General features: G+C 35.1%; 3 protein-coding genes and 1 long non-coding RNA gene across 4 annotated transcripts; 2 read left to right on the forward strand and 2 right to left on the reverse strand.

Moving 5' to 3' along the window:
• Window positions 1–12,487: 12,487 nt before the first annotated feature.
• On the reverse strand, window positions 12,488–13,188 carry LOC136068124 (uncharacterized). The gene is made up of 2 exons (XR_010629532.1): window positions 13,064–13,188; window positions 12,488–12,798 (listed from the first exon to the last, which is right to left on the reverse strand). It is a non-coding gene; the product is annotated as an uncharacterized LOC136068124 (long non-coding RNA).
• Window positions 13,189–19,776: 6,588 nt separating this feature from the next.
• Window positions 19,777–21,048, reverse strand: LOC136068135 (uncharacterized). The gene has a single exon (XM_065774865.1). The coding sequence runs from the start codon at window positions 21,046–21,048 to the stop codon at window positions 19,777–19,779; it is 1,272 nt and encodes a 423-aa protein (XP_065630937.1).
• A 21,483-nt stretch (window positions 21,049–42,531) lies between these two features.
• Window positions 42,532–44,388, forward strand: LOC112012903 (pentatricopeptide repeat-containing protein At1g08070, chloroplastic-like). The gene has a single exon (XM_024045273.2). It carries the CDS (start codon window positions 42,532–42,534, stop codon window positions 44,386–44,388), a length of 1,857 nt encoding a protein of 618 aa, XP_023901041.2.
• Window positions 44,389–56,945: 12,557 nt separating this feature from the next.
• LOC112003357 (uncharacterized) lies at window positions 56,946–60,473 on the forward strand. Its single transcript, XM_024035539.2, has 2 exons — window positions 56,946–57,053; window positions 58,706–60,473. The coding sequence occupies exon 2, from the start codon at window positions 58,708–58,710 to the stop codon at window positions 60,241–60,243; it is 1,536 nt and encodes a 511-aa protein (XP_023891307.1). The 5' UTR covers window positions 56,946–57,053; window positions 58,706–58,707; the 3' UTR covers window positions 60,244–60,473.
• The last annotated feature ends 11,616 nt before the right edge of the window (window positions 60,474–72,089 follow it).

The raw sequence follows: 72,089 nt of genomic DNA on the forward strand, positions 1-72,089 counted from the left end.
TCTCCCAAAGAAGCCCAAGATCCCCTTGGAGCCTGTCATAGGGCTCATGGTTGAGGGTGTGAAGGCCGTCGCAGTAGTGAAACAAGGGGCTGGTAAAGGGCTCATGAAGGGTCCGTCCACCAACCTGAAGAAACCACTAGCCCTCCTTCGAGACGATCCTAAATACGCCCTAGAGAAACTCTCATCCGTCATTACCTCTGAGGACTACAAGGACTTGAGCAACCATTTAACGGAGGCAATGGGTGAGACAGGCTTGTTTAGCATTGCACAGGTAACATTGAGCCCGTTCACTATTCATCCATCCACATTCTCTTTTATTAGAACTAACTCTTTTCTTTTTAGGCCATGGTCATGATGAAGGGATTGATGGGACGGTGCCTAAATCACGAAACTACCTTAGGCCGTATACGGGAGGAAGCAAGGTAGGCAGAGGATGAACTCGTCGAGCTGAGGGCCTGGAAGGTGATCCAGGAGAAGAAGCTCAAGATGGCTGTGGGGGAGTCGCATCCGTAAGGGAAGGCATGCTCAAGTTCTGCCTCTCCGGTCTGCTTGGGGCGTGGCTGCCTTCAGGTTTCTCCTGGTTTTTTCTTGCAACGCTGGTCCTTCTTGATCTTCTTGTTGGTCGTTCGGTACTGTATTCTTCTAGCGCAGTTGTTCTTCCAAATCGTGGTTTTGTTTGGTGAGACGTTCCATGGCAGCAGCGAGAGTTCAAACTTGTCTTTCGAGGGCAGTCGTGGGTGGTTCCTCTCCTTGAACGTTATTAGTAGTTGCCATCAAGCGAATGAGTACCATGCAACCTTTTAGTCTGGGAAACGATAGTATGGCTTATGAATCTCAACTAAGTTTCCCACAGACGACGCCAACTGATGAAGCCGAGAAATTCACCAGTGAGCTACACGATATCTATGCGCTCGAACGTGAACCTGCACAATAAGAAGAAGAAAAACCTAACAGAGAGCACTGGTGTGGTGCCGGCCAAATACCCTCCGAAGGTTAAGTCAGAAATATTCTCACAACTCTAGAGTGCTAGATAGGGTAAATTATGCGTACCTTGATTTATGAGGGCATTGGGGCTTTTATAGTAGTAGTAGGGGGTTGACCTCTCACCCTTGGTGCAGAAGTCTTTCTTTATAGGAAACATCCCATAGAATCCTTTTTGTGCTAGAATTCTATTTGTCTTCGGACTCTATGAAGTGTTTCGCAAGTATCCCATACCAAGGGCCTTTCTGCCCTCCTCATGGGCTTTGGACCTGCAGATATTTCATACTGGATCCATTTACAACAGGTGTGGCAGATAATGGGCTCGTTCTCTATCGGCCCACTATTGATGACTGTCAGGCCCATCTCTAGCCCAAATTTTACCTCTTCAAAGGTGTTTACTAGGTCTAATTAGGCTATTTAAGTGATTACGAGGAGTTTCAACTGCAACTTAATTAGTCATTTTGAGCTATCAACATAGACATGGCTAACACTTTCTTTGAGTCGTGATATAATGACCTTGAAGTAGCTCATTGGGCTTGAAGGACATGAGGTGTTATAAATGGTATTAACTGTGTGAGTATTTTACACATGCAAGGTTAATTAATTGGATTGAAAATAATAACAAAGGAATAAAAGTTTTATCTCTAAGCAATTGATGCGGTTGGAAGAGGAAGGAAGAGAGAATTAGGAAATCTAGAGGCATAACATTGGAAAAAGATAGATAATTGGGAGCTATGCTCAACCAAATATATAGAAAAAAGGCTTGATTTGGAATCATTACCTTTATCAGAAAGAAGAGCCTGTTGACAGGATTCATCTCCATCTTTGAGCTCATCTTGTTCATTATCAGATTTGTTTTGATCAATATTTTTATTAATTTTTAACATTAACAGTTCTTGTTTAAGATTATGGTTATCAGTTTTCATAATCTGAAAATCATTTTTTAAATCCCTTATCTCTTGTTTAACAATATTAAGTTCATGTTGGAGATCGTCAATAGTTACTAAAACTGTTTACAAAACTAGTTGGGCTGAAACCACTTTTCATCCCATTTACAAAGTGAGAACTGTTGAACAAACATTTTCTATTTCAAAAATTCATGAAAAATGTTGTTTGTTTTCCAAAAGAAATATTAACGAATTCATTGCTAAAAAACAAAGTTATTTGCATATTGGCATGGTTCAAGTTGCTATTAAACCTCTCACCCGAAAGGGTATCAATGCTTCTGTTCTCATGTGTTTACGTGATGCTAGATTTAAAGTGTTTAAAGACAGTATTCTCGGTATGATTACTGCTTCTCTGTATGATGGCCCTGTTTACTTTAACTGTTATCCTGATCTTACTCTTGCTTTGGATGATCCTAATATTATTAAAGCTTTGACTTTGAATATTGCTTCTTCTGGTTACATCATGGATGAAGGTAGTAAACCTTTTGCTTTGATCTACCGTATTTATTACAGATTGTTGGGTACTCAGTTAAATCCTGGTTGTTTAAATCACAGAGAACCCTCTGGTAAAACTATGTTAATTCAATGTTCGACTCCTGATGCTAAAGTTCAAGTTCCAAAAATGATTCAATGGCAAGATGTCAATCTTCCCAAAGAATGGTTGTTGGAACAAGAATCTCCTATTCCCAAACCTGTTTTTGATGAGCTAGATCTCACAAATATTCAACAATATCTTGATGGTACTGTTAAAATAAGTTTTCAGTATGTTCAACCACCTTTGAGAATCAACGAAGGAAGACATTCCTTTGCTGGATCTGAAACTGTTTCAAAAAGAGATCAAGATCTCAATGATTTTTTGCAAAAGAATTTTGAAAAACCTTCTGATTTAAAATTAAAAGGTGTTTCAAGTGATAAATCCCAAATCAGCTCTGTACACTCAGTTATCATGTTTTTCTCACAACCGTTGCATTTCGTAACACATACCCTAGGCAACCCTATACCACACACATGCCCTACACGCCCTCTCTTGGCTCAAACGGGCCTTACAGTCAGGTTCTGGGGATTCACTTTACACCTAAGGTGGCGCCAACGACGGTAAGAACGGGACACAACAACGGAGCACCAAAGGGTCGGACAAGCACAGACAAGGTACAAAGACACACAACAACACTACCACCGGCCAGAAAAGAGTGGCTCTGATACCATAAAGGGGGAAGGGGACGCACAGCTGAAGGGAAGAGACAGAGACAGAGATGGAGATGGAAGCACAGTAATATTTAACTTGAAAGTAGTGTTAGCAAAATAAGGCGGTAGAACCAGCCAAGCAGTATAACAAAATAATTCAAAGTAAATAATTCAAAAGCAGTTTAGAACCGTCCAGTATGGCGGTAATCCGTCCATGGTGGCGGTAGCAACAAGTAGTATAATGAACATAATGAACATAAAGATAACTGAAAATACTTCTTTATTGAAAGTAGAGTTAAACACTTACAGTAGTAGTAGTGAATACAAGGTCAACAGTTACAAAGCTTGAACTAGTCCTAGTTACAAGGTTTGTAGAAACAAGGTAATAGGTGAACAAGGTAGTAGTAGGAGAATAAGGTAGAAGAACTCTCACAAAGAAGGCTTCTAGGAAGAAGGCTCTCTCTAGGAAGAATTCTATCTAAAAAAACTCCTAAATAACTCCTCCCTAAACTTAAGGGACAGCCCCCCTTAAATAAGCAAAATTCGGAGTGAACAGTGTCATGAACAGTAAAAGTGAACAGTAAAAAGTAAACAGTAAAAAGTGAACAGTAATCCGTGAACAGTAATCCGTGAACAGTAATCCATGAACAGTAATCCGTGAACAGTAATTTTTCTTACTTTTTGACTTGAAGTCTTCAGCAAATTTGGAATTTGATGGAGATGCTTCTGACTTGGAAGTGACAAAAAGCAAGAAGAACATCATCATGAGAGAATATATGCATACTAACCAAAGTGGGAAGAATCACCAATTCACCAATTCTTGTCAGACGCATGACTTTGAACAGGAACATGAGAAAACATAGTATGGGCACGTGAATATTGAAACATTTAGCCATTGTGCAGGCCAGACAAATAGTGTGAATCAATCAGTCATCTTGTGAAGAATCTTCAACATATTCATGCTCATGGTAGGTAGCATACCGGTTACAAAATCCACAGTATAGAAGTGGCTCAGCAACAGGATTTTTTGTAATGAACATTCTTGGATCAATATGACCGGCTCTTTCTAGATGACGGACAGCAGAGACATAAGGTTTAATACCAAAAACATGAATTCTTTTTGTATTTCCAATGAAATGGTAGTTTCTCCATAATTCATGGGTAACATCAAGAATTTGATTATTGAAATAATTTCTCCAGCATGTTGCAAGAGCAATAGGATTTTCGAATGAAAGGAAAGAATTTCCCTCATACTCTGATACCATAAAGGGGGAAGGGGACGCACAGCTGAAGGGAAGAGACAGAGACAGAGATGGAGATGGAAGCACAGTAATATATAACTTGAAAGTAGTGTTAGCAAAATAAGGCGGTAGAACCAGCCAAGCAGTATAACAAAATAATTCAAAGTAAATAATTCAAAAGCAATTTAGAACCGTCCAATATGGCGGTAATCCGTCCATGGTGGCGGTAGCAACAAGTAGTATAATGAACATAATGAACATAAAGATAACTGAAAATACTTCTTTATTGAAAGTAGAGTTAAACACTTACAGTAGTAGTAGTGAATACAAGATCAACAGTTACAAAGCTTGAACTAGTCCTAGTTACAAGGTTTGTAGAAACAAGGTAATAGGTGAACAAGGTAGTAGTAGGAGAATAAGGTAGAAGAACTCTCACAAAGAAGGCTTCTAGGAAGAAGGCTCTCTCTAGGAAGAATTCTATCTAAAAAACTCCTCCTCCAAACTTAAGGGACAGCCCCCCTTAAATAAGCAAAATTCGGAGTGAACAGTGTCATGAACAGTAAAAGTGAACAGTAAAAAGTAAACAGTACAAGTGAACAGTAATCCGTGAACAGTAATCCATGAACAGTAATCCGTGAACAGTAATCCGTGAATAGTAATCCGTGAACAGTAATTTTTCTTACTTTTTGACTTGAAGTCTTCAGCAAATTTGGAATTTGATGGAGATGCTTCTGACTTGGAAGTGACAAAAAGCAAGAAGAATATCATCATGAGAGAATATATGCATACTAACCAAAGTAGGAAGAATCACCAATTCACCAATTCTTGTCAGACGCATGACTTTGAATAGGAACATGAGAAAACATAGTATTGGCACGTGAACATTGAAACATTCAGTAGGAGCATGTGAATATTGAAACATTCTTAGCCATTGTGCAGGCCAGACAAATAGTGTGAATCAGTCATCGTCACCATCTTCATCATGTCCAAACCACTCTTCATTGTAAGGGTAGTAAGGATCTTTTGTAACAGAACCTTCAGAGGACCTTTCATCATCCAAAGTAGCTTTTTCTGCTTTTAACATTTTGATGAGAGCATTGAGAGCTTCAGGGTCCTTGCGGATTTCATCCAAAGGAGAACTTGCTTTTCTAGGTTTAACAGTTTTAGCAGAGGAAGTGGATGCTTCCAGCACAGGGGATTGACCAAGTGAACAATCTTTAGTAATGGGGAGAACAGCTGAGGATGAAGAGTCTCTGGAGACAAGAGTAATAATTTTCTGAATATGAGGGAATTTTCCCCACCATTTCACATACCAATGTCTAGCAAGAATATCACCTTCTTTTTGATACTGCCACTTTAGTATCCAAGGTATCTTGAAACGTTTAACAAAGTGAAGCAAAGGAGGGAACTTAGCACCAAGAGCATTAACTTTATAAGTTTTCTTGAAACATTCAAAAGCGTTAAATAATGGTTCAGGAAATATCTCTTCAATAGGGCCATGTTGTGACCACCATCGGATGAACCAAAGAGGCATAGGTCCAGTGAAATTTTTATCAAAGTTAACAAACTAGGAATGAGACATGTCTTCATTCTGGTGAAGCATAAATCTTGACCAAGCAGTGATGTAATCAAAGTAGGAATAGGGAATGGGAGAGGAGGACATAGTCCTAGTAACACTGGGGGAATGACCCCATTCTTCTTCAGTAATAACATTGACAATGTAAACACTGTGGTAAATAATTTTGGAAGTATCAATTTTGTCAGAAATGGTGTTAATAATAATGGATTTCTCATTACGCAAGAGATCAGAATAATAATTCAAATTCTTATCTTTATGCTCAGGGATCCAGTGAAATCTTGGAGGAAAATAGCTTTTAGCAAGTTTGAGAGGATCAGAAATTGAGGCTCTGTTGGGTTCAATATAAAACATGTTTTGAAAATGTTGTTTTTTGATGTATTGAGGGATGTTGGAGCTTTTTGGGTAAACAGTCTTAATAGGTCGGTTAACAGGGGTAATAGCATAAGGATCATAACATGAGGCAAGAACAGAGGAGTAATTGGGTTTTGGGATAGTACCTAGTGGGGTGAAACGGTTAACAATGTCCAAGAGGAAACAGGTTCTGTTTTAACAGTTGGATTAGGAGTGGCAGGTGTCTTGTCCTTAGACCTTCTACTTGCCATTGGGACACTGCAGAAATTCACGGTAAGGAAATCAGGGATGGAATTTTGAGATCCTTTAATATATTCAATATCAAAATCAAAAACACTTAAAATAGCTTGCCATCTGGCAAAAATATGTTTTGAAGCAATATTTTCAACATCTTTCTCAATAACATATTTAGCACTTTTGCAATCAATCGTAACAAAAATCTTTGGTTTAACAAATCACTTTGAAATTTTGAAATACATAGTACTATAGATAAAATTTCCTTTTTAATAGTACTATAATTTAACTGTGCATTATTCCATATTCCAGAATAGAAACGGACAATTTGTTCAGGAGACTCTGGAGAAACTCTTTGTTTAAGAATACCACCATAACCAATATCAGAGGCATCGGTTTCAACAATTTTGAAAGCATCAACAGTTGGAATACCAAGACATGGGAGTGTCTTAACATGGGACTTGATTTGTTTAACAATAGAGGTATGAACATCAGACCAAGGTGGAGGATTGCTTTTTAACCGATCAAAGAGAGGTTTGCATTGTTTTCTCATATCTTTGTAGAAATCAGCAACATAATTTAATGACCCAAGAAATCTTTGGAGTTGAGTTTTATCAGTGATAACATCAGGAAATTTATCAGCAAATTGAATGGCTCTATCAATAGGACGAATTTGTCCTTCAGAGATGTCATAGCCAAGGAAGCGAACTTTTGTTTGAAACAATTTGATTTTCTTAGCAGAGACAACAAGACCATTTCTTTTAATAGTATCTAGAAACGAATACAAATGTTTCCAGTGTTCATCAATGGAATTGAGTAAACAAGAACATCATCAATATAAACAATGGTGAAGTGACTGAAGAGTTGAAAATATCATTCATAATGTTTTGGAACTCACTGGGGCATTCTTGAGACCGAAAGGCATAACATTCCACTCATAATGTCCAAAAGGAGTGGTAAAAGCAGTTTTGTACCTATCATTCTCACTAATCTGGATTTGCCAGAATCCTGATTTCATATCAAATTTTGAGAATACAACAGCCTCACACAATCTATGGACCAGGTCATTCTTGTTGGGAATAGGATACCGAATCCATTCCAAAACCTTGTTCAAAGGTTTATAGTTAATAACTAGACGAGGAGTACCTCTCTCAATTTCAGCATTCTTTTGAACATAGAAAGCAGAGCAAGACCAAGGAGACTTGCTATTCCTAATGAGTTTTTTCTCTAACAAATCATGAATTTCTTTTTTGCAAAATTCAACAGTTTCAGCATTCATTTGAATTGGACGGGCCATAGTGGGGATGTGTTTTTCATCAAAATCTTTAACATAAGGCAAGTCAACAATATGTTTCTTCCTATGCCAAAAGGCATTAGGAATATCAGAGCAAACATCATTAACAAGCAATTTTTGAAAATTATCAATTTTTGACAGCAACAATTTATTGGAAAGTTGATCAGCAATTTTTTTGTATTTAACTTCTTGTTGAAGGAAGTTAAGATGTTTGATTTTAGCATAAAGCAGATTGGAAGATTATCAGTATCAATCTCAGATTTTGAAACAAATTTGAATTTTACTTTTTGACCAAAAGGGTCAGTAGTAATGCCATCATGTTCAACAAGAAAAGGATATAAAGCATTTATAAAAGGCAAACCAAGAATCACTTTATCAGTCATGTTTTTGACTAAAACAGAAGGAATCTTGAAACATATATTATCATGGCAAACATGAGCATTATTCAATTCATATTTAATTTTCATGTGAGAACCGTTAGCAGAAACCAATTTCTCAGTAGATTTTTCAAAATATTTTGAAGGGATCAATCCTTCTTGGATACAGTTTATATCTGCACCAGAATCAATCATGGCAATAACAAGGAAATGATAATCATGAGAAACAACAATTCTTACTTTTGTAAACCATTTCGGAGGAAGTATTTTATTAACAAGAACAAGTCGAGAACTATCAATATTACCTTTATCAGAAAGAAGAGACTGTTGACAGGATTCATCTCCATCCTTGTGCTCATTTGGTTCATTATCAGACTTATCTTGATCAATATTTTTATTTTTAAACACATGTTTTAATTTACTTATCTCTTGTTTAACAATATTAATTTCATGTTGGAAATCATTAACAGTTAAATCTTTTGGTTTCTTTTTATTAAGTCTTTCCAAAGATTTTTCTTTACTTTTGGTGAGAACATTAACAGTTTTAGTAGTATTACAACATGAGTTTCCACAACCAAGTTTAATATCAGAAGATTCATCAGGAGATTGATAACAAGAATCAGTTGAAGAAGAAAATCATCTNCACTTTGTTAAACGCTTCAAGATACCTTGGATCTTAAAGTGGTAGTATCAAAAAGATGGTGATATTCTTGCTAGACATTGGTATGTGAAATGGTGGGGAAAATTCCCTCATATTCAGAAAATTATTACTATTGTTTCCAGAGATTCTTCATCCTCGGCTGTTCTCCCCATTGCTAAAGATTGTTCACTTGGTCAATCCCCTGTGCTGGAAGCATCTACTTCCTCTGCTAAAACTGTTAAACCTAGAAAAGAGCGTTCTCCTTTGGATGAAATCCGCAAGGACCCTGAAGCTCTCAATGCTCTCATCAAAATGTTAAAAGCAGAAAAAGCTAGTTTGGATGATGATAGGTCCTCTGAAGGTTCTGCTACAAAAGATCCTTACTACCCTTACAATGAAGAGTGGTTTGGACATGATGAAGATGGTGACGATGACTGATTGATTCACACTATTTGTCTAGCCTGCACAATGGCTAAAAATGTTTCAATATTCACATGCTCCTACTAAATGTTCCAATATTCACGTACTCATACTATGTTCCTATTCAAGACCATGCTTCTGACAAGAGTTGATGATTCATGTTCCTACTACTTTGGTTAGTCAAAAAGATATTATGCATATATCTACTCCTACATCCTACAATGAATTATTTGCTTGCTTTTGTCACTTCCAAGTCAGATGCATCTCCATCAAATTCCAAATTTGCTGATGACTTCAAGTCAAAAAGTAAGAAAAATTACTGTTCACGGATTACTGTTCACGGATTACTGTTCATGGATTACTGTTCACAGATTACTGTTCATAGATTACTGTTCACGGATCACTGTTCACTTTTACTGTTCACTTTTACTGTTCACTCCGAATTTTGCCTATTTAAGGGGGATGTCCCTTAAGTTCAGAAGGAGCAATTTTAGAGAGAATTCTTCCTAGAGAGAGCTTTCTTCCTAGAAGCCTTCTTTGTGAGAGTTCTTTGCTACCTATTCTCCTACTATTACCTTGTTCACCTACTACCTTGTTCCTACAAACCTTGTAACTAGGACTAGTTCAAGCTTTGTAACTGTTGATCTATTCTGAGATCTTGTATTCACTACTACTACTGTAAGTGTTTAACTCTACTTTCAATAAAGAAGTATTTTCAGTTAACTCTATGTTCATTATGTTCATTATACTACTTGTTGCTACCGCCACCATGGACGGATTACCGCCATACTGGACGGTTCTAAATTGCTTTTGAATTATTTAGTTTGAATTATTTTGTTATACTGCTTGGCTGGTTCTACCGCCTTATTTTGCTAACTGTGCATTATTCCATATTCCAGAATAGAAACGGACAATTTGTTCAGGTGACTCTGGAGAAACTCTTTGTTTTAAAATACCACCATAACCAATATCAGAGGCATCGGTTTCAACAATTTTGAAAGCATCAACAGTTGGAATACCAAGACATGGAAGTGTCTTAACGTGAGACTTGATTTGTTTAACAAGAGAAGTATGAACATCAGACCAAGGTGAAGGATTGCTCTTTAACCGATCAAAAAGAGGTTTACATTGCTTTCTCATATCCTTGTAGAAATCAGCAACATAGTTTAATGACCCAAGAAATCTTTGGAGTTGAGTTTTATCAGTGATAACATCAGGAAATTTATCAGCAAATTGGATGGCTCTATCAATAGGACGAATTTGTCCTTCAGAGATATCATAGCCAAGGAAACGCACCTTTGTTTGAAACAATTTGATTTTCTTAGCAGAGACAACAAGACCATTTCTTTTAATAGTGTCTAGAAACGGATACAAATGTTTCCAGTGTTCATCAATGGAATTGGAGTAAACAAGAACATCATCAATATAAACAATGGTGAAGTGGCTGAAGGAGTTGAAAATATTGCTTCAAAACATATTTTTGCCAGATGGCAAGCTATTTTAAGTGTTTTTGATTTTGATATTGAATATATTAAAGGATCTCAAAATTCCATCCCTGATTTCCTTACCCGTGAATTTCTGCAGTGTCCCAATGGCAAGTAGAAGGTCTAAGGACAAGACACCTGCCACTCCTAATCCAACTGTTAAAACAGAACCTGTTTCCTCTTTGGACATTGTTAACCGTTTCACCCCACTAGGTACTATCCCTAAGCCCAATTACTCCTCTGTTCTTGCCTCATGTTATGATCCTTATGCTATTACCCCTGTTAACCGACCCATTAAGACTGTTTACCCAAAAAACTCCAACATCCCTCAATACATCAAAAAACAACATTTTCAAAACATGTTTTATATTGAACCCAACAGAGCTTCAATTTCTGATCCTCTCAAACTTGCTAAAAGCTATTTTCCTCCAAGATTTCACTGGATCCCTGAGCATAGAGAAAAGAATTTGAATTATTATTCTGATCTCTTGCGTAATGAGAAATCCATTATTATTAACACCATTTCTGATAAAATTGATACTTCCAAAATTATTTACCACAGTGTTTACATTGTTAATGTTATTACTGAAGAAGAATGGGGTCATTCCCCTAGTGTTACTAGGACTATGTCCTCTTCTCCCATCCCCTATTCCTATTTGATTACATCACTGCTTGGTCAAGATTTATGCTTCACCAGAATGAAGACATGTCTCATTCCTGGTTTGTTAACTTTGATAAAAATTTCACTGGACCATTACCTCTTTGGTTCATCCGATGGTGGTCCCAACATGGCCCTCTTGAAGAGATATTTCCTGAACCATTATTTAATGCTTTTGAATGTTTCAAGAAATCTTATAAGGTTAATGCTCTTGGTGCTAAGTTCCCTCCTTTGCTTCACTTTGTTAAACGCTTCAAGATACCTTGGATATTAAAGTGGCAGTATCAAAAAGATGGTGATATTCTCGCTAGACATTGGTATGTGAAATGGTGGGGAAAATTCCCTCATGTTCAGAAAATTATTACTATTGTTTCCAGAGATTCTTCATCCTCGGCTGTTCTCCCCATTGCTAAAGATTGTTCACTTGGTCGATCCCCTGTGCTGGAGGCACCTACTTCCTCTGCTAAAACTGTTAAACCTAGAAAAGAGAGTTCTCCTTTGGATGAAATCCGCAAGGACCCTGATGCTCTCAATGCTCTCATCAAAATGTTAAAAGCAGAAAAAGCTAGTTTGGATGATGATAGGTCCTCTGAAGGTTCTGTTACAAAAGATCCTTACTACCCTTACAATGAAGAGTGGTTTGGACATGATGAAGATGGTGATGATGACTGATTGAGTTGAAAATATCATTCATAATGTTTTGGAACTCACTGGGGGCATTCTTGAGACCGAAAGGCATAACATTCCACTCATAATGTCCAAAAGGAGTGGTAAAAGCAGTTTTGTACCGATCATTCTCACTAATCTGGATTTGCCAGAATCCTGATTTCATATCAAATTTTGAGAATACAACAGCCTCACACAATCTATGGACCAGGTCATTCTTGTTGGGAATAGGATACCGAATCCATTCCAAAACCTTGTTCAAAGGTTTATAGTTAATAACTAGACGAGGTTTTTTTTTTCAATATTAAAAAAAAAAAATTCAACTGCCCATAAATATTTTCAATTCAGTAAATAAAATAAAAAAGATAGAAATTATAATAATGGATTTAATCACAAAACAGGTTGTGAGTGTGAACCAGTGAGACCCAACCTTCTTCTTTTCCAGATCTGATTTACACCTTGTGAGTATTAGAGGCCCTACAGAGACATCTACAGCTTTCAATTATTTAATGTTTGAGGAGCTGAGGAATCTTTTATTTAATTGAACCTTTGAATTCTTTCAAGAACTCCAACTTTTTCTCGGTTTCGGGAGCTATCCTCGATTCTTGATCCGAAATTGACTCGCTTTCCAATGTGGGTTTCGCTGTATTCTCCGCATGTTCCTCCTCTCTGTTGTTTTCTTGCGCTGCTCTTCTTCTCTGTTCCTCTGTTTCCTCTGTCTCGAGCGATGATTCCCAGAATCTACTGGCCATAAACAAATCAAACGAAACCCACAGAGGCACAAATAAACCTAGACAATCCTATCAATATTTTGTGATTCAAATTTACAATTGATGGAAGACACAGAATCCATGGCATGCACACAAACCACTAGGGTTTTTCCCTAACTTCAACAAATATAGAGGAAAGGGGTTAAGAATCAAAATCCCTAAATGAATGCTATAAGAAATTTAGAGACTCTAGATTGTAAAGACACAAATGCCAAAAAATAGATTCAGTGATTTACCTAAGAACATTAACAATGAAGGTTGGAGAGAAGAGACGACGAAAGAGAAGAACCCACAAGAACTTGCTTCAGATCAGATCAGATGCAAGAGAAGAAGAAGAACCGTATGTTGTTTTTTTTTTTTTTTTTTTTCTGGTTTTTTTATGTTAACTTGACTAACCGGTAACTGATATCCTGTTAAAATTATACAAACGGCTAAGATTAAAACAAGTAAATCTAATGGCTAAAACTTAGGTGGCCGGGTACCGTACCCCCTAAAAAAAAGAGGGGTACAGGAGAATGACCCAACTACATCTTTTTAATGTACATAGCAAATCAATCATTCATCTATTTATCTATCATTTGATTGATTTATTTCAAATTTTTTAAGATCTAACATTTTTCTAAATTTTAAGATTAACAAATTTCTACTTTTGTTATTGGTTTTTTTTTTTTTTTTGTGTTTAAAAAGTCCTAAATATTGTTAAAAGGACCATATTTAAGCTTATTTCAGGTAGGATTTAAAAATATTATGGTCAGATGTTTTAATTAAGGGGTCAAAACAACGACAAAAAATTAAATATTATATCTAATCTTTTTTATTGCCAGTTCAGGAGTGGAGCCAATGGGTCGTGACTCGTGACATATATTATACTACATGGGTCCAGGTTATTGCAATGCCCAAAAGGTCTTTTTTGGATAAACTGCAATGTTCATAGAAATAAAACAAAGTACAACTAAGACAATCTACCTACAGGTGAAGGCGAGAGCTCCTGGAAGATTCCATCATTTTCCATGATCATTGCTTCAAGAAATTGAAGACTACTTATTAATGTTCTATTCATCTTCAGCCGTGCACACCACAACAGCCGTGTTTGTTGGTACACGAACAGAAGAACAAAAAAAAAAAAAAAAAAATGAGAAGGGTTTCTTGTTATTAGATGTACATCAACCGCTATAAATTAAACTTCCTTTGAAGTAAATTTATCGACCAGAAAAATTAGTTTTTTTTTTCTTTTTCTTTTTCTTTTTCTTTTTCTTTGAGATACAAATACAGTTTATATACAAATACGATGTCTTCTTATTTAATCCAGCAAACAAATCCTGCGTTGCTATATTCTGGAGTTGACTATAAATGTCACTACTCACTACTCAATTCTCCAATAATTTCAGCTTCTACTTTGAAGCTCTTGTTCCCATGTGAAAATAGACAGTTCAGTGTTAATTTTAGCCGTGCATCTTGTTGGACTTCATTTCATAATGTTCCTAAACATACATGAATTTTTGTATTAAGAGTTCAATATGGGTACGAAACACTCTTGAATGTTTAGACTCCAAAATACAAAAATACCAATTCAAGCTTTATATCAAACAATTAATATGCGGAACATGATAATAAGCTTATAACAGAATTGATAAACAATTTAAGCCAAATATAAACACATCCACAGCAGTAAATATAAGGCAAAGATAAAGCAGAAAGATGCAAACACACGGACAACACACGATGTGTTATCGAAGAGGAAACCGAAGTTCTCGGCGTAAAACCTCTCCGCCGCCCTCCAAGCGGTGATAAAATCCACTAAAGAATATAGTTGGGATACATAAACAGCAGAAGACCCTCCAAGCCTAATCTACCCAGGTACCTAAGCCCTCCAAGCTTCTTGCTCCAACGAGGTTACGCTGAACCTATTTCTTCTTTAGCTTCCCGGATTCCGCTACTTGACCATAGCATCAACCAAAGTATATTGGTTCCTTCCAAACTGCTTCCCTCAGCACCAAATAAACCTTCTTACAGACGTGGGTGTTGTGAGATAAGAATTTGATAAAATACCTCTCAAGGGTATGACAATGGAGAGGAAGAGAGTAGAAGAATTTTTAAAGTTTCTTAGATGAAGATTGGGGATGAGGCAATCTTGTTTTTCTCTAGGGTTTTCTCTCACAAAATTCTCTCTAGAAGCTCTCTCAATTTAGTGGGTATAAGGGTCTATATATAGTGAGGTGAGAAAAGAATACGAAGAGACAGTTTTTGCCAAACAGGGTAAATTGGTGGCTTGGTCTCGCGGCTTGTCCAAGTCGCAAAATCAAGTCGCGACGTAACGGCCTGGCCAGCCTGGGACTTTTGTCCTGTAGTGCGACAGCTGGCGCGACCCTTCAGCTTCCCTGCGTGCATCTCACATGCCTGAAGTTGGTGACTTGTAGCTACGAGCCACCCGCGAGTCCTAGCCGCGAAGCTCTGCTTCTTTGCACATACTTGAGCTTTTCTTCACATCTTCTCATACACTACCCTTACAATAATCCCACCTAAATACAGGATTACTAAATGCTTAAATTACAAGCAAATTGGCACAGAATAAAGCCAACAAGATGGTTGATAAATTTCAACCTTACAATCCCCCCCTTTGGCTATTCCGTGACAAAACCCTAAAACAAACTCTAGACTTAACGCGTGAGTTGGGAACAATTGGAAAACTCACTCACACCTAACTCTAGAATCTGCGAAGCTTTAGAACCATAAGAACAAGCAACTCCTGAAACACAACAACACAATAAGTTCATTGTATACAGAAACTTGTAATGCATATGGAGCAAGCACACTGCGATCATGCACAATGGAATAAAGCACTAAACCATGACAAGACCAAAACAAGTAATCACTATAACCAAGTGATCACAATGCTCATTCACACTTGGAATGAACATTCAGACATTCAAGATGATAAACACAAGGTAAATCGCTTGAATGACCAACACTCAACCAATGCACAGTACATGAAGTATGTGCATTTAGGAAAAATCCTACAAGGGCACAAGAGTGACAGTACTTAGAAGAAAATGCAAGACATTTAGTTGAAAGTACTTATTTTAACAAAGCACAAAGGCTGCATAAAGCATGGCACACACCACAAAGGCCTACAAACGTGCATTGAAACAAACCAAAACCTTAAAGCTTACATAAGCAACATGGGTACAAACTAACAACATAAAGAACTGAAGCTGAATAACATCATACTATATATATGCTGAAATAAACAACTACCACCACAGTATTTCTGAATTATCAAAGTTTTATATACAGAAAATCAAATGAAAAAGAAATGATGAAGAAATCTCCCCCTCAAAATAAGCACTCCCCCTCAAGAGCTGCCCCAAAAGTTCTCCCCCTTTTTGACACGAATGGCCAAAGGGTCAGTGTTGCAATTTTGTGAAAATGCCATCAACTTAAGCTGCCAATACATCAATTTGGTCTTACATAGCGGCCAATCTCTCCTACTGCTCTCTCTGGCCATCTCTGAGGGTCTTCTCCACTTCCTTAAGATGTTTGTGGATGTTATCAAAGAACATTTCCAACTTGACCGGCTGAGGAGCAGACTATGGTTGTGTAGTACGTGGTTGCTGTGAAGCAGGGGTGGCATGTACAGGTGAATCTGGCTCAGGAGTAGCAGAAAATAGGTGTGCACTCTTTGGAGTTTTGGATGAATAACTCCTGCTGGCTTGTAGAGTGAACATAGAGATTGGTTGAGGACAAGCAATCATGTTCCCAACTGAGGGAGGAGTAACACCTTCACTTAGAACGAACTTCATAATAAGACTACAGAATGTAATGCACCCTCGTGCTACTGTTCGGGTTGCTGTCTTTCTTATGATGTGAAAAATATAGGCACAGATGTCAATGGTGGTGCCTATGATTAGATCACATAGAAATTGTGCCCTTCCAAGGTTTATATACACCGTGTTGGTCAATGGATAGAGGTTTGAAAACATAATCAGCTTCAATGTTGTCAAATCCGGTGAAATCTTGGTAGTACTAATGGATGTGCCGGCACTGGAAATGTTATGGTCAGGACCAAGAACTTGGAGAATGTCCTAAATCACTGGAGTACGATCATCATACGGAGTTATGTCGGCATCCGCAGGTCGTGTGATTTGGAGAAGTTCGGCTATGGTGTTTGGACTAATGATGAACTCTGTTCCTCTTACCAGACAATGTATTTCACTCTCAAGATCAACTGTGTTGGCAAAACACTCCTTCACTAGTTCAATCATCGGATCAAAAAAATTTCCAAATAGTGCTACCCAATCTTTTGCCTCGAAGATCCGTGGGACAAAAGTGGTGTCCAAAGTGTCAAATTTGACCTCCTGTTCCACTATAGGAGTTCCCCGGTCAAAAATGCTTGAGTAGGCATCTCGGTGTTGAGGAGTTCTGAACAACTCAATATTGAGTTCAGTAGATGGCTGTGAGGAAGACCGTGTTCTTTTTGCAACAGGTAATGTGTCCTCTTCTGTCATAACCTCTTTTCCTTTAAAAGATTGTCGAGACATCTGTAAGAGAGCAAACACACAGCAAAGTACCAGATGCAATACCACAGAGAACCAACATCAACTTGATTAGATTCAGTTAAGAATGTGAAAAAAAAAAATTCACTAAGTCACAAACACAAGAAATAGATTAACATAACAAGAACAAATGGTTGAACCATCCCATGGAGCACAAACTCTCTAAAGACTACAGAACCATAGACAAATGACCCAAAGCCACGTGCCGAATGCACCACAAAAAACCCCAAACCCATATGTCTAATGAGTAAAGAGTAACTCTATCAAATGAATAATGCTTAAACAAGAGACAAGCATACTGAAGCACAGACAAGATACAGAATAAACTCAGCAACCAAAGACAATAACCTCAAACAAACATATTCACCATATTAGTCAAACCCATTTGAACATAGTATATCACATAACACATGTGCAATATTCAAAACGAAAAGGTAATGATCAACACAGTGAGAGTGGAATGAGGGAAAGAAAACCCATACCTTATTCTTGTTGTTTGAAGAAGACATGATGCAAAAATGGATTCTTTTACAGTGAGACACGGAGTGTTTGAGAAAGAGATTTTGAGAAGAAGATGAACAGACACTGAACTTCGAGGGAAAAAACTGAAAAACATTTTTTAAAACTGTCTTCAAAATACAAAACACGCGTTTTTCGCGACTGGATCAAGTCGCCAGTAAGTTGCCAGGTTAAGCCGCGAAACACTGTGAAGAGAAGAAACTTGAGAAATTTCTCTAGGTGTTTTTTGCGACTGGAAGGTCTACTCGCGAGATAGTCGCGATATAAGCCGCGAAATTCCCTGAGTACCTCTCGCGACTGGACCTTCCACCCGCGAACCAGTCGCCACACTGACCCGTGAAAACTAGGAAACACAAATTTTGGAAAAATTTTCTAAGTCTTTTTCATGATTAGAGCATTTTACTCACCAGTTAGCCGCGAAAATCTCTGAGAGAGGTTCGCGACTGGAGCATGCGACTGGGCCAACCTGCGACTTAGTCGCCAAAACAAGGCAACACTGTTTTTGAAAATTTTGACATTTTTGTAAAAACAAGGCACTTTCCAAAAACAAACTAAAACACTCAAAAATCTTTTTGTGTTTGATCAACAAAGATTGAGCATGTGAAAACACATTTAATCAAGTATAATCACACAAATGAATATGATATTTATTGAACATAGACTTGTGTGTTGTGTGTGGATATCAAAAATGAGATAGTCCTTAGTCCAATATGAAGCTTCAATGATCAATTCAATCAAGGCATACACAACTAGCACTAGATTATGTGACCTATCTCAATTTTAGAAACATGCGTATATGACCTCTCACAAGTACTTGATAACAATACTTTGAAGCTTTTCATTTGGCTCCATTTTCAACATATCATTTGCAACTTTTGAGCAAAGAAAATCTCATTTAGAGATAGATGCCTGAAATTTTTGATTTTTCAATTTATGAGTTAGCCTTTGGCTTTTTGGGCATCATACATTTTATTTTGGTCGATTTCCCTTTTTCCTAGTCGAATACTAATTTGTGCAACAGGCTTTTGCAGCTCTATATCTCTTTTCATTTGGAGATTTACATTTAGAGAGCTCTTTTAATCAAAAAAATAAAAAGTGGGAAGATATATAGGCATGAGTCTATGCATGTCTCAAGATCAACAAAACCATTCACTAATCATTCATGACAAGGTTGAAGATCTATTTACAACAGTCACATAGATTTCAAAATTTCTTCCACAATGATATGAGTGCATGAGAGACAAGCTAAGCTCGTTAAATGCACAAAGCCATAAGTACAAAGGTACAAGGCAAAATATGCTTTGAGACAAAACTCAACAAAGTGATCAAACTTTTTGGATTTTCTACTTTTTATGTGTTTTTGGATTTTTTTGACACAAAAACAATTAACAGAATGATCAAAACAAAACATAAAGAACAATGTAAAAAAATTTGAACCAAAGACACACACACAGAGGAAAAAAATCTAGAAACTAGCAAGAAGCACACAACCAAGCAAATACACAAAACATGGGAAGTATTGATGCATGGACATGTTGTAATGCTTATGCATGAGTACCCTTCGTCACCCACACGTCACGTGTGTTTGGGGTGATATCCTTGACGGATCAGGTACGAGAGTTAGGACTGTCAAACCTTCGTGTGAAGCTTTCCAAGCAATTTGTGAACGCACCGATCATCTTCATCACATCCATCATTCCTAGATCACGGTTTTGACTCCTTGGTTGCTCACCACCCTAAGACCTCATATCATTTCTTCTTCCTCATGAGCGAGGTGCACTTGCATTGTTGTCTGCTCTCAGCTTTTGACAATTGGGTCTGGTATGTCCTTGCAATCCGCAATAGTGACAAACATATTCTGTTCTAAGACCCTGTTGCTATCTTGGGAGAGATCTTCCTCTAGCCCTAAATCTGGCTTCTGATTGATTACGGGACTTGTTAAGCACCCGTTGATTAGCCACATTCTTCTTCTTCTCATCCTCAACTATCTCAGGAGTAGGCTTATCAACAACCGTCTCATTGGTCTTCACAAACTTTACTTCTTTGGTGACATTGGTTGATAAGCTACTTCCTCCTGTATATCCGAACCCAAACTTGTCTGAGGCACGTTTTTGAGATGAAATAACATCATCTAGCTTCTTAGAGGAGACCCTATCTACCTTGGCATGAGCTTGCACAACTTCTTGCTCAAGGAACCTTACTTTTGTGTAAGTTTCTGATAGCTCACCATTAAGTGTTTTAATTTCACACTTTGCCTCCTTGTATCGTGCCAGAAGACTTTTGTAATCTTCCTCAGCTTTCTTCATCTTCTTCACAGCCGCCTTTGCCACTCTTGCATACTCACCCGATTTCTCCAGAAGTGAGGCGTAATTCTTTTGAAGATCAGTTGAATCTTCCTCCTCTTCATCTCCCGATTCTTCAATAATCCCCATAGACTCCAAATCAGAATGCTCACTAAGCTCCTTCACAAGAATATCCAAATCATCTGAGGTCTCCACAAGAGTAATGGTCATGAATGCGGAGTAGTTTCCTTCTCCGTCACAACTCTCTTCCGAGTCAGAGTTTGATGAATCCAAGTCACTCAGAGTAGTGGCATAGACCTTTCCTTTGGACTTCAAATAGTTGGGACATTCCTTTTTGAAGTGTCCGTGTCCATTGCACTCAAAGCAAGTGATTCCTTGAGATGATTGAGAATTTCTATCATCCTTCCTTCGGAATTCTTTCTTCTCCCTCCCGGAACTTTGAAATTTTCCTTTGTCACCAAATTTCCCACCATTCTTGAGTTTCAAGAATTTTCGGAAGTTCTTTACAAGATACGCCACATCTTTATCTACTGCATCTTCTTCCGAAGGGTCATGAGATGCCACTCTGTCATCAATTGTTTTAAAAGCAAGTGATTTGCTCTTCTTCTGAGAAGGTAGGGACAATTCATATGTCTGCAGAGAACCGACCAGCTCTTGAACCTTGATGTCGTCAAGATCTTTGCTCTCTTCAATGGTTGTAACTTTAGCACAAAAACTTTCTGGTAGTGATCGAAGGATCTTCCTTACAACTTTAAACTCCTCCGTCTTTTCCCCCAAATTAAATTTGCCGACAACCACCTCGTTTAACTTACTGTAAAAAGAGTCAAAGGACTCATCCTCATCCATCTTTAGCTACTCAAAGCGAGTGGTCAACATCTGAAGTTTGGTGTCTTTCACCTTCTTGGTTCCTTCATAAGTCGTCTCCAGAATCTCCTATACTTCCTTAGCAACGGTAATATGTGAAATCCTGTGAAATTCTTCTGGAGAGATACCACAAAAAATGGCATTCAATGCTTTGCTGTTTCCATTAGCCGCCGCAAGAGCTGCCTTGTCCCAAGTGGATTTGGCATCCCCCGGCTTTGTCCAACCTATTTCAACAGCATCCCACACAGCCTCATCCATAGAATACAAGAACGCCCTTATTCGGACTTTCCAAAATGCATAACTATTACCATCAAAAAATGGTGGAACAGTGAAAGATTGAGACCTATCCATCTCAACAAGGGGCCAAGGATCACACTCAGGTATTAAAACCACAACAAGTGTACCCGTTCTGATACCAATTGAGAGTTCAATATAGGTACGAAACACCCTTGAACGTTTAGACCCCAAAATACAAAAATACCAATTCAAGCTTTATATCAAACAATTAATGTGCGAAACATGATAATAAGCTTATAACAGAATTGATAAACAATCTAAGTCAAATATAAACACATCAACAGCAGTAAATATAAGGTAAAGATAAAGGAAAGAAAGATGCAAATACACGAACAACATACGATGTGTTATCGAAGAGGAAACCAAAGTCCTTGACGTAAAACCTCTCCGCCGCCCTCCAAGCGGTGATAAAATCTACTAAAGAATATAGTTGGGATACATAAACAGTAGAAGACCCTCCAGCCTAATCTACCCAGGTACCTAAGCCCTCTAAGCTTCTTGCTCCAACGAGGTTACGCCGAACCTATTTCTTCTTTAGCTTCCTGGATTCCACTACTTGACTATAGAATCAACCAATGTATATTGGTTCCTTCCAAACTGCTTCCCTCAGCACCAAATAAACCTTCTCACAGACGTGGGTTTGGTGAGATAAGAATTTGGTAAAATACCTTTCAAGGGTATGACAATGGAGAGGAAGAGAGTAGATGAATTTGTAGAGTTTCTTAGATGAAGATTGGGGATGAGACAATCTTGTTTTTCTCTAAGGTTTTCTCTCACAAAATTCTCTCTGGAAGCTCTCTCAATTTAGTGGGTATAAGGGTCTATATATAGTGAGGTGAGAAAAGAATACGAAGAGATAGTTTTTGCCAAACAGGGTAAATTGAAGGCTTGGTCTCGTGGCTTGTCCAAGTCGCGAAATCAAGTCGCGACGTAACGGCCTAGCCAACCTGGGACTTTTGTCCTGTAGTGCGACAGCTGGCGCGACCCTTCAGCTTCCCTGCGTGCATCTCACGTGCTTGAAGTTGGCGACTTGCAGCCGCAAGCCACCCGCGAGTCCTAGCCGCGAAGCTCTACTTCTTTGCACATACTTGAGTTTTTCTTCACATCTTCTCACACACTACCCTTACAATAATCCCACCTAAATACAGGGTTACTAAATGCTTAAATTACAAGCAAATTGGCACAGAATAAAGCCAACAAGATGGTTGATAAATTTCAACCTTACATGTATGATGTTGGTTTCACTTATAATTAACTTTCTCTACTAATGAAAATCTTTAGGATCTCAAGTTTTTAAAGCATGGAAACTGTAACGTCCCAATCGGCAAATAAAAAAAAATTAAAAAAAAAAAGTCAAGATCAGTGTTAAGGACATATTTTATGTAGTTGGCTAATCCTTTGACAAAACGCACTTTACTTGTAATTGGGTAGATCTAGGATGTGTTTAATACTTCAAGAAACATGTTGTTCAAGTCTAGTATTAAAGTCATGAAGATTGGACCAAGAAACAAGTGAAGAAAAGGTGTTCAATAAAGCTGGACAGATAGCTCGACACCTACTGACAGATAGCTCGACACCTGCTCGACACCTTCTCGACAGCTGGCTATCTATCGAGCTCTTCAGATGATTGTTATCGCAATCTCGACACCTTCTCGACAACTAGTGGATCGATCAAGAAAGCTTCTGTCCCATCGACAGCTCCTCGACACCTAGCTATCTATCGAGATTTAATGAGGCTCGACAGATACTATCTATCGAGGTTACGGGAAATCAGATTTCTAGATCTGATTTTAGGCCCACGTTTTTGTATTTGTGTAGGGCTTCTTTTCTCACAACCCTAGACCTATATAAGGCTTATTTTAGAGGCCATCACATAAGAGAATACAAGGAGAACATATGCAAAAGATGACCGATGCCTTATTCTCTCTGAAAGAAGCTACTGCGTCTTTTGTGCCTTAGGGTTTTGTAACCAAGTGCTTCTTGATCTTCATTCTTGATGAAGTGAAGAACTTTGCAGCCAACATCTTCTTCTAGTTGGTGATTGAAGTTACGTACTAGGATTCGTGCAATTGGTTAGTCACGTACTAGGATTCGTGCATCATCAAAGGGTGGCGTTCATATATTGAAGAGTTCAGAGGTTCTGAAGCGGTAGAAGCTTTCTGCTGTAAGTTCATCTACGGGGATTGTAGAGTCTAGGGACAAAAGTTTTGTACTAAATCTGAAACTTCTTTTTACTATAGTGGATTGCTTTTTGGGAAGGTTTCCCCCCAGGTTTTTTACTGTGAAATTGGTTGGTTTCATTGGTTTTCTTAGATCATCATATTTTGTCTTATTTACTTTTCCGCTGCATATTATTTTGACATGATATTGATGTTTGTTTGTTTTAACAAGTTTTATTCATAATAAATCTAATTAACAACTTGGATTTAAAACTTGTTAATTCTATCAACTAGGGTCTAAATTTCCCAACAATCAGATTTTTTTTTTGGTTCCCACTTGCCCCACCTAACCCCACTACCCACCACTCCTTTTTCTCTCATCTTTTCATTCCTTTGGCCGGCTCACTTCCTTACTTCTCTTTTCTTTCTTTTTCTTTTTTTTCATTTTCGGTAGAACTCCTCTTCACTCCTTCAAACTCTCTTGCTGGCACCTCCATATCACCATTTCCACCATCATTTTTCCGACAAGATCACCGAAATTTTTTTGAAAACTCATAAACACCTTCACATCCTTTTTTTGAGGTAAAAATTTCTAATCTTTTTGGTGGGTTTTACATTTTTGATTAAGGTTATTTTTATCTAAGCTTTAATAATGATACCCATGTGATTTTTTGTGTGTGGAAAAATTGAAAATTATGCATGGAATGAGAGAGGGAATGACAAATTTATAGTATGAGGATAAGAATAAGAAGAGTAAAAAATAAAGGAAGATAAAAGGATAATAGAATAGTGATATTAAGGTAGAGAGCTGTTGGGATATGAAAAGTTAAAATGGAATGAGAAAGATGATAAGGTAGAAAGTAGTGGGGATATGAAAAATTAAAATAGAATTGAAAATTTAATAATAAATAAGAATAGTTAAAAATAAGATATATATGATATTTTGATTGTAATATAATAGAGTTTTTAATTAACTTTAAATGTTAAAAAATTGTATAAAAAGTTGTGAAGAAAAAATGATAATGACATGGATGCTGATGTAGCTTAACTGGAGCGTAGCAACAATAAATGCTACGCTTCAACTTTTAGATATATATAGATATATAGATGATCAATATATTTTTTCGGGGAAGTTTAGTTTTTATTGTAATTGATCAATATTTTTAAATGCAACTTAAATAAATATATTCCTTGAACTTAAACGACACAAGGGTTTGTTTGGTAGCGGTGCTCAAGTTTTGTTATTCAAAATGATGTGAAAACTGTAGTTTAAAAAGAGTTATAAAAATACGTGTTTAAAGTACTCATAATGTGAAAAATGTATTTGATAACATATTTTAAAATATGAAAAAATATAATTGTGTGTTTGATATGTATATGTGTTTTTTTTTTAAATGCCCATATTTTGAAACTATTTAACAAAAAACCCCTATTTTTGAAACTCGATTTTAATACAATCAAGTTACAAGTGAAACTTGACATTAGCAATATTGAGTTCTATGCATATTTTGCCATTTAATTTTTTTTAGAAATTTAAGTGGAATTCGACATTACTAATGTTGAGTTTAACTTAAAAATATACATAGAACTCAATTTTAAGGATATCAAGTTTTAAACGGAACTCGATTTTGTTAAAATCAAATTTTAAAAGCAGTGGCATTTTACTCCATAGTTTGTAAATTAGGTACAAATGCCCATTTTTTCCATGTATGACTAGGTTATTTCTTATGGACCACTGCAAGTGGCTACTGGCACGCATGCTACGTTGAAGGTATCACAATCATCTCATTCATTTGCCAGGACAACAATAATATAAATAATCACCATCAATGATTTCATCATGAAGCTACAGAAAATATTTTATGTATTGAATTTTCAACACTCAACGTATAGGTTAGGAATCCATTACTTTCACCTTTTTTTGTGGGGGTTTATGAATTGATTTTTTTTTTTTTTCTAAAAATATATCTAGTGATAATAAAGTTCTAAGAATTATAAAAAGTCCAAATCGAAACTTGTCATAAACATTATCATCCTATTTGCCCCTTCCCTTCAAAAAAGGAGGAACGGTGATTTAGTCCACGTTTGGATAACACTGAAAACTGAAAGTTTTCAGCGTTTTACGTTTTTGTGGGTCTCGTGCAAGTGACAATAAAGTTCTAATAATTATAAAAAGTCCAAATCGAAACTTGTCATAAACGTTATCATCCTATTTGCCCCTTCCCTTCGAAAAAGGAGGAACGGTGATTTAGTGCACATTTGGATAACGCTGAAAACTTTCAGTTTTTAGCGTTTTGCGTTTTTGGTGGGTCCCGTGCACTGTTTACGGGACCCACAAGTACCTTCATTCAACAACTTTTTCTTTAAAACTAGATCTCACGGCACTATTCACACATTTAAAAATTATTTTGCTACAGTGTTTTCAGTTTTCAGCAATAAGCGGTATCCAAACAGACCCTTAAATAGGAATCTTTCACATCAATATGTTAAAAACAACATTCAAATAGAACACAATGGAGATATGCACTACTATTTCATGATAAAAACTGTTACCAGATATGCACTACTATTTCATTATAAAAACTAAATGGAAATGTTTAGGTCTATTTTACTTGTATTGCTTATTACACATCTTGTACAACATACATACCCTATACTTGAGAAATATAATATACCCATTTAGTATTTTATTTAGTATTTCTAACATAGTAATTAACAAAGTCATTGCTCAAATCTTTTGGTGCCTTGATAATATGTGTAATATGTCATCTTAACCATAAAATAATGTTTTTATTATTTTTGTATCTGAAAATTAACACATAAATATATAAGATATATTTAATTAAATGTGTTTTGTGCATTTGTCAATGGAAGTTTATTCCCATAGTCAATTGAAGCCTATTTGTATTGCACTAAGTACCTAGTAAGCACAGATACTCCAATTTTGCTCAAATACTTATGTTCGATACATATCCATGCCAGATACCTTTGACATACTAATGCATGTGTGTTTTATCTTTCTTTTTTTTGGGTTTGAAAAAAAAAATGTTGATATGTCTAGGATACAATTGCAATGCAGCTCTAATATGGTTGTAACCTAACCCCATAATATTGACAGATAGCCTAAACTTGTGAAGATTTTTATTTTTTATTTATATATATATATATATATTAATTTCAATATTTTTTTTTTTTTTGAGAACAATAAGTATTTTTTAACACACACACACACACACAGAGGAGAAGGTTTTTTTAAAGAAACTTACAGTGGTGTATATCCAAAAGGGCCTAACTCTTGGATACACAATACAGGCTTTAAACCTCTTTAACTCATACTCATTTTCCAATGTGGGATTAACCCACTTTTTTTTTTTTTAGAATAATAAGTATTTTTTAACACACACACACACGGGAAGAGGGGAGAAGGTTTTTTAAAAAAACTTACAGTGGATTAATTTCAATGTTAAACATTTATCTAGATTAATTTCATAACCTCTAAATGATGTTTATAATATAAATCAAGATCCAAAAGAGTAAATAAAAGATAACTAGATTAATTTCAATGTTAAACATTTATCTAGTTATCTTTTATTTACTCTTTTGAATCTTGATTTATATTATAAACATCATTTAAAATTATGAATTTACTTTATATCCAATACTGCTACAATACCGTTTTAAAAGTAAGACAGTACTGTAGCAACTTGGATAAATTTTTTATTATTTGTTCTCTCTCTCCCACTCAGTTCTCTTCTCTCTCTTTTTTTTCTTTTTTTTTCTTTCCTCTGATTCTATTTCTGTCTTCATCCTCACTCCCTCTCTCACATCTCTCTGTCTTCTTCTTTTAAGCACGCCACTAGAGCTAGGTTGGAGGTCAACGTGGCACGGTGTGGAGATTGGCGTACACTCAGTTCTCTTCTTTCTTTTTCTTTCTTTTTTCTTTTTTTTCCTGATTCTATCTTTGTCTTCATCCTCACTTCCTCTCTCACATCTCTGTCTTTTTCTTTTAAGCATGCCACTGAAACTGGGTTGGAAGTCGGCATGGGCACAGTGTGGAGATCGGCATGGGCGTGGTGTGGTGTGTGGCTTGGTGAGACCGGCGTCGTGTGCCTCGCGGTGGTGTGTGAATTCCAAGTGGGTTTTGGGTTTGATTTCTGGTGCGTTTTGATGTGAATTTTTCTTTAATTTTTTGTGGGTTTATATCCATGGTGGTGGTGGGGTGTGTTGTTGCCATGGATTTGCCATGGTGGATTTTTCTTTGATTTTTTTTTTTTTTTTTTTTGGTGTTGTTGCTGTGGTGGTTGGTTTATTTGATTTTTTGTGTTGTTGCTGTGTTGGTGGATTTTTTTTTTTTTTTTTTTTGGTGTTGTTGCTGTGGTGGTTGGTTTATTTGATTTTTTGTGTTGTTGCTGTGTTGGTGGTGGATTTTTCATTCATTTTTTGTGTTGTGTTTTTGTGGTGGTGGATTATTTGATTTTTTGTGTTTTTGTGGGTTTCTTGTGGCAGAGGTGGTGGTGATGGGTTTTTTTAGCACTGGTAGTGGTGGGTTTCTTGTGACAAAGGCAATGGTGATGGGTGGTTGAAAGGGATGATAGTGAGGAAAAGATAAATAGATTGATGGTGGAGAATGAAGTAAGAGAGATTAGATTAGATTATTTTATTAGGTAGTATATATTATTTTAATAAGTTGAATAGAAAAATAAAAGTTGGAATGTTGGGTATATTGTAAAATGGTATGGTATAATTGATAAAGTAACTTTTTGGGATGGTAAAATAGGGTGGGATAGCATTCCCGGATGTGAATGCTCTAATACCATACTTGTATCTATACTACCAATACTTCTTAGCCAAGCACGTTTGCTACATGATTGTTAGAATGATGCATGACCTGACGTGCTAAGAATTTTAAGAGCCTCTCAACCCCCACAATATTAATTAATAATTAAAGTTATGATAGTTACACATTGTGTGTATGAAACACATAGCTTAGTTAAAATTATAAAAACGTGTTTTGAAAACACAATTTCACAATTTCATAATTATAACTAAATTCATGTTTTAAAAACATGATTTTAGTTGTTGTGTGTACGATTGTGTATAATTTAGTATGTGCAATAATAATTAACTTAATGATTAAGTGAAAAGAGAAACCCTTGTATCCTTTCTATTCTAAATAAGAACCTTTAAGCCAGCTTTAACACAAGCAAATTTTCAAACTATAGCTGATTTGCAAGAAAACCTTATACTTCTTACTGCAACTTAAATAATGCTCCCAAGTGCACGATTGTCACGAAGTAATAACTCGGTAAGTTTGAGGTCAAATTCACAAGAAAAAGGAAATTGATTAGCAAACCACAAGAGAAAATAACTAAAACAATAAAATTATATTAAAGAGAAATTTTGATAGTGTTGAGGTACAAATTTTCGAGCCCTAATTTCATTAGCCCACTCACTAAAAAATACACATACAAGCCCATAACTATTTTGAGCCCACACAAATATTTCCTGCATACTTACCACATATTACCCAAATACTTTCCATATTATTACCCGACTTGGGCTCCCACAAATATTTCCTATATAAACCCCATAAATTATCTTGGGCCCTCTCACAAATACTATCCATTATATCCCACATATTGTCCAACTTGGGTTTTCACAAAAATACTTATCACATTACTACCAAAATTGGGCCACAAAATTATACTATCTCCACAAAAAAGCCCAAAATCATTTACCTTGTGGGCAAAACCCAAAAAGCCCAACAAAACTCTATTATAAAGCCTGCTGCTACATGACACCTCTAAAGCCCGTTGAGACACGGCACCTCTTAAGCCCATTACGATACGACACCTCTAAAAACCTGTTACAACACGGCATCTCTGAGAGTTCGTTACGACACAGCACCTCTAAAAGCCCATTACGATACGGCACCTCTAAAGCCCGTTTCTACACGGCATTCGTACTAAGTCCATTGCTACACGGCAATATTTTTACAAAATCCTACAAAGCCCAAATACTATTTTGGCATTTATTTTACAAAGCCCAATACTACTTTGGCACATATTTATAAAAGCCCAAATATTATTTTGGCAAAAACAATTACATTATGCTCAAAAGCCCAAAACTATTTCTTGGCAAAAACATATTTTCATATACTAAAGTCCCTAACTCATGGGAAATATTAATTGCTCATCTCTCAAAAATATTTCTCTTACAAAAGTTATGGAAACTATGCTTATTTTTTCCATAATCATCTAGCTACAAAAGCCCATGTATATCACCCATGGCAAAACTATTCATCTTGTAGGGATGGACAAGCCCAAAGAAGCTCAACTACAAGGCCCAGCTAAGCCAGCCCAGCTCACATGCAAATCTCAGCAGCTGAAGCTCACGTGAGCTGTCAAGTCAAAGTTCAGCATAGCCTAACAGCTAGGACCCACTACCATCAGTTCCAATTTGTCAAATCAGATTAGAGGAGAACACGTGTCCAGCAAGGGTTAAACCCTTCCTTGCCAAGTTCATTTTCATCATTTTTCATGTGACATAAAGCTGGGATGACATGACATAAAGTTGGGAAGCTTCAGCCAGCTGTCTTCCCTTTCTTCTCCAACCCATTCGGTCAAAGACTAAGGGCAGCCATAACCAGACCATGAAAGCTTTTGGAATAACTGGAAAACAGCTCATTATCATGCCAAAAACATGTACTTTCTAGTTTATGAACCAAGCACATGAACCCAAATAGGGAAACTTAGGGAAATGTGGTTTGGAGGGCACCAAAGGGATCTCCAGCAGAGTTCCCAGCAAGGGCTCCAAGATTGACACCTGGCTTGGGGTGACACAATCTGCCCCAGGGAGCTCTGATTCTAGTAGCAGCAAAACCAAAATCATTAGCCTAATCCATGCTCTAATCCCATCAGTTGAGGACAATCAGCATTTAATGCTAAGTCAGAATTCCAGCTGCCATTACCCAAAACAGCAACGAATGCTCTAAAGCTGAACTTACCACTCTTGACCAAATCCTAGGAACGATTCTCCAAGGATTTTTTGAAGATTGAGGAAGATTTAGCAGAGATTATTTGCTAATTACCCCCTCAAACTCAGCTATAAATGGAACTCTCCACTAATACTTCAGGACAGACCAAGACAAACCAATAGATACACTACTAGCTCATAAGCTTCTCTAGTTTTCTCTCTCTAATTCCTTTAAGCTCTTAGTGAGGTTCTGAGCCTTTGAGTTCTTAGTTTCAAACTTAGACACTAAGTTCTTTAGCCCCAAACTCATAAATACCCCTCACACCTCTACTTATAAGTTCTTATCCATCCCCAGCAGAAAGCCCCAGCAGCTTTACTAAACACTCTCTCTCACTACTCATACTACCCAAAAATGACCCTCACTACTCACTACATATACTGTATTCCCGAGCATACCCCGGCATCATAATGATCTTGCTACGCTAGCTGGAATCTCTCTCTCCCCCTTCATCTCACACTAAGTTTCTTCATTATTTGTTATAATGGAACCCATGGTATTTGTTTACTCATTTACTATTGAAGGTTATGATGTAATTGTTACTATAGAGTTTTGTCCTCATGTTATTGTACTAGATGACTCTTCTTCAAAACCAGTGGATGATGATTTTGAAGATGCAGACACTTTCCTTAATCTGTGAAATAATTAGCAGCTGGAAGTTCATTCTGCTCTGTTTCATTTTTCCACTGGAACACTTTACTACTGAAATATTTTACTGCTGGGCTATTTCTTTATTGCAGTATGCTTTTTATTATGCTGATCTGTCTGCTGTAGGAAGTGTTTTTGGGCTATCCCATGATCCTTGTCAGTCTCATCCTAGGCCCAAGGCATAAAATAAGGTGACCTCTTCAAAAGCTTCACCGATAGCCCTTGGGCCGTGCTTCAAGCCCATTGTCGAGTTTCGGTTTAGGCCTCCAACCCAACACAAATCTCATTTGTCGAAAGGAAAACTTTTCTGCCCCCGACAGATAGTTTGGTGAAGGTAATTTTGAATGATAGGAAATAACAATATATTAAAACACTAAGGTTTAGGGATCCACACACAACACATCTATTGGTAGTCTTAACAATATTTATTTTATAACTCAACTAAAATTCATAAAAATGATGATCTTAGTCGGATGATTTAACAATAAGAACTTAAGAATTAATTGTCTAAGGTAGTTTCATGAAATTGATTGATTTTAGGCAAAACAAAACTAGTGAATTAGTTCACAGGGAATATTAAGCATTTAACATGCCCAAAATCTATGATAAATTAAAGAATTATACAGAACTAAACACTTTTCTAGATGGCTAAATCAATAAAATAAAAATAAAAAAATAAAAAAAAAAAACATAATAACATTTAAAACCATAAAATAATTGTTAAGAACATACCAATAAATGGTTGGGTTTCACCCCTTATCAGCAAGTCTTCTAGCAAGCCATAACATAAATAAAACTCTAAAAACTATAAAGAAACTTTAAGAAAATCTAAATTACATTCTACGGCATCCCTCCTCTGAATTTTATCTTTAAGGGCCTTTAAATAGGTCAAGGAATCCTATTACAAGTTGAATTCTCGTTTGGAGAAAATCCTAGGTTTTTAGGTTTCATTTAACTGACATTTTTGGCCAATTTAACATCAAAATTCGGACTTTTGGTAAACAACAACGTTGAAGCCCTTTAAGTTAACTTTCCAGCCCAACTCAAATCATCTCAATTGGACATCTGAGCCGAAAGTTATGCCCAAAATACTAACTGGTGCACAGGTTGGAATCCTAATCCGAATTGGACTTGGATTTGGTGCAAATTTCCTTTATTCCTTACTCTAATTGGACTCAAATTTCATAGAGTTGGCCTACTTTGACTTTTATTATGGCCCTTGTAAAAGTAAAGTCCATTAGCCTTATTCTTTGCCCAAATTCACTTATTTAATTTCATTCTCCTATAAAAGACAAATTCGCGCATTAAAATTTAATTAAGCACAAAATTGATTATTCAAAATTATTCCAAAACCAAATATAAAATGCATGAATTAACTCAAAATAAGTATGATAATTCTTTATAATAATGATATAAATATGCAAAATTAAGCTATTATCACTTCTCCTCATCTAGCTAGCCTCTATCATTTTGGTCCAAACCTTCCTTACCAAAACTAAAACCAAAGTTCACCTTCCACTGAGCCAATGAGCGCTACCAATCATTGGACACCTCCACCTCCTTAGTCGAATCCCCCACCAAGCTCTTCACATGCTTTTGATCCAATATGGACCTTCAATATTGATGGAAAACATACAAAGAATAGAAAAGGTATCTTGATGCAATATAATTCAAAAACAAGACTTGAGAAGACCTTCAATCTTCATCCCAATTCCACATCGTGCTTAAGATGTGTGGTCTCTCAATCAATTCTTAAGTACATTCATTTTCCTTTTTGGAAAAATGTATTCAAAAGATGCTTCTGAGAAAACTATTTTTTCCTCTTTTAATCATACATACGTTTTAACTGCCTAAGCAGTTACTTTATTTAATAACTCTTATTATATAAAAAAAAAAAAAAATTGATTATCTAATTGGGTTAGCCTTTTGGGCCAACCCAATTAGGTATTAGTGTATGGTTTGGGATCGGACCAAAGGGTCAAATAAGGTTTTAACTCCAATGGGCTTCGGGTTTATCTGTCAACTCTTGACAAGTCCAAAATTACCATTAATTATATAACAAGTACCACTATGAAAATATAATTGTACTCTAGGCCTTATTGATGAATTATATCCCAAGACTCTAATATAATATCATTTAACCCCTCCATGAAACATCCATGGTGAACAAAGTCATAATAAACTATCACTTTATAAACAACTATTTTATTCTTTGTGTCCCTGATTTAATCTTTTAGCTATTCATATTTATTTTCTAATATCATTAAATATAGATTTTAGTAACTCTTTACTAAAGTGGCCAGTCTTGAATAATTAGTTCTCATTAAACTTATCTCAAGAAGATATTTCGTGTCTTTATAGAAAAAGATTATGGATTTCATCTTAAGAATATATGTTCCCATAACACTATTTGTAGTTATCCAACATACTGAGGTTTTGACCGTTAAATTAGATTACAGTCCTGATATATCAAAGCAACCTATATTTCATGATCAGGTTCACAATCCTCTCAAGATTGAGAATATATGAAAATAGAAGTCATGAGATTTATTATTCAAGTGACAGTTGTTCATTAAATAATTAATTTTTTAAATATACGTGTTTCATCTGTAAATGCTATAACATGTCAACTAGTTAAGATGGTTTTGTCTTGATCCTAGAATTGAGGACTTCTAGTTAAAAGATCTCCTTCTTCATAATATATACATATATATTTTTTAGGCGAAAAACACATTTTAGTCCCTACATTTTCAAGCGATTTCCATTTTAGTCCCTAAATTTTATTTTTACCGCTTTTAATCCCTATCCTGAAAAACGCTTCCATTTTTGTCCCTGCCGTTACTCATTTAACAGAAATATCATATGTGGCAAACGGTCCAACAGTAAATGCTGACGTGTCTATTAAAATAATATTAAAAAAAGCTACATCAGATAAAAATAATATTTCAAAATGCCACGTCAGCAATTTAATTTTTGAAAAAAAGCCACCTCAAATAAAAATAATATAAAAAGTTATAACCTAATTATTTTTTTTAAAGAAAAGAAATTAGTTAAATTAATTTTTTTTCCTTTTTTTTGGAAGAACATGAAGAACGTGTTCTTCATTTTTCTTCCCCAACTAAGCTTGCCCAAAAAATTAAAAATTAAAAATTTACTTTTCTTTTCTAAACAATATAAAAAACTAACATCGTGTTGAGCTTAGTTGACACATAAAGAATACCCCATCATGACAAATTAAAGGAAGGATTTAAATAAATATTTTGTTATTGATCAACGCATTCTAACTTCTTCTTTTTTTGAATATCAAAGAATATTTTTACATTAATTCACTCAATCTCCATTTTTGAGATTTTTTATTTACATGGATTAGTTAATAATGAATATATTAGACAGTGTCTGTAAAAGGTAAAAATAATAGAATGGATAGCCTTTAAAAAAAAAAAAAAAACAATATAAAAAACTAGCATCGTGTTGAGCTTAGTTGACACATAAAGAATACCCCATCATGACAAATTAAAGGAAGGATTTAAATAAAAAACAATATGTAACATTAGGGTGTTTTTTTTTGTTTTTTTTTATTTTTTTATATAATGAGAATTAAGGGTATGGATGGACAACCTGACCTTGGTTCAAATTCCATTGGTGGCAGTTTTAAGAATTTTTTCCAAGATGATTATTAAGAAACTTTAAATTATACAAAAATCTAATAAAAATAGAACTTCACATATTGACAATTAAATAATAATAATACTTAGCGGTGGCAATTCGTGTTGGGTTTGTGTCATGTCTAGCCAAGAGTATTTGATTATATGAGTTGATCTGAACCCGACCTATTTGGTAAACGTGTCGGGAATACTCAACCTGAACACAACTTGTTTATTAAACAGATCAATCCAACCCAATACGTTTAACTCGTTTAATTAATAAGTCATATAAAGGTCAATACAAATGACCTATAGTAATTTATTTGATTAATAGGTCATACTTAATCTTTATAATTTTTATCAATTCTCATATATCACGAATTAAAATATAATTACAACTATAAATATAGTAATAAACAAATTAAAACAACCATAAGTTAAGTAATAATATCAAAATAACTAATAACTTTATAAGTTAAATGGGTCAAACGAGTTCACATGTTGAACACGAACACGACTCGTTTATTAAATGAGTTTATGGGTTCAACTCATAACCTATTTATAAATGGGTTAGTCGTGTTGGGTTTACGGGTCGTGTTAGATTTTGCCACCCCTAATAATAATAATAACAACAATATACAAATGCATAAAATTTTAAAATTTTATTCTATAAGTTTTCATATTTCCAAATCGTTACATGATAGTCTTATTATTAATGTTGCAAGCTACATATTTTTAAATTTCAGCTCAATAAAAAAAATTTGGACTTTTCCTTATTGTTTGAAAGGACCTAATATCTTGTTAAAGAGACCAAAGTTTAATTTTGTTAAGCCTAAAAAGATATAGAGAAAAAAAAATTTAAGGGTAGAAAAATCATAACTTTTTTAAAAAAATTTATATAAATTCATTTTTTATTTCCAAGTCAGGATGGTCCTATGATTCACCATAACACTAATAATATTCACTTGGTATCTTAATATGATGGTAAGACAATCATTATGAATTTGATTCTATATGTTCCAATTTTGTAATATCTACCCCCAAAAAAAAAAAAAAAAATCATAGTTTCATTCCCATGTATTTGGTTGGAGGAACACGCTGTAACATAGAAGGAAAATTCTTAAGTTACTTATTTGTTGGTACAGTAATTCTCCATAAACAATTTCTAATAGGATATGTAACTCGTGTAGAGCTACAATGTAAGGACAACTGAACTGAAGTCCTTTTCTATCCTTAAGCTTGAGGTCTTTCTTGTTTGTGTTCTCATAAAATACCTGTTATCGACAAAAGGTTTTTGGATAATATAATATAGGCAAAAAGCACATTTTAGTCCCTACATTTTCAGGCGATTCCATTTTAGTCCCTACATTTTATTTTTACCGCTTTTAGTCCCTATCTTGAAAAACGCTTCCATTTTTGTCCCTGCCGTTACTCATTTAACAGAAATATCATACGTGGCAAACGGTCCAACAATAAATGCTGACGTGTCTATTAAAATAATATTAAAAAAAGCTACATCAGATAAAAATAATATTTCAAAATGCCACGTCAGCAATTTAATTTTTGAAAAAAAGCCACCTCAAATAAAAATAATATAAAAAGTTATAACCTAATTATTTTTTTTAAAGAAAAGAAATTAGTTAAATTAATTTTTTTTCCTTTTTTTTGGAAGAACATGAAGAACGTGTTCTTCATTTTTCTTTCCCAACTAAGCTTGCCCAAAAAATTAAAAATTAAAAATTTACTTTTCTTTTCTTGCATTTTCTTAGCAACCAAAACTATAAAATCACTCAGATTTACAAAATAAAAAGCGTGTTTGCCATTCCTCTCTCTCTATTCACAGTTCTCCATCTCTCCCTCTATATCTCTCTTCTACTTTTCCCATTCCTCTTTCTCTATTCACAACATGTTTCGCTCATCTATCTCTTCTCATCTAACTAAGTTTTGGTTGGATCGAATCGGTGGTTGCTAGGTTTTAGTGGTGGCGTTTCGGTGGTGGGTTTCGGTTGTGGAGTTGAATCGGTGGCCGGCTTTGGTGGTGGGTTTTTTTCAGTGTTTGCTGGATCCATTTGGTGGTGGGTTTTGGTGCTTGCTGGATCAATTTGGTGGCAAGATTTGGTGCTTGTTGGGTTTGTTTGGTGGCTGGGTTTCGTTGGTAGCTGCTCGGTAGTGGGTGGTTTGATTTTTGGGTTTGTGGGTTTCTCGGCAGTGGGTGTTTGGTGATTTTGTTTCTGGGTTTCGGGTTTGTGGTTTGATTTCTGGGTTTGTGGTGTATGATTTTCTGGGTTTGTGGGGAAGAAAAATGAAGAACAGCGTTCTTCATGTTCTTCGGTGTATGATTTTCTGGGTTTGTGGGTTCTTGATGTTCTTCGGTGTATGATTTTCTGGTTTGTGGGGAAGAAAAATGAAGAACACGTTCTTCATTCGGTGTATGATTTTCTGGGTTTGTGGGGAAGAAAAATGAAGAACACGTTCTTCATGTTCTTCCAAAAAAAAGAAAAAAAAATTAATTTAACTAATTTCTTTTCTTTAAAAAAAATAATTAGGTTATAACTTTTTATATTATTTTTATTTGAGGTGGCTTTTTTTCAAAAATTAAATTGCTGACGTGGCATTTTGAAATATTATTTTTATCTGATGTAGCTTTTTTTAATATTATTTTAATAGAACGTCAGCATTTACTTTGGACCGTTTGCCACGTATGATATTTCTGTTAAATGAGTAACGGCAGGGACAAAAATGGAAGCGTTTTTCAGGATAGGGATTAAAAGCGGTAAAAATAAAATTTAGGGACTAAAATGGAAATCGCCTGAAAATGTAGGGACTAAAATGTGCTTTTCGCCTATTTTTTAATGATAGAATGCATAAAGATTAGATATTTTTGAAAGAAAAAATTAGATATAAAAAAATAAAATAAAATAAAAACCTAAGGATTAATGTGATGAGCAATATAGTCCTCTGTGAAGCCCATCCACCGGTCATTGTTGCTTTTTCTAGGAGCTATTGCATTACAATTTAATGTAATTATATGTAGAATTGGTTTATAGAGGGAAATGACATAAGTAGGAGGCATAGAGGACCAATGACGCATAACTAAATCAACTTCGAGAAAACATCCAAGAATTAAACAAGGTCCTGCATAGCATGCTTGGGCAATGTTTGCAGTAACTACAACTATGTTTACCGTGTTTCATAGGATTCTTGCACTCAACTCTACATGAGATTCATAAATTCTTGCACTCAACTCCACTGATTTGCATTATCTCTGCTCAGTAATGTTCTACTTACCAGATAATTCTTGGTTTTTTCCCTAAACAGGCAAGGCCAGTAGCCAAAAATCATATCTTTCTTTTCCTTGTCTATATTTATTCTTCCTCATTCCTTTCCCATTGCAACTATCGAATACTGCTTAATCACCTAAATCCTGCATCTATGAGCTATTGAATCACTCCCACCCTTCATGGTAGTGACTCTTCACCAATTTGGGCTAGTCTGTTAATCCGTCAGCCTGTACCGCTAGTTCCATCTCAGAACTAGACCGCCAGTGTAAACATTTTCTTTAGTAAATGTTCTTTATCCTAACACACACTCAGCAACAGTAAATATGGAGTGTAATAAATCAAAAAAGGTGCAGTAGGTGAAATTATGCACTAAATTTTTGTGTCAAAGAACAAGNCGGGTTTTGGTGGTGGCTGGGTTCTATTTGAGGTGGTGGTGGTTGTGCCTTTGGGTTTTGTTTGGGTGTTTGGTGATTTTTTGTTTAGGTGTTTGGTGAGTTAGGTATTGGGTTTGGGTATGAATTGCTCGGTAGTGGGTGGTTTGATTTTTGGGTTTGTGGGTTTCTCGGCAGTGGGTGTTTGGTGATTTTGTTTCTGGGTTTCGGGTTTGTGGTTTGATTTCTGGGTTTGTGGTGTATGATTTTCTGGGTTTGTGGGGAAGAAAAATGAAGAACACGTTCTTCATTCGGTGTATGATTTTCTGGGTTTGTGGGTTCTTCATGTTCTTCGGCGTATGATTTTCTGGGTTTTGGGGAAGAAAAATGAAGAACACGTTCTTCATTCGGTGTATGATTTTCTGGGTTTGTGGGTTCTTGACGTTCTTCTTCGGTGTATGATTTTCTGGGTTTGTGGGAAGAAAAATGAAGAACACGTTCTTCATTCGGTGTATGATTTTCTGGGTTTGTGGGGAAGAAAAATGAAGAACACGTTCTTCATGTTCTTCCAAAAAAAAGAAAAAAAAATTAATTTAACTAATTTCTTTTCTTTAAAAAAAATAATTAGGTTATAACTTTTTATATTATTTTATTTGAGGTGGCTTTTTTTCAAAAATTAAATTGCTGACGTGGCATTTTGAAATATTATTTTTATCTGATGTAGCTTTTTTTAATATTATTTTAATAGACACGTCAGCATTTACTGTTGGACCGTTTGCCACGTATGATATTTCTGTTAAATGAGTAACGGCAGGGACAAAAATGGAAGCGTTTTTCCGGATAGGGATTAAAAGCGGTAAAAATAAAATTTAGGGACTAAAATGGAAATCGCCTGAAAATGTAGGGACTAAAATGTGCTTTTCGCCTATAATATATTATCTAAATCATCACTCCAGTCACCAACTAGGCGCAATAATTCTTTCTGCAAAGCCTCATATATCTTTCAGGCTACGCATCACATAGATATGGTACTGAATTGGGTTTTCATGGGAAAGCATAAAAATCAAATTTAAAAAGCATATATCCAACAAAAGGAAGAGCTCTGTAGCAAAATATTTAATAATAGTTGGCACAGGTTCTTATACTATCATCCATAAAAAGTCAAACATGCATCAATATGTATCCATTTAGTTAATTTGCTATAAGATGGTGGTGTCTACAAGCTAAGATGCCTCTTTCCCATCCAGTAACCTTCTCTTGCATCAGGTTCAACAGTTTGCTTTGCTTTGCTTTCCATGGATTTGTCACTGCAAAAACGCCATAGGGATTCTCACATATAGTGACCCACTTTAAAAGGGGTGGGGGGTGGGGTGGGGGTTGGGAAGGGTGTGGTGCAAATAAAAGCATAAGTATATTGCCTTGAAGTCCTGGAAGAAAACATGTCAAGATAACGGTGACATGAATTCTAAATTCTAATAGATTCCACAAAGCAGACATTGATGTCCCTTAAGTGATAAATTTACAAGATAAATTTTGCCTCAAACGCTGTGAATATATAACATAATGAAATTGCACTAAAAAATTTTCGTGTGGCTTACACAATCCATTCTAGAAATTAGAAAAATGGAAATAATACTTGAAATGTACATGTCAATGTAATATCAGTTATGTAACAAAATTCTCACTTTGGAACGAGGATCATTCTCTAGTTCAGTACATGACATTGATGGTGCAAACTGCAAACATATATGGTCCCGACAGTTCTGGATTAGTCATGAACAATTCCTATATACAAAAAACCAATCACACAAGCATTATCATGCACAAAATACATTACCCACAAGTTTCTCACAATAATATGGTATTAAAATTGAAGGATGTAGAGGCTCAATCAATCAAGTAAATAAAATTATACTGTTTGTTTTACTCACACCAACGTTGGTCATCATAGGAAGATTCAGTGATTTCAGCAGTAAGAGATTCAGTTTTGTTCTGATTCTTTTCAGAACCCTCTTCCTGAATAATCATACCATGCACGTTAGTATTCAATATTCGTTGAAATCCAAAATATTTAGAATTAAAGTAATTAAGGAAAAAGAAACACCTTACTGTAATGCTCTTGATCCAATGGAGCGACATCAACCAAGAAATCAAGATGGTCATCCAGCCTAACGGCCCAGGCGATATCAAAAGGCTGTATTGTTTGCCTTCTATACTTTTTCAGTTTGCAGCCACGCACGAACTGTGAGTTCAAGAATGGAAAGCTCACAGGCTTTGGAGAACACAATAGGAGTGTCTGCGCTGACCATCTACACTAAATTTTTGTGTCAAAGAACAAGACATGAGGTATCCTGATGATAAGCATGAGAAAAATACTAGAGTATTCTTGTTATTATTGACAAAGTTCTTACTATTAATTGCAGTTATTGTCTATGCATGAACTAGGCTGAATGGAGTTTATGGTCTCTTCAAATTCTAGACGTGTGACTTCCAAAATTTTAATAAAAGAAGCCATATTACCTTATTTGATATTTGAGTTTTTGTTAAGTATGCATCAATTTTACTGTCACCACTATCAACATTTATTCATTATGAGTGCCATGACATAATTCCTATCTTTTATCCCCTGTACAGACCTTGCTTGTTGAATTTTCAGATTGTGATTCCTATTTTTGTAGAGTGGCCTGCTTTTAAACTAGTTATTTGCAGCAATTAGTCACAAGCTGCTTAATTGAAAAAAGTTTCAGTAACTACTTTCTTCCAATATTATCCATGCTTTCTTGATACTGAAAGTGAGACTTATCAGTAGGAAAAGGAAACAATGAAAAAAAGCAAAGAAAGACAGATAAATGTGACAGTATATTGTAGACGCATGACGGCATGAGTTTAAGACTACTCAATAAATATATGCATTCTACAATCAAACGAAGTGACCATTTAGTCATTTACTAATATACATTAGGCTGTCTCAAAGAAATTCTTCTTGCAGATTAGGCTGCAATATAGTTTCAAGTGTTCTCAAGAGCTGCAATATTTCTGCCTCTGGCTCTTCTGCTCTCATTTTAAAGGAATTTCTTTCTTCTCTAAAGAACTCCTTTTCTTCTTCTCAATCAATTGGATGAACCTATTGGTGTCCATTCAAACTTAAAAAGTCAGCTCAAAACTTGCATTTTGGTGTGATGACGACAGGAACAAATAATAGAACATAATTCAATATTGTTTTCAATCAGGTCTACAAATAATACTTGCAACTCGCCTGTAATTTTGATATAACTATGACCAACAACAGTGATTATGACAAATGCAAATAATGAACAATTCAGCATACATAAGGTTGACAATTTTACTTCTGACTAGTATTTTGCATGATACAGGCAGACATCAACAAAGAGGAAAGAATGCAAACATAATCAATTAAAGAAAAATTCATGCGGAGAAAAGGTCAATAACTAGTAATTATTAAATTTTAATCATCTTTGATTCTCCTCCAGTGTACTCTCCCATCATCTCCCTATATCCTTGAAAGTCCAATTTATCATGAGACTTGCCTCTAAAAATTTATATGAACAAAAGAACCAAAAAGAAAAAGAGAGGTTTTAAACAATATTAATCAATTCATAAGCAAATTTCTGCTTTACAATATGTAGCCAGAATGAAATTTTATTACTACTAAGAGCATTCAAATTAGATTCAGTGAGATTTTAGTCAAATTTATTTGGTCTAAAAACCCATTTTAACCAACTCATTGTTTGATACCCTTACTTCAAATACAGTACTTTACATCACTAAGCGAGCCTCGTAACTCAACTAGTTGGCACTTCTTAGTGTGTTAATAACATTCAAAATTCAAATTAATAAAAATAAAAAATTTGAAAACCCAATTTTTTCATTCTTTGTTATTTTTTTCTCATTCTCCCTCCCTCCCTCTCTCTGTCTCTCTCTCTCTCCCACACACAGCTTAGGGAGAAAGAAAGAAAGAAAAAAAAATGAAAACCTCTCATTGAGTTAGAGTGGTCATCAGGCTGAAAATCAATGACTTGTAACAGTGCTGGTAGATTTTGTTTGTCTCTCATAGAAAATGATATAGTATCCAAAAACTCCAAGCATTTCAATCAAATTCTGTCACAAGCCATTGCTTCAGGCCTCTTCCAAGACCCATTTGTATCAAGCAAACTCCTGCTTCTCTCTCTTTCTCTTTCTCACTCCAATGCCAACAATCTCCACTTCCCTCACACCCTTTTCTCTCAAATTCAGAACCCCAATATCTTCGCCTGGAATTTCATGTTCAAAGCTTACTCACACAGTAACACTAACAGTAACAGTAACACTACTTCCTCACCACAACAATGCATCTCTCTTTACAATCTCATGCGCCGCCGTTTCGGGCTTTTTCCGGACCGCCATTCTTTCCCTTTCCTCTTCAAAGCTTGTGCCCGTCTCTCACTTTCCCACAAAGGTCAAGAGCTTCACTCCCTCACGTTCAAACTCGGTCTCCAACACGATGTCTTCGTCCAAAACGCTTTGCTTTCCATGTACTCCTTCTGCGGCTTGCTTCACAATTCTCGCCAAGTCTTCGATGAAATACCACTCTCTCTTCGCGACGTGGTGTCTTGGAACAGTATGGTTTCTGGGTATATACAAGGACGTTGTCATTGGGATGCCTTGAAGGTGTTTGATGAAATGCTCAAGTGTGATGTTAATACAAGGCCGGACGAGGTTACTCTTATCAATGCTCTCACAGCTTGTGCAAGGATTGGATTTCTCGACATGGGTCGTAAAATCCATGGAGTACTTGTACGAAATGAATTTGTTGTAGATGTGATACTAGGTTCCTCCTTAGTAGACATGTACGCGAAATGTGGGCAAATGGAACATGCTAGAAAGGTGTTTGATACAATTCCGGACAAAAACGTAGTTTGTTGGACTTGTTTGATTGCCGGTTATGCACATTCGCATTTGTTCAAGGAATCCATTGAATTGTTCAGGGAAATGCAGGCACGCGGAATTACAGCAGATGCTGCTACCATTGCTTGCGTAATTTCTTCATGTGGGCATTCTGGTGCATTGGATCAGGGAAGGTGGGTGCACACTCACTGTGAAAGATCAGGCATTCACTTCAATCTCTCTGTCAAGAATGCTTTGATTGATATGTATTCTAAATGCGGAGATATCCAACGTGCCCTCAAGATTTTTCATGCTTTGAATTTGACCGAGAGAGACGTGTTTTCTTGGACTACTATGATTACTGGGCTTGCCATGAATGGGCTGTCTGATGAAGCATTGAACTTGTTTTCACAAATGGAAATGTCAGGTGGTATTGTTAGGCCGAATGAGGTTACATTTCTAGGAGTCTTGTCTGCTTGTAGCCATGCTGGACTTGTAGATAAAGGGTTTCACTATTTCAATCAAATGACTCAAAGCTACAATCTCAAGCCTCGCATTGAACATTATGGTTGCATGGTTGATCTTCTCGGCCGTGCTAACCTCTTGGCTGAGGCAGAAAAGTTTGTCAGTGCAATGCCCATTCAACCTGATGTTGTTATATGGCGATCCTTGCTTTTTGCCTCTGGGAGTCATGGGAATATCGAATTGGCAGAGTTTTCAGCCAAGAGGATTGAAGAATTAGAGCCAAAAAAGTGTGGGGCACGGGTTTTATTATCCAATGTATATGCTTCAGCATCGAGGTGGTCTGATGTAAAAAACATGCGGAAAAGTATGGCTCTTCAGAGAATCCAAAAGCTTCCCGGATGCTCTTTCATTGAAATAGACGGTGTAGTTCATGAGTTCTTTGTTGCTGACGATTCACATTGTCAAATGGATTTTATATATGAGATGATTATTCGAATCAATAAAGTTATACAAGCTGAAGTTTTTGACCCAGAGATCTAGGATTGTCATTCAGTGAAATAAAACTTGATTTAAATTCTAATAAACTTTCTAATCTTTGTAATTACAAGCTTAAATGTATGAAATTTGTAAATGCTAGTGAAATTGAAAGGTAGCACTGAAATTTGGCAGTCAGCAAACTTTCACAAGGCAAAGAACTCCTTAAGAATATCCAATATGTGCTTTGAGTTTAAGTCAAAACCAAAGTATTCAAAAAGAAATAAAATGGGAGGCTACCATGATATGCTACCATACAAAAGCAATATTGGAACTTTTCATCCCGAGTATGGAATGGATACCATAATTTGAAGGCTGTAATGTAGCACGAGAACTGCATTGTGTGAACGTAGAATGGCCAATTTATTGCTTTTGGATGTTTAGCAGTAGTGATGGCCATGGGTAGAGAGGACTAATCATCATGTATCTGGTCTTCCTTGGTTCTAGACTTGCCATAGGTGAAAAGCAGGATCAGTTATTATGCCATCATAGAAGGTTGCCAACAATAATTCTTCAAATAAATGCTCTCAGTTAATTGAAATTTGCAACTGATTCTCCTCCAAGTAGAAACTATTTTCACCATTTGAGGATTATATTCCTTTTTGGTTCTAGGAAAGACAAATTAAATCAACTTCAGAATAATCAGAGTAATGATGGTGATGATCAAAAATTCTGTTTTTAAACTAGTTATTCGCAGCAATTAGTCACAAAGATGCTTAATTGAAAAAAGTTTTGGTAATCACTTTCCTTCCAATATTATCCATGCTTTCTTGATATTGAAACTGAGACATATCAGTAGGAAAAGGAAACAATGCTAAAAGAAGAAGCAAAGAACAGATTTCAATGTCAGTATATTGTAGAGGCATGAGTTTTAAGGATCAGTATGGACCAATCGTAGACTCGTATTTTATTTGGAAGCTCTCTCATGACATTGTTTCTGGACTTGACATAGGTGAAAACAGAATCTATTCTTCCTCCACAGAAAATTGTGAGCAGTAATAGATTGATGGATATAATTTAGATTTGGCTCTTTAAATTTAAATTTTGAAGAATTTAAACCATTCTTCTCATTAGAAAAAACTATCATACACGAATGTAATTATGGCCTTCCCATGATGATATGATTTCTGTGAGTAAAGTAAGTTCCTCTTCTTTCCATGGAAGCCTAAAAGAGTTTCCACCCTTCCATGGAACCGACTTTTCACACATTTGTGCAGGCTTAGTCAACTGCCAACATTTCATTGGTTGGTCTATTATACAATTTATACTCAGAGTCTCAAGAATTGCAATGCCAGAGTCTCTGAACATCTCCTTTTGTCGATGCAAGTGTTTGATCCCAAGTCATACTTAGCATAAAAAAACTTGAAAATTCAAAGTTATGTGAAGTAAACAAAAAAACGATGATGATAATTTAGAAGGTTAAACCATACAAATAATTTTTTACTGATAAACAGGACCGGAGGGATCCTGATTATAAAGATATGATCTACGGCGATTAGGGTATTCACATAGCAGTTGGTAGTAAGGCTTAGAAGAGCTAGCTTGAGTATTGTTGTTATTAGTCATTATTATTTTCATTGTCACTGTAAATATCTTGTGTACACATGACATTAGCTGACTGGAGCTTATAATCTGCATTAGATATGTAAAAGACTTGAAGGATTTTAAATAAAATTAAGGAAGCCATATTCCCTTGTTTTATTTATGGAATTTTTGTTAGGATAAACATATGCATGCTACAATCATACGAAGTAACCATTTACTAATATACATTAAATGCTATCCAAAGAAATCATTCTTGCACCGTTAAATTTGTCCAGGTGCAAAGGCAAGGGAGAAATCTGTACTTAGTAAAATCTATCCAATAAATCCACCAAACATCTTGCAGTGGAGTTTCTTGTGTTCTCAAGAGCTGCAAGCCTGCAACTTTTCTGCCACAGGCTGTCATCATAAATCATAACCTTTGACTTGGCATCAGCCAGCAGCTTCTAGCTTCTGTTCCCATTTTAAAGGAGCTTCTTTCTTCTCCAATGCACTCTTCTTTTTCTTGTCAACCAATCATGAACCCCTTGGTGTCCATTCAAATTTAAAAACCAGCCCAATACCTGCAGGTTGGTATGATGATGACCCGAAGTTCATCTCACAAAAGAGGAAAAAAATCAATGTTGGTTCTTCCAACATATCATAATGCAAGTAACAAATAACATAACATTCTTCAATATTCTTCTTAATCAGGTCTACAAACAATACTTGTGACTGACAAAAAACATGCAACATTCAATAATATGACTATGACTAACAACAGTGATTATGACAGGTGCATGTAATGAATAATACTTCTAACCAGTACTATTATACATAACATTGACAATTATACTTCTAACCAGTATTTTACGTGATACATCAGACAACGACAAAGAGGAAAGCATGCAGTAATATAACTTTCATGGACTTTCATGAAACGCCAGTAGTCACCATCTTAGCTTCCTTGTTTTTCAGTAAGGTTGTTAATTATTTTTGTAAAGGTGTTTTTAATATTTAAGCTTGTGATGGCATTTAAGAAATTTTGGAATGGGCCAAGTGTAAAATGGGAGAGGCCTTCCTTTGTCTCTCACTTTCACGTACACAGCTCTCACCTCTCTTTTCCATGTGCGGCCAATCCCCTCCTCCTCTTTCTCACTTGATCTCCCTTCACCTCTTGGTCTCTTGGTTAACTATCACTAGATTTTTGGCCACCAAATCACTCCCCATGGTTTGTGCCATTTCCCAAAAAGAATCTAAGGTAAAAATCTCCAAGACTCATCTTCTAATGCAATGTGTAATTATCCTATTTTGTATTTATTGCTCTTTGATGTTGTGGGTTTTGTTTTGGGGTTGTTTTATTGAGTTTTTAGAACGTTTCACACTTTATTTGGAGGCTTTTAATTTAATGAGGTGATTTGGATGTTTTGTTTGGCAACCATGTGAGTTGGGTTTCTTGAGAAATCATATGGGTTTTTGATTTATGTTGAGAGGATGAGGATTGATTTTTGAAAGTGAGTTCTTTGCAGTTTGGAAAGATTTTGAAATATGTGAAAGTTGATGGTATTGACTATGAAATTGTTTAATTGATATGAACATTATGCTTGTTGCATGCCAATTGTTTGGTAAATTGCCTATATGAGTTATGGGATTGAATTTCTTGCTTGTATTGTGATGATTGTTACATGAGGTTATGAATTACTCTCCTAATTGTTAATATGTGCTAACACATGTAGCTTTAAGGTTAATCAAGTCTCAAAGCTTTTGGCATATTATTAAAATTACAGTAATTTTCTTTTGGGTCTCTAAATCTGTAACTGACAAATTTGAGTAAGTTGCACTACATGATTTTTAATAAATTGTAGAAAAATTATTTTGAGCTGAATTTGTGGTGGTACATACTAGACATATAAGGGCTTCTACCTATTTAATTTCAAGTTTTTTGGATAACACTAAGTGGACCAAACAAATTTTATAAAAAGGGCAAACCTGTTGCAAATTTAATCTGAAAGTATGATTAGAATACTGAGAATTTAAGGAATTTACTCCAAGCATTTGTTGTGTGGTTTAGCTTATAAGTTCATATGTGTTTTCTTTGACAAGTGTTTTACCTTGGCTAATTTTATCATGGTTTGGTATTGACATGCTTTGTATCAAGTTGGTAAATGCACATGAGTTGCTGTAGGGAAATAAAATGTCTTGGTTGTGTTATAGCCCTATGAGTTTCTTGTATGCTTGCTTGGTTCCCGTTTGGGTAGAGGTACTTGTCTTAAGATGACAAAGTTAGGCTTTAAGGCCTTAGGTTTGATTTTTGAAAGGATCTTTTCCTATTTATGAAGACAAATATGATAGAGTAAATTATAGTAGGCCTTGTTATTAATAGGCTTGATACTTGTGTTTCTAGGTTCCAAGGTACTTGGTGATGGACCTAGTAACTTGATTGGTTGAATGCAATGTCCGGTTGAGGTAAATTTGGATTAGACTGTTGAGGTAAGTGGCTTCTTAATGAGATTTTTGAAAGGAATCATTATTGCACTAAAGTATTTTATGGTTAAACTCATTTTGGAACACTATTCATGGTTTTCCTAAAACGTACTGTTTACTATATTATTAATTATTTATGAAAAACGCATGAAGCGTTGAAAGTACATCATATTTCTTATTACATACGGGGAAATGCATGATTTGTTAGCATGGAAAAGACTAGCATCTTTGCTTAAATTCTTGAGAATGAATTTTATGGATTTATTTCATTATTTACAAAATTTAAAGATACTTTGATAATTGGGAAAGTTGATACAAAATTTTCTTGACAAAAAATGAGTTTGAAGGCTTTGAGAAGCTTGTGAATATATTTGGATATTAAAAGGTTTTATGAAACTACTTTGAAATGAACGGTGTTTTGATTTTATGTAATTTGTGAGCTCTTTAGGGTTTACCCTTGTGTCGTGACGTATGATTACCCGGTGATTACATAGCTAGATACTATACTTTGTGTGACATTGGTATCTTAGCACCCATCTTTGTGACAATAGATTAGTTCTATCTTTGTGGTGGGATATGAGTTCCTTCTTTTTGACAACATTGACTTCCGTCTTTGTGACAGTAGACTAGTTTTGGCTGTCTGTCGACAATGAGTTTCGTCTTTGTGATGGCAAATGAGTACCATCTTTGTGACGGCATTGTCATGTGGCCTTGGGTTGGATTTTCTGGTTTTGGAATGGTGTTTTACTATTGCTTACAATATATATAGTATGCAGTTTCACGTAGAGATATTTTGAAAAAAGCTTTGTGCTATACTATTTCAATCATTCTTGTCATTTTATCCATGAAAATTGATATTGCAGAAGTTAAGTCAAAATTCTCAAAGTGTAACATGTTTTGTAAAAAAAATGGTTATTATCGTGAGACTTGCATTTCCCCCATTCTCAATAATTATGTTACTTACTGGGCTTTAGCTCATCTCACTCTCCAACAATTTTATAGATAAATTAACTATACATCGAGCATGGAGCTTAGTTTATTGGTGGTATTTGGAGTACTATGCTAAGTGGGAGATTTGTACTATAAATTGTTGGTGACTCAACTTACTAAATTTATCGAAGCCGTAGCTAATTCTACTAGAGGTTAGGCTCTTGAGGTTTGTTAGCCTTGGGTGTGATAGGCCTAAATTTTTTGTCAATGTTACGTATCTTAGAGAGGATTATGACTTTGTGTTTATTTATTTGGAGCTTTGGATTTTTTAAGTATACTTGGAGACACGTGATTTGTAATTTGTATTGTTTGTAAGTATGTTATAGAGCTCTGACTTATATTGTGAAAAGATCAATATATTTATTTATTTTATCATATGAAAAGAAAAGAAAAAACCCCTATAGTTTCTCTTGAATGTTTGGTTTCTCATGCTTTGAACTCTTTTGGGTTTGGGGTGTAACACCACAACACATGTTGCAAGCCCCATACGGAGCTGTCATAAGATTTATTATTCAAGTGACAGTTGTTCATTGAATAATTAATCTTTTAAATATACGTGTTTCATCTGCAAAGACTATAACATGTCAACTAGTTAAAATGGTTTTGTCTTGATCTTAGAATTGGGGACTTCTAGTTAAAAGATCTCCTTCTTCATAATATATACATATATATTTTTTAATGATAGAATGCATGAAGATTAGATATTTTTGAAAGAAAAAATTAGATATAAAAAAAATAATAAAATAAAATAAAATAAAAACCTAAGGATTAATGTGATGAGCAATATAGTCCTCTGTGAAGCCCATCCACCGGTCATTGTTGCTTTTTCTAGGAGCTATTGCATTACAATTTAATGTAATTATATGTAGAATTGGTTTATAGAGGGAAATGACATAAGTAGGAGGCATAGAGGACCAATGATGCATAACTAAATCAACTTCGAGAAAACATCAAAGAATTAAACAAGGTCCTGCATAGCATGCTTGGGCAATGTTTGCAGTAACTACAACTATGTTTACCGTGTTTCATAGGATTCTTGCACTCAACTCTACATGAGATTCATAAATTCTTGCACTCAACTCCACTGATTTGCATTATCTCTGCTCAGTAGTGTTCTACTTACCAGATAATTCTTCGATTTTCCCTAAACAAGCAAGGCCAGTAGCCAAAAATGCCTTCACAAAGTCCCGTGTCATCCAGATTGTAGTCATATGCTGTTATGGGCTGTTGCCTACCATAATCATGGGAATCTTCTTCTCCTCCACATGCATACCAAGGATTATAATCGCTAACAAACTGGTTATCTGTGTCTTCATGATAACTGAAATAATTATCATGTTGGTCTTCACCAAGAGAGTAGTCTTCCATCTTCCCCAAAATGCTGCCACATCCAATGTCGTGAGTACCATCTTCAAGGGAGTAGAAATTCTCGCGCTGCCAATCACTGAAACAACTTGACCAGTTCCAATAGTCACCATAATCGATCTGTTCTTCCTCATAATAATCCTCCATTAGTCCATTCTCGTTCCAGGGTTTACTTGTGAAATCATCCTCTTCTGTTCCACACAGTGAAGAGATGAAACCATGAAATATGCCCTCTTCAAAAGAAAAATCGGGGTTGAAAACAGGACAGGGATAGAGACCTTCATCATTGCCAGCAATACTAGAACTATCAGCGAATAGAGTTGGAGGATTGTCAATGAGATCGGGCTCATTCATCTTGTATATAGTGTTAGTTATTGCGTTCCAAGTTCTACTTCAAACTCAGTTATATGGTCTCTCTTTGCAACTAAAATTGAAATGTTATTTTCTGAATTAGAAAGTGTTCTCTTGCTACGAAAAAAAGGGGAGAAAAGTGAATTCTGCAGGGAAAAAGTAAAGGCGACACAATCCAGCAGTAAGCCACTTATTGATGAGAGATCCTATTCCGATCTCTGAATTGAAATTCTCTCTCACAAATGACCATTAATTCGTTTACTATCCAGAGAGAGCCTGAATGGAATATCTTTTTTGGATAAATAAGCGGCTATAGAGATGGGAATCAGTATCTCAAAAGTGGGGTTGGCAGAGCATCGTATGCAATTTCTTTCACTGTGTCATTGAGATGAAAATAGCAGCTTCCACTTGTTCATAAAAGTTTTATGCTTTCGGCCACAGTCCATGGATACCCCTACCGAAAATTTTTACACTCAGGTTCCAGACCTCTGTAAAGTTGACAGGCATGACCATGAATTCTAACAAGCGAAATGCTAATTCATTGTACTCATTATGCTCAGCACATGTTCGGCTACTACCCAGTATTGCACTTATGATGCTAACTATATATCCTTCCTAGCTACATAATTTGGACTAATTTTTACAGTGAAACTCCTTTAAACTCTCCTTCATTGGAAGTAGATTAAAGGTTTATGGATAGAATAACATTAGTTAAATCTTGATGAACCAAGAATATATATATATATATATAGTATAAGCAAAAACAACCCCGCATTAGCCATATAATTAGATGTAGGAAAAAAAAAATAAATAAAGTAGGAAAAAAAGAGAGGTCTCATGTGACTCCAGTTCCTATAAGACTTAGGGTCTTTTTGGTTGGTGGAGTGGAAAAGTGGGAAGACGAAAAATTAGTGGGAGGATATAAAATATTTAGTTTTCTCTCGTGTGTGTTTGGTTGGAAAGGTGAAAAAGTGAGAGGGTAAAAAACTCTTTTGTTTAGTTGAAAAGAAAGTGAAAGAATAAAAAATGTAGTTTATATAAATTGACTATTATACTATTGTTACATAATAGGTAAGAAATAGATTTATTTGTACTAATTAAATAAAATAAAATTTACCAATAATTATATTTTTCAATGAGAAGTATTACGGTCACAACATTTTTCGCAATACTTTCACAACAAAATTTATGTAGAAAATTGTTACTAGTTCTAATTTAAACCCACCACTGAAATTATTTTTTTCTCACCAATATTAACTAATAACAATCTGTTACTTAAAATTTATTGTGAAAATATTGTGGTAACATTTCTCAATTAGGATTTTTTATTCATTATGTTATTTCCCTTTTCCCTTTAGCCTTCATTTCTCATCCAAACGTTTGTTTGTTTGTTTTTTTTTTTGTTTTTTTTTTTTTCCTTTTTCTTCTTTTTCTCCTCCACACACGTTGTCCTTATCCCTATCCCCCTTCTTTTATCTTCTTCCTCATTCAGCACAGCTCTCATTCTCTCTTTTCTTTCTCCAACGCTCTCTCTCTCTGTTTTTTTTTTTTTTTTACTTAACTCCAGCGTTCTCATTCTCTCTCTTTTTTTTTCTCCAGTGGAGAGAGAGAGAGAGACACTCTCTCTCTCTCTCTCTCTCTCTCTCGCTCTCTCTCTCTCTCTCTCTCTCTCTCTCTCTCTCTCTCTACTTGATTCCAAAATGGGGTACTATGGTAAAAGTGCTGTGAGAGCATTTTCTCTCTAGGATTTTCCTCCTAATTTGGGAGGATGAAATTTGTGGGCCCGGGAGAGAAAATTTTCTCTCAGGTTTTCCATCCTCAATATTTTCCTCCATTTGCCAAACAGTGGAAAACACTATTTTCCACCCTATGTTTTTCATCCTCCCTAAATTCACTCAAACCAAACACAATGTTAGTGAAACAGCGCATTTCACAGGGCTATCTTTTTATTAAAAAAAAAAAAAAAGTAAAACGACATCGTTTTACTTTAGGGGTTACAAAATTATAAACTGTTGTTTTCAATTTTCACATAACCTAACTCATAAGAACACTTGACTCTCTCTGGCCTCTCAGCTGCTGCTGCTGTAACACCTGATCCCCTGCCAGTCCGCCGTAACACCGCCGGTAAGTTTCATAGTCACAAACAATGTAAAGCATTTCTGTGGTGGAAAAAACTATTTGCTTTTTTTTTTTTTTAACATGGAAATCGATGTCAATTTTATTTGCATTACATTTTGATTTTAGTTGATCTACGTGGGTTCTAGTTTGCTTAACTGGTAAAATTTCTGATAGTTGTATAAGAGATCTAGGATTCAATCCCCGCCTACATAAAAAATCGATTATTGTCTTGGTTTGATGATAAAAGAGCTATCATTAAGAGCAGACGGATAAAAAGAATGGAAAGACAAAACAATAAAGAAATTAGTTCAATACAAACTATACATAAGAAGTTGGACATAGAAAAAGACATAGAAAAAGAAAGAGACATGATAAAGAAAGAGAAATAACATGATAGTTTGGTAAACTTAGTCAACAAAAAAGAGAATGATAATTCCAAGAAGAGTAATAGCTTAAAGGAAGAAATTGATAGAAGACTAAAGTCAATTGAAAGATCTATGGCATATGCCCAAGATAATGATTTGTTAGAATTAGCTAAAAAGACCATAGATTAAAACTCTTTGAAAATAAAATAAATTTTATTCTCAAAAAAAAAAAAAAATTTGTTTAGATTCTGCCTCTCTGTTTAGGTTCGCATGGGACCGTTATTCCACATGGATCCCAAACAATTCGAATTTGCGACTTTTATTTTTAATTATTTACTATTGGGCTTTTAATTTTTGAGCCCAGCCCGGTGTCTTTATTTTACTAAGTCAGCCCCGTGACCCAAACCCATTAACTGAAACCCAAAAAAACAAAAACCAAAAAATCATTTGCTTTCAACGTTTATTTATTATTGTCCTAATAACTCAGCAGCCCCAAATCGAGAGAGACAGAGAGAAAAGTAACCGCTAGCTACGCCGAAAGGTTTGATTTTTTTTCTCTCTTTCAAAATTTTTTTTTTTTTGATTATTTGATTTTTGTTTCTCAAGATTTTGTGGCTGTTTTTCGATTTATCTCAAAAATTTTTTTTTTTTGTGGTTTGTTTTGTTCTGTTACTCTGTTTTGATTATCAATAAGAGAGAGGAGAGCTATGAAAGGGAGTATTTGGTTAGTGTTTTCAAACAACAATTTTCACTTTTTAAACAACATTTTACGCATTTCAACGTATTTTTTCACCCACACGTATTTTTACAAATATTTTTAAACAATAATTTTCAGTTTTTAAACACATGTACCAAATAGGCCTATTAGAGTTGGGTTTGTTGTTTATGAATATGTTAGTGTTAGAGCTTTTCACAAAATGGGTTTGGTGTAATTTGTTTGAACATGACTTTTTCTGAAATGAGTTCTTCTAGATTAATTCATAGATGCATAAATTTAGGATTTTTATTTTATTTTGTTTATGATGTTTTTGATATAGCAAGAAAAATCGGGGTTGAAAACATTTAAAAATTATTTTGCTATAATATTTTTAATTTTCAACAAAATAAGTAGTATTCAAACGGATTCTAAATGATGGTGATAGATACACCATGTATATACCGGACACAGAGCTAAAATTGTGTTTTCTAAAAACTCAATTAAGATAAAATAATGTTTTCAAAACATAATTTTATAAGCGGTGTGTATTAAAGTGTGTAATAAGCTGTGTACAACAATAATTAGCCTATTATAAAATTCACAGAGGACTTAATTCATGCTCTAATCGCTCTTCTAGTCAAACCACTGGCTAGCCACCAACTAGTATCCATCCTGGAAGCTAGCCAACATTGAACTGTGTTAAGGGCTCTTTATGATTTTCAGGACAAGTGGCTCAATTTAATGAATTTATAAGGCACCCCACATTACATGATTTACATCAGCAAAAATACAACCAAAAATTTTAAGAAAAAAATTTATTGGGCCATGGGCCGAACTAGTTTAAGTCCCAAAAAAGTCCCAGCCTTAGGGACTTACATTTTTGAAAAAAAATAAAAGTCAATTGATCTTTATTACTTAAGACATATTTAGTCGATTATAATAGATACTATAATTTAATAGTTAATCTTATAATTTAGCTATTTAATATTTTTATTATATTTTTATTACAAGTAATAGTCATTCCTTATGAATAGTGTTAAAAACGTTTTTGCAACAAGAGCAAAAAATGCGAGAATGACTCAAATCTCCCTTTGGATTCTTTAAAAGTAATTATTTATGGAGAATTAAGTCCAAAATTCCAAATGTATAATGAATAAAAGCTAATGGTGCTTTAACAAGAGACAAATCAAAATACCATAACTGAAATATAAGAAAATAGAGAAAAAGTACATAGGTCGGAAACTTGACTCACAATCAGCGAAAAGAAGAAATTAAGATAGGTTGTGAGGAAGAGAGGGAGGGTTTCCTTGTATTCATATTTATACCCCCTGACTTCAAAAATATGAGAATGTTAGCTAGTTGAATGTGCTTTTGCTCTAAAGTTTAAGCTCTATGAGTAAAACATGATTGGTCCATTTTGAATCTAATCGTGACTTTTTGTATTAAATTTGGAGTATTCTAAGTGATTGGTTTTTGATCAATAAAAGAGGCCTTGAACCCCAATGTCTCAATCAAAGAGGATATAATCAGATTTGCTTTAATTGGGTAAGAGGATTGACTTGCTTTTTGCATAATTAGGGAGATGAAGTAGCCTAAATTCATGGGCTAATATTTCCTAGACATGGCAGACCCTTGGAGTTCGCATTTGGTTGCTATAACGAGCAAGTTGGCCTAAATAAAATAATATTTCTTCTAATATTACAACTCGTAACCAAACTAATATTATTTCATTAGAACACATTTTATTTCCAGTTATAAATACTACCGGCTAGGGGTGTCAATTCGTGTTCACGGGTCGGGTTCGTGTCGTGTCGAGCCATAAGTACCCTGCTATATGGGTTGACCCGAACCCGACCTGTTTAGTAAACGTGTCAAGAATCCTCAACCCTAACTCGACCTGTTTATTAAACAGGTTGACCCAACCCGACACGTTTAACCTGTTTAATTAATAAGTCATGTAAAAATTAATACTAATAACCTGTTTGATTAATAGGTCATACATGATTTAAATAATCTATTATTAATTTCTATATATCTAAAATTAAAATACAATTACAACCATAAATATAATAATAAACATATAATTACAACAACAAAAATTAAGCAATAATAACAAAATTTAATACATTTATTACTTAAACGGGTCAAACAGGTCAAACGGGTTCACATGTTAAACACGAACACGACCCGTTTATTAAACGGGTCAGCCGTGTCGACCCGAATATGACTCGAACCCATTTAGCCCCAACCCATGACCTGTTTATAAACAGATTAGTCGTGTCAGGTTCGCAGATCGTGTCAAATTTTGCCACCCCTACTACCAGCCCGTGCGGGCAGAATAAAATCCTGAAGCTTAATACCACACAAGATAGGCTTAGAAGCCCAATCATTCTCCACTGCACAAATATCTACTAGCTTACAGGTTGGGCTTGAAATGCCCATACTTCACCTCACGAATTAAGCTTAAAGCCCACAACACTCTCCATCAAAGTTAAAGGCCCACCTGACAACTTTACTTCAAAATAAAAGCTTTATTTACACAAAAATTAGTCATTGACGGGAAAAAAATATATTAAGAAAACCTTGAATCACCAGTAGTCTGTTTCACGGGGCTGTTTAAAAAAAAAAAAAGTAAAACGACAAGTTTAGGGTTACATAACTATAAATCGTTGTTTTTCACATAACCGAACTCAGCACTCATTCAGCAAAAAAAAAAAAAAACCTCTCTGTCTCGCCTCTCAGCTGCTGCCGCCGACTGCCGGTCCGCCGTAACACCGCCGGTAAGCCTCTCTCCCTTCTCTAATTCCACGGGTACTTGCACCTTTTGGTCCTGTTGCTCTGTTTTGATTGTAAATGAGAGAGAGGAGAGCTATGAAAGAGTTGGGTTTGTTGTTTATGATTATGTTTTTGATATAGCTTCTCACAAAAATGGGTTTTGGTGTAATTTGTTTGAACATGGCTTTTTTCTGAAATGGGTTCTTCTAGATTAATTCACAGAGGCATAAATTTAAGATTTTTATTTTGTTTTGTTTTGTTTTGTTTTGTTTATATGATGTTACTGATATAGCAAGACCATTTTTTTTTTTTTTTTGGGAAATGGGTTCTTTTAGATTTCATTCATAGATGCAACAATTTCTGATTCTTCATGCAAAATATATGTGAGTTGGTTGTTAACAACGTTGAGAGTTCTGCTACTCTGTTTTTCGATGTATCTCTTTTCGATGCAAATATCTCTGTTTTTCGATGTATCTCAAAATTTTATTTTGGTGGTTTGTTTTGTTCTGCTACTCTGTTTTGATTGTAAATAAGAGACAGAGGAGCGCTAACAAAGAGTTGGGTTTGTTGTTTATGAATGTGTTTGTGTTAGAGCTTTTCACAAAAATGGGTTTAGTTTAATTTGTTTGAACATGGCTTTTTCTGAAAGGGGTTCTTCTAGATTAATTCACAGAGGCATAAATTTAGGATTTCTATTTTGTTTTGTTTATATGATGTTACTGATATAGCAAGACCTTTTTTTTTTTTTGGAAATGGGTTCTTTAAGATTTCATTCATAGATGCAACAATTTCAGATTCTTCTTGCAAATATATATGAGTTGTCTGTTAACAAAGTTGAGTGTTCTTTGGAAAATTTGTTGAATATGGTTGTGATCTTTTAAAGCAAATTGATTGGTGCATTAGCTCATTACAATCTAATTTGGTAATATCTAGCTATGTTGGTGGTGGCACAACGAGGGCGATAGTTTTGGTCTATTTCTTGTTGTTATATAACTAGTAAGAATGCTTTTGTTTTTTGCATAATGGTTTTCTAATGGTTTGGGACTATTTGATGAATTTGTTTTAGCTTATAACTTGACATCTCTCTGAATGCGTCTAATTTATTGCTTTTCTGAATTTTGATTTAGCTTGATATCAGCTCTTTTACTCTTAAATTTACTAGAACTTGTCAATTGCTCTCCTCCATGGATCCCTTTGAGTTTTAGACCTTTTTTCCCAATAAAATAAGTATGTGGACTAGAAGAACAAACTTAAAATTTGGCTACATTATGGCCATGAAGATCTAGCAAATATTCCAACCCATTTATAAGGGTTAGTTTCACTTGCAAAGTCCAGAATTATATTCTATCTATAGTCAATGGAGTTCTTTTGTATTTTTATAATTCTTTTGTGCATAAAGAACTAAAAGAAATTGTAATCTGTGATATAAAATATTTCAGTATAAATTAGCTGTGCAGGGGATACAATTGTTTCTTTTACCATTGATTTTTGTCATGTGATTTTAATTTTGTCTTATTATAAGCATATGTGATTAAATTGCGAAGCCATACTTGATCTATACAGATTTATTTATGTATTTATTTTCTTGCTTTTGTCCTTCTTGTCCTTAACCTTAAAGTACTTACTTTTTATAAAATTTTATTGTTACAATCAACAGCCATGGCAGAGGAAGCAGGTATGTTTGTGGTTCCACAAACCGTTGGCACTGTTTTATGTTGCAAATGCGGTATTCCAATGGCACCGAATGCTGCCAATATGTGCGTAAAGTGTTTGCGCTCTGAAGTTGACATCACAGAAGGTCTACAGAAGCATGTGATCATAATGCATTGCCCTGAGTGCAATAGCTACTTGCAGCCACCAAGAACTTGGATCAGAGCTCAATTGGAATCAAAAGAGCTGTTGACATTCTGTGTGAAGAGGCTGAAGAATTTGAACAAGGTAAGATTGGTACATGCGGAATTCATTTGGACCGAACCCCATTCCAAGAGGATCAAGGTCAAATTGAAAGTTCAGAAAGAGGTTCTTAATGGAGCAATACTTGAACAATCGTATGTGGTTGAATATGTTCAGCAAGAGCACATGTGTGAATCCTGTTCAAGAGTTCAGGCCAATCCTGACCAGTGGGTTGCGGCAGTGCAACTGCGCCAGCATGTTTCTCACAGGCGTACTTTCTTTTATTTGGAGCAGCTAATTCTAAAGCACGGTGCTGCTGCTTCTGCCATAAAGATTAAGCAGATGGAACAAGGTATCGACTTCTTTTTCTCTAACCGGAGTCATGGTGTGAAATTTGTGGAATTTATTGGTAAGGTTGCTCCAATGAAGAGTCGCAATGACAAACAGCTTGTTTCCCATGATATAAAGAGTAATAACTATAATTACAAGTATACTTTCTCAGTTGAAATCTGCCCAATATGTCGTGAGGATTTGATCTGTTTGCCGCTCAAAGTTGCTGCTAGTTTGGGAAATCTTGGCCCATTGGTGATTTGCACCAAAGTGACCAACAGCATTGCTTTGCTTGACCCGTTGACCTTAAGGATTTCTTACTTGGATGCTGATCAGTATTGGAGGTTACCGTTTAAGTCTCTACTTACGAGCAGGCAGCTGGTGGAGTATATTGTGTTAGATGTGGAGAAAATTTCTTCCGAAGTTAATGTTGGTGGTTCCAAGTATGTTTTAGCTGATGCACAAGTGGCCAGAGTATCAGATTTTGGAAAAAATGATACAATTTTCAACATAAGAACACATCTAGGCCATCTTTTGAACCCTGGAGATTATGCCCTTGGTTATGACTTATATGGGGCTAACAGTAATGATATTGAGATAGAGAAGCACAAAGGTCTGGTCATTCCTGAAGCGATTCTTATAAGGAAAAGCTATGAAGAGAAGCGTCAGAAGAAGCGTGGGAAGCCTCGTGCCTGGAAGCTTAAATCCCTTGACATGGAAGTTGATGATAAGAATAGAACTGATCAAGAAAAGATTAACTCAGAGTATGAACAGTTCTTGAAAGATCTGGAGGAGAACCCTGAATTGAGGTTCAATATATCATTGTACCGTAATAAAGACTACCAGCCATCAGAGATGACATCTGTGGCTGATGGAGATGACGTACCTTCCATTCCGTTGGATGAGTTGCTTGCTGATCTTGATCTAAGCGAAGCAGAAGCAGAAGATGAAGATGATGAAATGAGGGAGTGATGATCAGTACCTTTTGATCCATTGTCCTACTCTCTCATTGTCCCTTCACAAGTTCACCACCACCCTTCTTCCTCCGTATTTTAAAAACAATGGTTCAGGCATTTTTGTTGACGATTTTGTATGATTATATCTGGGTTGCTCTTGGCTCTATTAAATATGCCGGTTGCTGTTGAATAATTTATCACATGGCCAATATAGAAGTATCATACGTATGCTTTTTTGTTGAGTTAGTAGCTTCTGTGATTTTGAAGCCTTTTATGTTTGAACTCTGCTTTAAATTTTTCCAATTCCAGTTTTGTTTTTATTGGGTTCATAAATCATTGAAGTTTTTTGTTGCATAATTGCTTAATTGGGCAGTCAGTATGCTGCATGTTGTGATTCTGATCAGTTGGTTAAAATTCTTGCGGGCTTGTCTTCTTAGAACTTATTTTGATTTACACACGATATTGCTTAATTGGCTTGCAACCCTCATAATCTAAGCATTATATACCATCAATGAGTTATATACGGCCTGGTCAATTTCTATTCAACCTGTTGAATGTTATAGCTAGGTCCAGTGTTTCATTTGTATTCGATTGTTTCTTATATACGAGCTTGCTTGAATTTCTAATTTCTATAAATTGAAAATTTTTCAATGGACATTTTTTTTATAAATAATTATTTAAATTATTGATCACTTTATGTTCCAACATGCAGTTGGGGGAAATACTAATATGTCTAACGCATCCTTCTAATCTATATTTCCAAACTTTTTTACTAGTAGTTAGAAAAGAAGCACGGTACTACTTTAAAGTTACACCTTATATATTATCTTAAACCCTTGCATTGTATCTTGATCATTCTTATAATAATTTTTCTAAGATTACAAATTTAGCCATATCTTAACGAATGACTGACTATAAATGATAAACAATTACTTTCATATAAATTTACTACTTTTTATCCGCCATTAACCCTCAACTCTTTAAGAGTTTGCGACAAAATTGCGGGATAAAAGTTCCACCCTGACACCTCTTCTTAAAAACTTCAGAGAATTTAAATTGAATCAAACTCAAATAAAGTTTTATTTCTAAATTTTAAATCAAGAATGTTTAGGGACACTTTTTATTACAAATTTGATGTAGTGTGTTGACAAAACAGTTGGGATAAAGTGATTTTCTACTTTAACAAATTCTGACAAAATTTGTGAGTGAGAAGAATTGTTTTAAATTCCCTCCCAAACAAAATTAATAATAAAATAAAATTCCAAAATTACACTAAATAGTTAAACGAATATATTTAGTTGAAACGGTTACATAAACGACACACACAACCAGTCACAGAGAGCGAAGAAGCAAGAAGAAAGAAGAAAGAGAAGAGATGGAAGAAGCTAAATGCTCATTGTTACTGGTCAGCACTGCCAATTCCTATTTCTCTGTTAAAAGTTTTGTTTTCTCACTCTCCAAACAGGTCAGAATTCCAATTCACTCCATCTGTATTCCTTCAAATTCTCTGCCAAGTTTGAACTACATTTCCAGAAATCCCTTTAAATTTTTCTAGTTTTAGCTTCTCCAATTTCAAAATAAGAGTGAGTGTTTTGCTTTGCTTGCATTGAGGTTTCTTCTTCATCAACTTATTATATGTGTGAATTTTGTAGCTTCAAACTGTAATTATTATGGCTAGGGACACTTTGGTTTCTCTTTGTTGAATTGGAGAAATTTTTTGCCAAAATTAATAATTTTGGAGGGAAAGTTCAAATCTTTGAGATAAGATGTATTTGTATTGTGAATTTTCTTTGATGGGTTTTGTTCAAGTTGATGATATGTGTCTTTTAGGCATTTCAATAAATGGGTTTTTGGATATGGAGTAAAGAGTGAAAACCCCAAATTTAGCTAAAGTTTTTAGGGTTCAAAGGAAGTGGAAGTTGGTGGGTTTGAAATTTTGGAGTTTTAGAGGTCACTGTGTATGGATTCTATTTGATGAGAAATGCAACTGCCATCACATTAGAATTCACGGATCAATCAGGCGGATTTAAAAGTTCAGTCAGTTAGGAGACTTGGGAAAGGAAGGTTGAAGAAATATTTTTTTTATTTGAGCAGATTGTTGAGTTTGAAGCTAAGCAAGGTGTAGTTTATATGTTTGATTTTGAAAAATGCTTATTATGCAAAAGTTCCACCACCACCACCACCACCAACACCTAAGAAGGAAGTTCAATCAGGTAGAGTGATGGGTGTTGGCAGAGCAGGCTTTGTCCTTTACTGAATGGGGCTGTTTTGCCATCCTCACCTCTAAAGGCACAGTCGGAAATTCTTGTTAGGCCAGTCGGGAAGGTGGGTTTTGCTTCCCACCAATTTTCGGTTAATTGTGATAATGTATTATTAGGAAATGGGGATTGTGATATACGGAAGCCGGTGCAGCATCATCAAAGACTCACAGAAAATGCAGAGTGTGAAGGAGAGGTTTTGCTTTCCAACCCTGCTAAATTAACACAAATGAAGGGATCTACAGGTAGTTTAGTTTCTACATTAAAGATGAGAAAGAAGTATTAGTTGTTGAAGATGGAAAAGAAGTACTCAGTAGAAGTACACTTCAGGTTCCACCTGGGATACCTTTTAGCTTTGTTAGTGTGGGTGGGGCCTGCGGGGCTTTTCCTTTATCAAGGGCTGATAGTACTGGCTCATATGATAGTGGTGGATAGCTTGATACTGATGTGCTAAGGGAACGGATGCAGCTCATTGCTGCAGCACAGGGCCTTCAGGGGGTGTCAATGGAATGTGCCAATTTGTTGATTAATGGGTTGGATGCTTACTTGAAAAAGTTGATCAAATCCTGTGTCGAATTGGTAGGGGCAAGATGTGGACGTGACTCGTCAAAGAATAATAGTTACAAGCACCAGTTTGATGGGAAGCATTTCCCAATTTCATTGTTAGATTTCAAGGTGGCAATGGAGCTTAACCCACAGCAGCTTGGGGAAGACTGGGCATTTCTGCTGGAGAAAATATGTATACATGTATTTGATCAATAACATTTCTGGAGCAACTCTTGGTCTCTAATATGTGATTGATTTAATTACTGACTGGTTTGAATGGTCATAGACGCTTGATGACAGCTTTGCTTTGGTACTGATGATGCAGTAATTCTCATGATAACATAATGCTCCATACGAGTTCAACCAAATCAGGATATTTTCTGCTTTAAGCCTAGTTCTCGATCCCAACAACCCCATCTATTAGCAACCAGCCTGAATGGTGTTGAATGAAGAATCTTATGTTTGATTGCCTTGTTGTAACTTAGCTTAGTTTTGTTCTTTCTACCTATCTTTAGCATTTTTTTTTTTTTTGTAATTTACAGCATTGAGATCAAATAAATGCTCTCAGTTAATTGAAATTTGCAACTGATTCTCCTCCAAGTAGAAACTATTTTCACCATTTGAGGATTATATTCCTTTTTGGTTCTAGGAAAGACAAATTAAATCAACTTCAGAATAATCAGAGTAATGATGGTGATGATCAAAAATTCTGTTTTTAAACTAGTTATTCGCAGCAATTAGTCACAAAGATGCTTAATTGAAAAAAGTTTTGGTAATCACTTTCCTTCCAATATTATCCATGCTTTCTTGATATTGAAACTGAGACATATCAGTAGGAAAAGGAAACAATGCTACAAGAAGAAGCAAAGAACAGATTTCAATGTCAGTATATTGTAGAGGCATGAGTTTTAAGGAACAGTATGGACCAATCGTAGACTCGTATTTTATTTGGAAGCTCTCTCATGACATTGTTTCTGGACTTGACATAGATGAAAACAGAATCTATTCTTCCTCCACAGAAAATTGTGAGCAGTAATAGATTGATGGATATAATTTAGATTTGGCTCTTTAAATTTAAAATTTGAAGAATTTAAACCATTCTTCTCATTAGAAAAAACTATCATACACGAATGTAATTATGGCCTTCCCATGATGATATGATTTCTGTGAGTAAAGTAAGTTCCTCTTCTTTCCATGGAAGCCTAAAAGAGTTTCCACCCTTCCATGGAACCGACTTTTCACACATTTGTGCAGGCTTAGTCAACTGCCAACATTTCATTGGTTGGTCTATTATACAATTTATACTCACAGTCTCAAGAATTGCAATGCCAGAGTCTCTGAACGTCTCCTTTTGTCGATGCATGTGTTTGATCCCAAGTCATACTTAGCATAAAAAAACTTGAAAATTCAAAGTTGTGTGAAGTAAACAAAAAAAACGATGATGATAATTTAGAAGGTTAAACCATACAAATAATTTTTTACTGATAAACAGGACCGGAGGGATCCTGATTATAAAGATATGACCTACGGCGATTAGGTATTCACATAGCAGTTGGTAGTAAGGCTTAGAAAAGCTAGCTTGAGTATTGTTGTTATTAGTCATTATTATTTTCATTATCACTGTAAATATCTTGTGTACAAATGACATTAGCTCACTGGAGCTTATAATCTGCATTAGATATGTAAAAGACTTAAAGGATTTTAAATAAAATTAAGGAAGCTATATTCCCTTGTTTTATTTATGGAATTTTTGTTAGGATAAACATATGCATGCTACAATCATACGAAGTAACCATTTACTAATATACATTAAATGCTATCCAAAGAAATCATTCTTGCACCGTTAAATTTGTCCAGGTGCAAAGGCAAGGGAGAAATCTGTACTTGGTAAAATCTATCCAATAAATCCACCAAACATCTTGCAGTGGAGTTTCTTGTGTTCTCAAGAGCTGCAAGCCTGCAACATTTCTGCCTCAGGCTGTCATCATAAATCATAACCTTTGCCTTGGCATCAGCCAGCAGCTTCTAGCTTCTGTTCCCATTTTAAAGGAGCTTCTTTCTTCTCCAGTGCACTCTTCTTTTTCTTGTCAACCAATCATGAACCCCTTGGTGTCCATTCAAATTTAAAAACCAGCCCAATACCTGCAGGTTGGTATGATGATGACTGGAAGTTCATCTCACAGAAGAGGAAAAAAACAATGTTAGTTCTTCCAACATATCATAATGCAAGTAACAAATAACATAACATACTTCAATATTCTTCTTAATCAGGTCTACAAACAATACTTGTGACTGACAAAAAACATGCAACATTCAATAATCTGACTATGACTAACAACGGTGATTATGACAAGTGCATGTAATGAATAATACTTCTAACCAGTACTATTATACATAAGATTAACAATTATACTTCTAACCAGTATTTTACAAGTCACATCCAGACAATGACAAAGAGGAAAGCATGCAGTAATTAATATAACTTTCATGGACTTTCATGAAACGCCAGTAGTCACCATCTTAGCTTTCATGTTTTTCAGTAAGGTTGTTAATTATTTTTGTAAAGGTGTTTTTAATATTTAAGCTTGTGATGGCATTTAAGAAATTTTGGAATGGGCCAAGTGTAAAATGGGAGAGGCCTTCCTTTCTCTCTCACTTTCACATACGCATCTCTCCCCTCTCTTTTCCATGTACTGCCATTCCCCTCCCCCTCTTTCTCACTTGATCTCCCTTCACCTCTTGGTCTCTTGGTTAACTATCACTAGATTTTTGGCCACCAAATCACTCCCCATGGTTTGTGCCATTTCCCAACAAGAATCTAAGGTAAAAATCTCCAAGACCCATCTTCTAATGCAATGTCTATTTATCCTATTTTGTTGCTCTTTGATGTTGTGGGTTTTGTTTTGGGGGTTGTTTTATTGAGTTTTTAGGACGTTTAACACTTTATTTGGAGGCTTTTAATTTAATGAGGTGAATTGGATGTTTTGTTTGGCAACTATGTGTTGGGTTTCTTGAGAAATCATATGGGTTTTGATTTATGTTGAGAGGATAAGGATTGATTTTTGAAAGTCAGTTCTTTGCATTTTGGAAAGATTTTGAAATATGTGAAAGTTGATGGTATTGACTATGAAATTGTTTAATTGATATGAACATTATGCTTGTTGCATGCCAAGTGTTTGGTAAATTGCCTATATGAGTTATGGAATTGAATTTCTTGCTTGTATTATGATGATTGTTATATGAGGTTATGGATTTCAATCCTAATTGTTAATATGTGCTAACACATGTAGCTTTAAGGTTAATCAAGTCTCAAAGCTTCTGGCATAGTATTAAAATTACAGTAATTTTCTTTTGGGACTCTAAATCTGTAACTGATAGATTTGAATAAGTTGCACTACGTGATTTTTAATAAATTGCAGAAAAAAAATTTTGAGCTGAATTTGTGGTGGTACATACTAGACATATAAGGGCTTCTCCCTATTTAATTTCAAGCTTTTTGGATAACACTAAGTGGACCAAACAAATTTTATAAAAAGTGCTGACCTGTTGCAAATTTAATCTGAAAGTATGATTAGAATGCTGAGAATTTAAGGAATTTACTCCAACCTTTTGTTGTGTGGTTTAGCTTATAAGTTCATATGTGTTTTCTTTGACAAATGTTTTACCTTGGCTAATTTTATCATGGTTTGGTATTGACATGCTTTGTATCAAGTTGGTAAATGCACATGAGTTGCTGTAGGGAAATAAAAGGTTTTGCTTGTGTTATAGCCCTATGAGTTTCTTGTATGCTTTCTTGGTTCCCGTTTGGATAGGGGTACTTGTCTTAGGATGGCAAAGTTAGGCTTTAGGGCCTTAGGTTTGATTTTTGAGGGGATCTTTTCCTATTTATGGAGACAAATATGATAGTGTAAATTGTAGTAGGCCTTGTTATTAATAGGCTTGATACTTGTGTTTCTAGGTTCCAAGGTACTTGGTGATGGACCTAGTAACTTGATTGGTTGAATGCAGTGCCCAGTTGAGGTAAATTTGGATTGGACTGCTGGGGTAAGTGGCTTCTTAATGGGATTTTTGAAAGGAATCATTATTGCACTAAAGTATTTTATGGTTAAACTCTTTTTGGAACATTATTCAAGGAATTTTCCTAAAACGTACTATTATTATTAATTATTTATGAAAAATGCATGAAGCGTTGAAAGTGCATCATATTTCTTATTGCATACGGGGAAATGCATGATTTGTTAGCATGGAAAAGACTAGCATCTTTGCTTAAATTCTTGAGAATGAATTTTATGGATTTATTTCATTATTTACAAAATCTAAAGATGCTTTGATAATTGGGAAAGTTGATACAAAATTTTCTTGACAAAAAATGAGTTTGAATGTTTTGAGAAGCTTGTGAATATATTTGGATATTAAAAGGTTTTATGAAACTACTTTGAAATGAACGGTGTTTTGATTTTATGTAATCTGTGAGCTCTTTAGGGTTTACCCTTGTGCCGTGACGTGTGATTACCCGGTGATTACATAGTTAGATACTATACTTTGTGTGACATTAGTATCTTAGCACCCATCTTTGTGACGGCAGATTAGTTCTGTCTTTGTGGCGGGATATGAGTTCCTTCTTTTTGACGACGTTGAGTTCCGTCTTTGTGACGGCAGATTAGTTCTGGCTGTGTGTCGGCAATGAGTTTCGTCTTTGTGACGGCAAATGAGTTTCGTCTTTGCGACAACATTGTCATGTGGCCTTGGGTTGGATTTTCTGGCTTTGGAATGGTGTTTTACTATTGCTCACAGTATATATAGTATGTAGTTTCACGTCGAGATATTTTGAAAAAAGCTTTGTGCTATACTATTTCAATCATTCTTGTCATTTTATCCATGAAGACTGATTTTGCAGAAGTTAAGTCAAAATTCCCAAAGTGTAACATGTTTTGTGTTTTGTAAAAAAAAAATGGTCATTATCATGAGACTTGCATTTCTCCCATTCTCATTAATTATGCTACTTACTGAGCTTTAGCTCATCTTACTTTCCAACAGTTTATAGATAAATTAACTATACATTCAGCATGGAGCAGCTTAGTTTATTGGTGGTAATTGGAGTACTATGCTAAGTGGGAGATTTGTGCTATAAATTGTTGGTGACTTAGCTTACTAAATTTATCGAGGCCATAACTAATTCTACTGGAGGTTGGGCTCTTGAGGTTTGTTAGCCTCGGGCGTGATAGGCCTAAATTTTTTGTCAAGGTTACATATCTTAGAGAGGATCGTGATTTTGTGTTTATTTATTTGGAGCTTTGGATTTTTTAAGTATACTTGGAGACACGTGATTTTTAGTTTGTATTGTTTATAAATGTGTTATAGAGCTCTGACTTATATTGTGGAGAGATCAATATATTTATTTATTTTATCATATGAAAAGAAAAGAAAAAACCCCTATAGTTTCTCTTGAAGGTTTGGTTTCTCATACTTTGAACCCTTTTGGGTTTGGGGTGTAACACCACAACACATGTTGCAGCCCCCAAACGGAGCTGCATGAGGGGGCCATAGCGACGGGCTAGAGTTTGGAAGGATTTGGGTAAGACTGAGCCGATTAGATGGAGGTGGCCAATGATGGGTAGGGCTGGTGGGCTCGGAGGGTACATTTTGGATTGCTGGCCGAGAATGGAAGCATGATTTTATGGAGTGTACAAAGAAGCAAGGATGAACCAAATGGGTAAGGCTCAGACACTTCGTGCAACACATCTAGGTTCGAGTTCCGCTGCCCGCAAGAGTCCGTTGGTGGGCATTCTTACCATAAAATCCCGTGGGTGTAATATAACCATAAATCCTCCCATTTTTCTTCAAAAAAAAAAAAAAAAAAAAAAAAAAAAAAAAAGAAGAAGAAGAAGTTTTTATTATAACTAGTCCCTCAAGTGTGATAGTTTTTTATTATTATTATTATTATTAATTTGCAATTGGGACTAATTTAATAAATTGTAATGCTTTTATAATAATATTTATCACAACACAATTATTTATTATTGTAGAATTGTTTTTTTTTTCTTTTGAAACTTTAATTATATCATTAGTGGTTGACTAATTTGTACATCTCCAAGTCAATCAAACACATTTTGCATGTTATATGCAATTTCTCGTTTCCATAAGGGTAAGGCATTCACTAGTTAGTAAAAAGAGATGCATATTGTTTCGCATGGTTTTTTATTTTTTATTTTATTATTTTTAAGTTTTAAGCTTGTAAATATTATAAGTAAAAATATATATTTTTTAAAATAATTTTCATTTTTATATAGAGAAGTTTTTTATTATCATTTTGTGTTTGTCTCTTTTAATTCCTAGATGAATTTGATTATATAGATTCTTTTTACGGGTTATTTTTAAATATAAGTTATAAACACCATGATGTATCTTGCATCTTTCGTTAAATTATTTAAGTTAGATGTTATTATAGTGCCTAATGTGAAAATTTATACTGTTTGATATTAGTTACAATCTATATCCATCATCATCTTCATCAAATTAGGTAACATCCTCATATAATTCAGCATCTTTCTTGCTAGATTAGTAGGTATCCTTCTCATGAGTAGGGATGACAATGGAGATGGGCATGGGAAGGATGGGATCTTCATTCCTGTCCTGCATGGTTTTGTCTTGTCCAATCCCCACCTCGTCCCGTAAAATTCTACTTCGTGTTAATTTGCCCATACTTATTACAATTTTTTTAATAAAACATGCTTCATTAATAAAAATATACTTGAAATTACAACTAAATATAACTCATCAAATTAATTTTTAGCAAGAACTGAATAATATTATCCAAGTTTTTAACAAGAAAATATTATAACAAAAACAAAAATCTTAATATCCATGCATTCAAATAAGTTAATATTGATTTGTTTGTTTAAATAATTTGATTTAGGGTAAAAAAAATTACAATTATAGCCCTTATCAACGCAATGATAGGGTGGGGTGGGGCTAAAATGTCTAAACTCATCCCCACCCTACCCCTTGATGGACTAAAATCTCACCCTATCCTTGCCCCACCACCTATTTTGGGCGGGGAAAACCCACAAGGGGCAAAGTGGGGAGGGACAAAATTACCATCTCTCTCTCTCTCTCTCTCTCTCTCTCTGCTTTTTAGAAAAAATATGTACTAAAAGATTGAGTGTTTTATTTGGTTTAATAAGAGTTGGATTTGAAGATTTTATGTTGAGGATCGGTTTATATTCTCCAACCATAAAATTTGTTTTGCGACATGATAGTTAATTTTGTTGGTTTCGAGCTATGAGGAACCATCCTCCATGTTCTTCGTTCATGTTGTGGGTAGCTTTTATTTAATTAAATGTAATTTTTATGTTTTAAATTAATTTTCTTTTTCTTTTCCTCCATAGTATTGTGAATGTGGTGAAGGTTTATTTTTATTTTTGGTGATGGTTAATTTTTATTTTTGGTGGTTTCCTTAGTATTTCTTCCCCTGTTTTTCATTTCTTGTGATGGAATGAAAGAAGAAATTTTTTGATTAGGTATATATTCTTTTAATTGGATTTTGTAATGATTTTTTTCCTAATTTTTTTTTGTTTGTTTTTTCCTTTTTTCTTAATCAGCAAGCATATATGAATATAAAAAAATATTGTTACGTGGAAGAGATAATTTTGGATTTGATCTTTTTCTAGTGTTTTTTTTTTTTTTGAGAAAGAAAAAAATATTGTTACGTGGAAGAGATAATTTTGGATTTGGTCTTTTTCTAGTGTTTTAGTTGTACTATTGCCAAGATATTTTGATATTCTCTTATATTTTAAGTGACCAAAAAAAAAAAAAAATCTATGAAAGGAGAAAAAAAAATTAAGATTTACTCAATTGGAAAATTTGGTATATTCCTATTTGATGAGTGAAATTAATTATGATATATTATATTCTTAAAGTATTCATTCCTATTTAGCCCACTTGTTTTGATAGAAAACCTTTTGCAAAGATAGTCTTTCATGTTTTGCATTATTTGGTTGTATCATAAAAAATAAGACAAATGAAAAATATTTTTGGTCAACAAAAATGAGTATGAATAAATTTTTTTGAAATTTTCTTTCCACTAATTTTTTAGGAAATAAATTCTATTTCACAACAACTTAAATAACAAAAGTTAGGAGATTGTTTTCCAAGTAATTTAAGGTTGCTACCAAACATATATAGGAAAATGAGATAGTTTTATACAAAATACCTTTTGAAAAATACTCATTTTCTAGAAAATATTAACATCGAAACAAGCATAGCGAAGATATAAACCATTGTCAGCCAAAAAACTGGGTAAAATAATGATTGGGGGCAATTTAAGGATTAGTTAGTAGCTTAGTGCACTTAATATTAGAAAAAAAATTTTAGAAGGAAAATAAAATTATAAAATATAAATTACAAAGATTGAGCTTCAAAGCATTCGGAAATATTATTGAAAAACATAAATATTATACAACAAAATAAGTATTACGCAAAATTATTACAAAACATGAAAGTTATTTTACATGAAATTGCAAAATATCCACGCATTACCTAGAACATTATTGATATTATTTTCCTTAAACACGAGTCCCATTAATCCAACACCAATAACCATTAGTCATTAGATAGGATTAAGTAAGGCGTGTGATGGGGTAACAAACAAGTGGTTTTTCCATTTCAGCACCAAACCCTGCAGACCCTAGGCTTAAATCAACATTCTCTCCGCCCTTCACTTTCCAATCAAAACGTTGGACCAAGGCTGCAATTGTTGTATGCATCACCAACATAGCAAGTGATGCACCAGGGCATCCTCTCCTTCCGCTACCAAATGGAATGTAACGAAAACTCTCGCCCTTAAATTCCATCTGATGCTCACTAATTTTCTCATCTGAGCTTTCCAAGAACCTCTCTGGTATGAACTCATCTGGGTCAGTCCAAAGCTCTGGGTCTCGCATCATGGCATAGACGTTGATTAGCACACGAGATTTGCCCTTAACGAATGAACCATTCACCTTGCAATCTTCAGCACATTCCCTAATGATAAAAGGTACTGAAGGGTGAAGCCTTAAGG

Source organism: Quercus suber, unplaced genomic scaffold (assembly GCF_002906115.3).
Source record: "Quercus suber isolate HL8 unplaced genomic scaffold, Cork oak 2.0 scaffold_100, whole genome shotgun sequence".
Classification (NCBI taxonomy): domain Eukaryota; kingdom Viridiplantae; phylum Streptophyta; class Magnoliopsida; order Fagales; family Fagaceae; genus Quercus; species Quercus suber.

Coding starts and splice junctions, on each gene's coding strand:
- LOC136068135 (XM_065774865.1), bottom strand. CDS start 21,048: ATGGATGAGGATGAGTCCTTTGACTCTTTTTACAGTAAGTTAAACGAG.
- LOC112012903 (XM_024045273.2), top strand. CDS start 42,532: ATGACTTGTAACAGTGCTGGTAGATTTTGTTTGTCTCTCATAGAAAAT.
- LOC112003357 (XM_024035539.2), top strand. CDS start 58,708: ATGGCAGAGGAAGCAGGTATGTTTGTGGTTCCACAAACCGTTGGCACT.